Source organism: Haemorhous mexicanus, chromosome 2 (assembly GCF_027477595.1).
Source record: "Haemorhous mexicanus isolate bHaeMex1 chromosome 2, bHaeMex1.pri, whole genome shotgun sequence".
Taxonomy (NCBI): Eukaryota; Metazoa; Chordata; class Aves; order Passeriformes; family Fringillidae; genus Haemorhous; species Haemorhous mexicanus.
Genome location: NC_082342.1, coordinates 26,283,292 through 26,352,581, shown reverse-complemented (window position 1 = coordinate 26,352,581; position 69,290 = coordinate 26,283,292). Strand labels below are relative to the sequence as shown.

Sequence of the window (69,290 nt, the reverse complement as noted above, 5' to 3'; positions counted from 1 at the left end):
CCATACATGGAGATCTGCAGAAAGAAAGGACTTGGACTGAAAGAAAGAGAGGTCATTGGAGGCAAATCATTGCAGGCACCAAGAAATTGTTTTGTTTTTCCTGTGCTGCTGCAGTGAATGTAATAAATGTGCATCTGCTGAGCTATTTCTACTGACAGAATTTTTCCTTGTTTCAGATTTGGCCTTAACTCTTCTTAGTAATCCTGATTTACAGTGATCTGCCCAGGAAGAGTATGTGTATGTACATGTGAGAGAGGGAGAGGCAGTGCTCATTCCCAAAGCAGACATTTTGCCAGCCATTTTTTGGTTGGAAGTATTTTTTTCCTTCATTCTTTTGGGTCACAGTGTAAGCACGAATCTTAAAATGATCCATAAAAGTAAGATTTAATTAGCCTGTTGACATAGTAATACACCAAAATGACCAAAAAAAAAAGCAAAAATCACAGAGACTTTCTCTAGACCTTCCTCCCTACAAATGTGAGTTCTTTTTTTATAGAAAGGTAATCTATAGCAAACACTAAAGAACAACATTTGTTCATTTCAGAGACAGCAATCTGTAGCAGTTCTTTGTGTACTACTCTAAGATACATCTCTTGTGCCTTCTTCTCTTCCCTCTCTTGAGATGAAGCAGAGCTCCGGTTCAGCCGCCGGCATCTGTCATTGATTACAGTGGCTTAAGGTTTTACCTCTGAGGAGCCGAGGAGAAGCACACTGGGGTCCTTGTGTGTAACAGCACACAACTCTGCTCTGGCACTTCATTCCACATGCTGTCACTCCTCCCTTCCAGATTTGCTCTTCCAAACCTCCTCAAATCAGCCCTCTCCTCCATTTGCCTTCTTTATACATCATGCCCACAAGACGGATCCTGTTGATCTGTCCCATCCCAGTACCAGAGCTGAACAGTTCTGACTCAACAGCACACCAGAGAAAATGCAGTTTGCTTTATACTTTGGGTTAATCAAACTAATCCAGCACTTTGAATCTAGCCTGCTGTGGCATGGCCAAATGCAGCATCCATATTAGGCTCTATAGCAGACAGGCTGTTGTTGGATTGAGGTTTCTGAGTCACGCTATTGAAGCCACACTCATGGCAAAGCATTTATTAATAACTTTTGTTGGAGAACTTTATACCAACAGTCTAAAAATGGTACTCATAATTGCACTTAGATCTTGAGCATGGGGTTATTTTGTCATTTATTTATGTCAAGTGGGTTTGTGTTGCCTTTTTTTTTTTTTTCTATTTTAAACTTTCTTCACGGTAAGTTGAAGGTTTGCTCCTGCCCTGCTTTGGTTGCTGTAATACAGCTCTGATTACTGAAGCAGGTTTTTCCCAGATGTGCAGACCTGAGGGTTAATTCTAGTTCAGGTCTAGGACAAGTTGTCTAACAGAAAGCAGATAAGGTGGAGACAGCAGGTCACAGACACAGCTGACCAGAGCAGAGACTCTACAGAACTCAAGACACATTGGTTTGAGTACGGCTGGTGCTGAGGAGGCTCTAAGGAAGAAACAGCTTCTTGCAGCACAGCAGCAGCAGGCTGTGGGTGGCAAAGTCTGTGTAGCACCTTCCTGCACTAAACTTGGACCTAGTCTCTGGAAATCTCTCACATTCCCCTGGCAATGGATTCACTTTCCAAAACAAAATTAACTCAAACAGAACCATTTCCTATGAATGAATTCAGGATGGAACAGAAAACATAGGCAGGGAAATATAGATGTGTGACATATTTCAAGCAGCAGAGAGAATGATTTCATCCTGCATCCAGCTGACTGGTAAAGAGAGTCAGCCACCCCGAGGAGAAAGCCATTAACACACAAACACATTTTATGCTGGCCAAGGTGAGAAAGAAAGGGCTGTAGGTACTGAGGTGACGGCTACTTTAGGATCAAAGGAGAAGGCTGAGAGGAAACTGTAAAACTAACTTCAGATCTGTGTGGGGGAGGCTGTGTGAACAGAGGGGGAAACTTAATAAAATGTGGCAAACAATGACTATATTTTCTGGGAAAGGAGAAGCAGTGATTTCACTTCCAAGATACTACACCTGAGCAAACATTATCCAAAGCTGGCTTCAACTAGGGCTTCACTGTCAGTATGGTAATGCAGCTCTAACCTTGCCTTTGAAGGATAAGAAAAGTAACTGAGTGGGGAGACTTTAGTTTTCCAGTGGTTCTCAGTATTTGTTCCCTCTCCTGTGGAGTAGCTGGAATGGATAATTCATGGGCATGGCAGGAGATGGTGGCTGTCTTATTTGTGCCAATAATTTCTGACAAGGCCTTAAAAAAGAGAGAAAGAAGATGGCATCAGTGCTGAGGTGTGTGGCCCAGAACTTCTGCCAGGTGAAATTCTGTAGCAAATACAGCTCAGGGAGAGAACAGGAGCATCGACAGCAGAGGGTGCCCTACAGGTCACCAGATGTGGGCCTCATCATTGTTACAAGTGTCCTGTCCCCTGACTTCAGAGGACTTTTTGCACTCAGCTAGATGCTGAGCTAGGAAGGCAGCAAGACAGGTTGTGCCCAAGCAAGCTCTACACCAGTGTAGAGAAAGGAATATATAAGAAAAGAACAGATTACCTAGAATGACACTGTTGAGCTTGAGCATAAACAAGACATCTATATAGAGTGAAATCTAGGCTGATTTACTAAGAATTAATATAAAAGCATAGCAAAAGCCAGGGAAGTTAAAATCAAGAAGTCCTCGGGAAAAAAAAAAATAGATGTAGAATTGTGGGCTAATTAATTCAATTTCAATTACAGAAAAAATTCTGGAATTAGTAATGAAAAAAGCTATTTGCAAGAAACTGAAATGTAATGGGATGAGTAACAACCAATATTAGCTTCACAGTCTGGTCTTGAATAACACATCTAATTTCCTTTTAAAACAAGCAGACAGACCTCACAGGCCAGTAAGGAGAAGCAGATGTCAGTATCTTGACTCGAGTGGGTTCTTTGACACTGTCTTGCATGAAATTCTCATAAGCCCAGAAGGAATGTGTGGTCTATCTACTGCAGAGCAGACAGAGCACTGGTACTCAGGAGGCTGTGAGCAGGACTTCCCTCTCCACAGACAGGAACCTGTTGAAAAGAGGTGGTCTCTGTCTCCAACTGCAGTCTCTTGGTGACTTGGAGTGTGGACTAGAAGATGACTGAATTTGCAGAATGCCCAAAGCTGGAAGGATTTTGCAGGGACATCAAAGACAGGATTAGAATTTTTTAAAAAAGCAAACAACAGCCTAACAACTTCAAGAAACCATCAGGGAAAAAAATGAAAGGATGTAGTAGGAATCCATGTGAGGGTCCAAACTGAGGAATAACTGACTGCACAAGTATGGAACTACTGGAGCTAATATTTAGGGTTAGGTTTAGGGTTTAATGCAGATTAAAACCTGAAGTGTTTGTCATCAGTGCAGTACTCTTGGAAAAAGAAAAGGAAAAAAAGAAAAAAAAAAGTGGGCTAAATAAATACAATCCAGACAAAACCAAGAAGAATCATCAGAGTCTAGGGAATGTGATCTGGTAGGAAAATCTGAAAGTCTTGGTAAAGCTTAAACTTAAGAAAAAACTTTAATAAGAACAGTAAGTCTTGGAAGTTCATGAAAGATTGCAACAAGGGGAGAAAGACCTGTCACTTCTACCTGCCCAAAACAGAGACATTCAGAAATAATAACAGGCTTAAACTCAAGCAAGAAAATTCGAAGTTGATATCAAGAAAGTTAGGGCAAATAGATGGAGGCAATACATAAAGTGTCCAGGCATGAAGCCTCCCTAAGGGGAGAGCTTTGAGAACTTTGGATAGCTGTCAGGAATGATAGCAGTGTCCTGCCTTGGGGGTTTGGAGAGGGACCAGAGATTTGGGTTTAGGCTGAATCTCTCCTGGCAGAGCTGAGGGGAAGGGGTGGGAAGGGCCCACTTTATGTGGAAGACCTTGTTAGGAGTATTCACTAGGACAGGAAGGGAGGAATACTAGGATGTTTCTCCTTCCTCCTTCAGTCTGCCCCCCAAACTACTATTTTCCCTCTGCACAGGGCCTGTTTCTCCTTACTTCCCTTGCAGTCCCTCATCTGCATCAGGTGTCACTGAGATTTTTGCACTTCTCCAGCTGCTGCTGAATGCCTGAGGATTAGGAGGCACCCATCCAGACCAACCTTGTCCTGGGAAGGTAAAGGATGCAAGGCTAGATGGCAGAGCACTGAAAGCTCTGGAGGTAGGGCTTGCTGCTGCCAGTGCCACTGGAGAGATGGGGTGAGAAAGCAGCTATTGCTGAAGAAGGAAGCTGCCTGTGGTCAGCATTGCCCATGGTGACAGGAATGGAGGGATAGGCCTGCAGGAGGTGAGACACCGGTGATTCACCTTCATGGTCCGTGTCACCACCAGTGCCTGTCTCCTCTGGACTATGCAAAGAGAATGGTGGCAGGTCTGGCACCTGAGCACTGCTCGTGCTGCCTGTGCCTTAGGGCATGTTACGCATCCCAGCGTGAGGGGCTTTCCCCCAATAACCAAGACAGCAGATATCAAAGCCAACCTGCACCTCTAGCCTGATCTCAGCAAGGTTCCTACTATGGGTACTGGGTAGCAGTACCAACAGAGAATGATGCTTTGGGACCTTTGAATTGTGTTTCTGTTATTTGGCATCAGAATTTAATTGTTCCCCATTTACATGAAGGCATAGACTCAGATTTTCAGCTGGTAAGTGCCAGCTGAATCACATGGAACTGCAGGTTTATGCTATACACGAGGACTTACAGCATACTCTTAAAAACCCCAGCAGTGAATGAAAAGCTAGTCTCTTAAATATTCAGCTTTAATGATTACTCTGATGATCAATAGAAAACTTGGAATAAGATTTTCAGCTCGTGTCAACTGGCTGATTTAGATTTTATTGAAAGTAACAGTGCTAACATATCAACAAAGCAACCTGGCCCTATGAGCTCACAAAATCCAATCTAAATTATATAATTTCAAACAAAGATTTGTTGTGTTTTCCTGGTCTTGAGAGATAACAGATTATTTTTTCAATGGCAGTTTCATGTGCATTGCTAATTATTGTTAATAATAATTTTACATTGCACTAGCAGATCATCAGAAGTGCACTTGATAGTACATTACCCTTCTCTTTCCTTGTGTATTTTTACTGGCAAAACCAATCTCTGAGTATTTATTTTCATTCATTGGTGATATACACAGAAGGACCGGGAGCTGCCCTAAAAGCTGCTATGTGCAGCATACTGTATTACTATGAGTCAAGTCCTTTCCTAATGTCAATCAGCATTAAAAACAGAGGGAGGCACAATGCTATCACAGATGTAGGAGCCTCATAAAATATTTTGTCTCACACCCCTGCCTTCCCAGCCATGTCCAGAGCACATGGCATAGCCCCTCCTGCTTCACCCTTAGCACCATCACGGTTCACTTTGCTACCACATGGTTCATGAGCCTTGATTCCTGTTGAGTCCCCATCCCCTCAGCAAGGATGCTCTCCCTGTGTGCAAGGGAAAACAAGCACCTTTAGCCAAACCCCAGTGCAGCCAGGGAGAAGTAACAAATGCTTTCTTGGTGGCAGAAGCAGCCCCATTGTCAGAAATAAGAATAATTTCCTGGTTACAGTAGCCTTCAGATACATGGATGCAACTTCAACCCCCAAATAAAACAATAGGAGTGATATATTGGCTATTCTGTTTCAGTGACTGAGCACTTGAAAGCAGGAATGCAGCTCCCAGAGGCACAACACAAGGACTTGAAGAGGTTGGCTGTATTTTCTTCCACTTAAAACTGGAAGAGGTGAATAGCTGGTGGAAGTGGGGAAGAGATTGATGGCTTTGGAAACTGCACAGCCCTCTCGCTATGTGGGACAGCTTTGGTACAGAGAGTCAGCTTCAAGCCTAACCTTGCCCTCCCTGACCTGTCAGTAACCACAACCCTGACCTTGGAAGCACCATCCTTCTTCCCTGGGGAAGAAAAGTTTGGGGAAGAGTGGAAAAATGTTAGTGGTGATCAGGTCAAGATTATTTTATTTTCCAGGAGAAGACAGGCTGTGAGGCATGCAGAAGCTTGATGTCCTTCTCATGCTTTGGTATTCAAGGTGCAGGAATCTTGTTGTGCTCACACAGCAGTAGCTTCAAACATGGTCTATCTTATTACACTTCTCCATGGAGTGCCTTCCTGTCTGCTCTTCTGAATCCCCATCTTCATTGCATTTTGGATGCCATCACAGCAGTCAGACCACATCCCTGATGGAATTTATTGAGTCGCTCCTTCTTCAAAAATCATCAAGATTCAAACCAGGCTCTTTCCAGACCCAAATATTTCAGCAGCATGAGTCCCAAACCCATCTTGTAGCTCTCTGCTTCCCCCTGCAAGATCACCCCCTTCCCTTGGAGCTGCCTCCCCGCTGCTTTCCCTTTTTCATAACCAGCCATCCTTCACCGTGCTGTGTCTATAAAACACTCAGTGCACACAGCAGCCGAGGGGGAGGGACCGAGGGGCTGGTGGAAGCCACTCAGATTTCACATTTATTTAACAACTGTGGCTGTGCTTGTTTGATTTATCTTCACACATACGTTTGACAGATATGGTCTCATAAAAACTCCACAGAGTAAAAACAGCAGAAGGGCCTGCAGCCATACTGCATCAGCATTCCATCTGGCTCCTACTCCAAAACTAAGCACAGATCAAGCTCACTGCAGCTGACAGCACCCCTCACTTGGAAAACTTTTGAGTTTGCAATGCCTGAAACACATAGTGCTTAAGTGTAGCTGGTCCTGAGTCTCCCAGGTGTCTGGGCAAAAAATGAAAAAGGTGATGATTTTCTCTTACCTTGAAAAATCCTGCTGCATTTCACATAAATTGCTTTGTTCAAATAAGTTTACATTTAAGTGGCTAATCTCATCCTTTCCCCAAATCTGGAGGGATACAACAATATTCAACATATCTTGAGAAAGTTGTGATTTTTATAGCACTTCCAAAAACACCTCTCCCAAATTGCACCAGTTAAGAAGTAAGCTCGCTTCACCCTTTCCTTGCAAGGGCCTTATAAGCTTGCTCTGTCTGTATTATACCAAACATTTCCCTTAAAATTGAGGTCTTATTTAATGAGTCAGATTCATGCTGTTGTGATTCTGACAAATACATTTTCACTGGAGTGGAATTGTAAAATCTGTGCACAAAGCAGCTACTATATAGTTTGGGATATAGGCTCCACAAAAGCACAATCCATTTCAACATATGCATATTTCACAGTGTTTTTTTAAAAAGGGAGCACACCTGAAACTCTCATTCCCAGCATCAAGAGAGGCAAAGTGAAATAGCTGTAAATAAAGTCCCTGGCATGCTAACATTGCTCAAAGGTAGGACTCCAGCTGCATTCAGGTGATGTTTTATTACACTTATAAATAACAGTCCCGCCGCGTCTGGGAGCTGGCAGCCTGGTCTGGAAGAAGGAGATCAGAGCCGAGAGTGAAAGGCCCTGTGTTCCAACCTGCTGCCATGGTGGCCACTCCATTTCTTTATATGTTACTCACATGTATGAAATAAAGTTCTTAATGCTTGTCATGCAGAGATAAGACAGATCTTGCTCTATTAAAAAAAGCAAATGTGAAGGCACCTGTATCGGGCCCACAATTATCTTGGTTGTTTAAAACCACTGGATAAGATTAGTGGGAGAAAATGTGACTGCTTCTCTGTGAGCAGATATTTGTGGTTCCCTCTGTCATCAGGGATGATTTTTCTCAGCTATAGAAATGCCACCTTTTCTTGTTTAGGTAAATAACTAAGGAGTATGCAACAAAGGTTTGGAAACCTCACGTTTTCCTGACTATGGATGACCTGTTTTGGTTTATGGCTATCTCCTGTACTGCTGATCCTCTTGGTGCCAAATTCACTCAGTTTTTATGGTCACGCTGAGCAGGGTCACACCCCCCCACACTCCATACATGCAGTTCAGTGGCAGATAGAGAGTTATTTTTCAAAGGAGAGGACTTACAGGCAGTGGTTCCCTCTCTCTTTTGGGACAGTTTTTCCCAGCTATGGAAATGCCGTCTTTTCTGTTTTTAGCAAAACACGAAGAAATTGCAGACATGCTGCCTTCAGGACACACTCGCCAGCTCTCCTGTTTTCCAAGAGTACTAGTCCAAGGGCCAGATATTGCTCATCGTGGCCTGACGTGTTCTCTCCCTCTTACTCTGTTGCTAGCAGATGAAAAATGTAATTCACCTTCATTATTAACTTCAGAGGACCCAGCCCCAGGGCCAACTTCAGACTTCTTTCTTGAGTCTGAACCATTTGAAAGAGACCACTTGTGGACAATGTGTTAATTATAGTACCTGTTGCTGTACACATTGTTACACAGAAGTGCAACACAGCTTAGGCAGTGTCTTGGCTTGGACACTCAAACCTTATCATAGAACCACAGAATTGTTAAGGTTAGAAAAGACCTCTAGGATCATCGAGTACAAGCATTAACCCAGCACCACCATCTTCACCACTAAACCAAGACCCCAACCATGACCACAGGGCTCTTGAAGACTTCCAGGGATAGTGACTCTGCCCCTTCTCTGGGCAGCCCATTCCAGGGCTAGACAACCCTTTCAGTGAAGCAATTTTTCCCCCATATCAATTTAAACCTCTCCTGGTGATTTCCTCTTGTCCTGTTACTTATTACCTGGGAGAGGAGACTGACCCCCACCTGGCTACAGCCTCCTTTCTGGTAGCTGTACCTTCTCTGAGCCTTCTTTTCTCTAGGCTAAATATCCCCAGGTTGCTCAGCTGCTCCTCATAAGAATTGTGCTCCAGACCCCGTGACAAACCAGTAGCAAAGGCCATGGTCTGACATGATTCCTTTCAGAAACAGGCTAGCCTTGGGCCAGAGGCAGGGCAAGACAAACTGCCTCAGAAGGCTGCAGGCAACATGGAAAGGCAGGTCCCTGGAGCACAGAAAATGAAATACCCACATATGAGACTTGGCTATCTCAAGGGGGACCATATCTGCTGCATATAAATGCAGAAAACGAGAGCACCCTCACACTGATGGCATAGCCACCAATATGCAGAATTTCTACCCCCTTCTTTTTTATCATGTGCAGCTACAGAGCCACGAGGAAGGTACTGACAAGCAGTCAAGGAATTCAGCTGCTGGTTCACTATGCAGGACTTGGGAGCTGGAGGGTGAAAGTGATGCATGGAAATTAAGTTAATTTTAAACCACAGGCAAGAGAAGAGACTTGCTAGCAGTTACTTAAGAGAAGCTGCTGACTGTTTAAATACCATTAAGAAGATTAATGTCAGCCCACAGAACCACTGAAAAATTAGGGCTGAAAAGGACCTTGAAAGGTCAGACCAGTCCATTCCACTAACCGAAGCAGGATCACCTAGACCTCGGACATCCCTGACAGATGTTGCTTAACTTGATCTTAAAGCTCTCCACTCCCTAGGCAGTCTATTCTTTATTATCCCTGTCATTAGAAAGTTTTTCCTAACATCTAAATTGAGCCTTTCCTGCTGTGACTTAAGCCTTCTTTTTTCTTTTTTTTTTTTTTTCTCTCCTCTTCTCCATCACAGACAAGGAGCAATGATTATGCCTTTTTATGTGCTTAAAGACTTCAGTTCTCCCCTCCTTTGGGTTAGAGAATTTCAGTTCTTTCAGGCTTCCCTGATAGGTAATGATTTCTCCATTTCCACTTGTTCTCCCTGCTCTCTGCTGGGCTGGATCCAATTACGCCACATCTCCCCTTAACTTATTTTCCATCACCTCAACACCCTGACAGAGCTGACTTGCATTCAGCTTTTGATCCTTATCCTGAAGAATTGCTGCTTAACCCATCACTCCCTCCTCTGTACTCTGGGAGTTCATATTGTTGCTCAAGTTCTGCCCAACACTACCTCTATGGTTTTATTTCATGTGTAAAATGGAAGCCTTTATGTTTATCCTTTATAACAAAACATAACAAAAACATTAAGCCAGATTGAACCAGATGTAGGGTGAAACCCCTCTCAAAGCCAGCTTTAACCTGGACAAGAAAGTGCTGGCAGCAGTGGCCTGGGTTAGGTTATTCAAGCAGGTTTGTACCAAGTGACCTCAGCCACTCCTCATAAGGCTTCCCCTCCAGATGCTCTACTGTCCTCCTTCGGAAATGTTCAAGGCCATACTGGATAGGGCTTGGAGCAACCAGATCTTGTGGAAGGTGTCCATGTCCATGGCAGAGGGTTGGAATGAGATGTTCTTTAAGGTCCCTTCCAACCCAAGCCACTCTGTGATTTTACTGGAGCATGTTTCCCCAGCTGGCTTCAAACAGCAAACATCAAACTACTCTGACAGCCGCACAAAGTTACTGCAGTCAAGCCTCTCCCGCCTCTCCCCTCCACCTAAAACCCTCTTTTTTGTGTTGCTGTGTCTCTACCCCAGCTGTCTTTGACTCACACACCCTCACCTTCCCTCTTACCCTCAGCCTCCCCAGGGCTGTCAGCCAGGCCCTGTGTGCCAGTGGGACCCTCCCCGGCTTGGGGAAGTGCCACGGGAACGATAAAATTAAATAAAAATAAATGAGGACGGTAAAATCTGTGTTATTTTAGAGGTAAATCTCTGTTATTTCAGAGGGAACGCTCTTATTTTTAAGGCAGCCCCATTTTGCCTCCCCGGCTCTGGGCGGCGCGGCCCGCGGCTGCCCCCTGGCGGACAGGATGTGTCCCGCCTCAGCCGGGATGAAGACCGACCAGATGTCACTCGGGCACGGGGGACAGAGGTTTTACTGCCGCTGTCCCGCGGCCCCTGCAACCGCTGTCGTTGAGAAGAATGATGGGAACGGGTTATATCCCACCAGCATGCTAGATCAGGGAAGGTCAGGCAGCCTCTTAGCAGAAACTCCCCCATCCACCTTCGCTTGTCTGTTCTGCAAGTGAGGGCATTCCATCACCCCTGTCACGATCACAAAGTAGGGAAAGGCAGTGAACCAAGCCCATGCGACCCCACAACAGATGTGCAAGAGAAGGAACCACGAACTACCTTTGCTCCACAGGTGAACTCAAGTTTACCTCAATGCGATATGGACGCCTTCTCTTGCTGCTGCTGCACCCAGGCTCTGAGCAGCATTTTGGCCTTACACAGTACACAAACCAGGCTGATCTCAGCTCATTTCTGGCTCTCTCTAAACTACCCCACTCAGTAAGCTTCTCAGAGTGCCTCATGCCCCTGGTCCTACACTGTGCCCATTGTGCCAAGAAGCGCACCTGTGGCTTGGCTGCCATTCCCTGGAGCCTGCAAGGAGCCCACCTGCCTGATAAGGATGTGCCTCCCCGCAGCACCAGCGATTGGCACATACAGGAGGGGACCTGGGCAGGCAGGCTGCACCCCTCCTAATTGAATGAAGGAAGAGGAACACTTGAACTTGCTCCAAAAGGAAGCTCAAGCTCCAGCTTCCCCACATTCATTTACTTGCAGAGCTTGCCCAAACCTGCAAGGAGGCATCAGCTTGCAGACAGGCAGTTGGAAGGAAGCAGAGTCAGGCCAGTGCAAGTCAGCTGGAGGTATTGACCCTTCTGGCAGTTCAGATGCAGACTCTGAGCTCAGCTTAAACATGTCTTTCTTCCCTTCTCCTATATCTAGCACCGGCCTTTCCCAGCCATTTTTTTCTTCAGTATGACTCATTCCAGCTACAAGTCCATTCAACACTGTCTATCCAGGCCCTGCAAAACTCACCAAGGCAAACTCCATCAGGCCCTTCCATACAGGCAATTCCTGGGGATAAATAAATCTAATATCCAATATATCATCTTGTGTTTTAAACACACACCAAAATCTATGGAATATTGCAAGAGTCCAGTTTATTCCAGGGCAAAGGCTTAAGGCCAAGACAATGAGCAAGCACCTCTCAAGAACAACTCTCTGCCCTTCACGTGATGACAGCATTGAAAGGTACTTCTGTGAGATGCACAGAAAGGTCTGGTGCCAAAGTATGATAACACACAGAAAAAAAAAAATCAAAACAAGCTTCCTAATGCAAGTGGACAGAGCAGCTATCACTGCCATTTTACATGCATCAAAGCCATGAGCTTTAAGTACTATGAGTAGTAAGGAAGGAGTGTATGCAAAATGCAGGGTGAAGTGATCACATAACTGAGAGCTCCACTTTACAAGCCTCTCACATATGGGGGTTTTTGGTTAAAAGTTTCCCTGTGCTCAGTACATTGGATGAAGTCTGCTCAGCAATGAATGCAAAAAGTTGCACAGAACAATGACAGCTGCAGGTGTAAAGAAAGAAATGCTAGAAGCATGATAATGCTTCAACATTTATTTTCTCCAAGACACAAAGAATTACAACATTTCTAAACCCCACAAAGCTTTAGAATACTTCACAATACAGAAATGCTAACTGTGCTTCCTGCTCAGACTAACCAGCAGGGAGGTCTTTCATCCAGGCCTTTATGTCAGTAGGTGCATAAAGCTGTTTCATTTATTTCAGGTACGTAAGGAGTGACAGGAGAAATGTATGGTAGATTCCAGTTTGGTTCAAGCCCAGGAAAATCTCCTGAGAGGGATGCTGTGCTGTTGACTGGAAGTCACATTCAAGAGGTATTGCTCACACCATGTACAGATGTCTGCAGTCTGCCAGTTTGCCACGGTCCCCGTGTAACAGCACAGGGGCTGTGCTAGGCCATAGGGCTCCAAAACAACAGGTATGCTAGAGGGGCAAAGAAAAACAAAAGCAGGAAAGTTGAACCAGGTTTCTGTTAGAGGACATAGTGCTTTTCCATCCTTCTCCCAGGCTGCTAAGTGATTTAGCCAAATGCATAGGTTCAAAAGAGCCATCAGCACCACTTAGGAAGGCTAAAAAGCACCAGAACAGATGACAGCATCTCTCTATGGACAGTGTATCAGCCAAAGGGCTAATGGATATCTCTGTCTGGTCCAAGGTTATGGCTGCATCCTTATGGACTAGAATTTTTTTTTTTGCCATCCTGCAGTATGACAGTAATGCAGTCTCTCAGGCCTCTTCTGCAGCACTTGCATTACAACACAGACAAAACCACTGTCCGCCCCATGCAGTTAACTTCAGTATTGAACGCTACTCTTGATTTTTGGCAACTGAAGTATCAGCCTTAGAACCAGAAAGGATTGTGTCTTTATTCTGGCTTCATTAAAGAATGGTTTCACAGGAAGAAAAAGAAGGTACCAGTTTGTCCAGTAGAAAATGTAACTGCTTTGGAAAGAAGAGAACATTTATGTTTCCAGTCCTGTATATTGCACTTATATGCATGTTGTCTTTATCACCCAGAACTGTCAAAAACTCTTTTTGGAATAATTAATTTTCAGGGGACAAAAAGGAAAGGGTCTATATGTACATGGAGAGACTGAGAAACCATTTGTGGCATCACTGTTCAGTCAGTTACACCAGAACCACAATTAGAATATTTCATGTCTAGGTAGAAAGGGGCTACTCCTGGGTTGTAGTGACAGACCTTCAGCTGTGGGGGATAGAACATGATGAAGTCTTGAAATTCTGATACTATTAAGCTAATGTGAGGAACTTTGTATGTCTGGGCTAATACAGACACTTCTAAATCCATTTCACAAACCTGATAGTTAAAACAGAAAATGCATTTCAGAGCACCTACACTTCCTCCCTTTGGGTGATCTAAAATACACAACACTTCTAGAGAACTGTGGACTAGTTAGACCAGTGGCTAAAACCAGCCATTCAACAGAGCATTCAGCTAACCAGCCCAATATTACATACAGCTGTCTCCATTTTTGTAGCTTTGCATAAGTAAATGGTGACATCTTTCAAGGTAAAAATAGAACAACACTGTCCCAGCTTACCCAAAATACTGCTGCTGGTCTATTTCATGTAGCAACTTGGAGATCTTCTGTTCCTGAGTAGCTGGATCCTCCTCTCCAGACAGTCTCAAAAATTTTAGGAATTGAAGCGGGAGATGTACACATGTTCTGTAGGGCATGGACATCTAGAATCACAGCACAAGTCACCTGAGTTCTCAGGGAAACACATCCTCCATCTTATCAGGACAATTTGCATGCCATGCAATTGATTTATTGGAGCACTTAAAAGGTAGACATTAATGCAGTGAACTTTCTGACCCATGTATAAATAGAGCCCAGTGTAAACCAAACCACTTTACAGAGGATGAAAGAAAGAACTAGAATTGTTTTAGCTGAGTATGACAAGAGATATCTGTCACCCTGGCTACTTTTACATGTCATACTATTACCTCTTCTATTTTCTTAGAAACAAGCTAGAGGGGAGATTTGAGATATCAGTGGGATGAGGAAAGCTTCTTATGACTAGGTGAGGAGGAAGGAAAGCAGAAAATGTAAAAATCCCATATGCTGTTGTAAAGACTAGACTTGCCTTAATGCAGCAGTCACAGCAGACAACCCTGAAAGACAAAAAGTATCCAGCATTATCATTTGATTAAAGCTCAGCAGCTACCAATATTGCAGTTACAAAGTAGCTAATTCCAAAGTAAGTCTGAATCCATGATTGTGGCAGAATCACTTGACGGCAAAGTGAACAAGCTGAGAACTCCACTATTCAGTTTGCCAGCTATCCTATTTCTGGTAGTTTAAATCATCTGAAATGTATCAACAGCCATAGCTTCAAGGCTTTATCTGCAAATGCTCATTACACTTCACCCAGCATTACCACCAGACAGTTGCTCAGTTTCCAGTAGTTGTCTACTTGCTGCTTATAATCAATTCAGGGCTTTACAACTGCTTCAAATAGATTTAAGTGAGCCTTAATGAGGCTGAAGTTCCTCTCTCACTCTCCCATGAACAGAAAGCCTCTGACAAATAAGCGGATACAAGTAGGCTCAACTCCTTTCCCAGTCACAAGGTCTGGACTTCTCTTTTTCAGTCCTTAACAGAAGATTCTGGTGTAGACCCTCTCTCAGAACCTGTTCAAGCCCTGGGCTGAAGTTAGAGCAAACCTTTAGAGCAAAACACAGAAGGTGATCTCAGAGAAACTAATTTAATGCTGGCACAGGAAATTTGGCCATTGCTGACTTAACACTAAGAGTTAAAACTGAGATACTACTTCAGAGACAAGATTTTCCACATTCTACACAGCTGTAGACACTTCAGCCTGGCTTGTGCAGTAAGGCAAAGCTGAAGGGCTCAGCAACCTGGTCCTCAGCACTGTTCTTTCACTTTCTCCCTCCTCATTCACTCCTTTTGTACCAGCTCACCTGCTGCAGAGGTAACATCTGTAAGGCCACTTAATAAACATCTTCTTATGGCAGCTGAAACAGATCTGCAGAAAGGAAAGTTGTTTGTGAATGCAAATGGGAAACATCTTTGCACCAACAGTATCCACTGCCTGCCAAAAAACAAGCACGTAAACAAACCTTCTAAAGGCTTTAGATTCATATACAGTAACAGAGGTCCAATAAAGGATAGCAAAGACACAGGAATTAAAAGCTAAAAGGCAAAAAAATTCTTACTTCTAGGCCAGTGTTTTTATAATGCAGAGGTTTGGGGCAGCTGCCAGACAATAGGAGTTTAAAAAAAGGCTCTTGAGCAAACAATAGCTGTATTGTGCAAGAGTGTAACAGTAGCTAGTTAAGAGAGAAGGAAGAAGAGAGACATTCTTTGAGGTAGACTGCAGCAATCCCAAAGAGATTAAATCAGGGCAAATTTGAATTCAATCCTGAAGCAAAAAATGAGTCATAAGGAAGTTGATGAGTCGCTTGAACTTTATATAAAAAAGAGCACATTCATACACAGCTGGCAGTCAGAAGCGATATTATCTTGAGAAGCAGAACTTGAGAAAGCTAAAAAACAGCAGTGGGTAAGAAAGCCATTTTAGAATAGTGATAGAGTAGGCAAGTTAAAGCAGGGTCAGTAAGGTGAGAAGAAAACAAGGATTCAGTCTCAGGAGCATCAGATAGCTTATGGAAGTAGCATGGCTCTGCTAGTAGAACCTTTGACTCTGTCCATACTGCTAAATAAATGAGGGCAAAAAAGTGACCCAAAAGCCAAGAAACACAGACTTCCTCACATCTGTGTTGCAAAGGGCCTGTACTCAGGACATCTGCTCTGAAGGAGTGGTTGCCACACTCCCTCTAAAGGAGACTCAGGGATAAGGCAGAAGTTGATAAATGTGAACAACCAACAGTCCTGAGCTATACATCTCCTTCCCTGTCCCCCTCATTTCCCCCACCTTCATGTCCACTTGGCAAGGTGGTTTGAGTCAGCACAACTCTGGTGTGGGAGCCTGAGTCAAGTGCCTTTGTTTCACTGTTTAGGAATACCAAATCCCAGCTATTTACTTTGGGATTTCAGAGCTGATCAATGGTCATGGCAGTCAGCTCTCCTTGCATGGAAATCAGACAAGAAGCAACAAGCAAAGGCTAGGCTGAGCTACTTTCTAGGCAATTTATACAGCTTAAGCTAGATTAGAAGCCATCACTGCAGAAATACTAAAAGATTTTTCCAGCCCAGGGCCAAACTCAGATCAGCTGTTATGAACAGGATAAGCTGAGGCAGAGGGTGCCTCTGCAGTTCAGAACAGAGGGCTATGAAACCAGCCAGCTTTTGAAAAGGCAAGAGCAGCACAAAGAGAAGGAGGAGAAACGTACCTTTGCTCTCGGAAAGACACCATCACTACCTCCTTGGAAGAGGCCTTGCCCTTCGAGCACCTTCATTGCATATCTGGTTTCAATCAGGTCAGCAATGGTTGGTGATGGCCACTTGATAGGAAAGGGACAGTCCTGTTGAATGACAGAAGTTAAACATCAGATGAAGTTGAAGAAAGCAGCTATTTGGGGAGGTCATCTCAAAACTGGGTCCCAAAGGATCTGGAGAATTTTTGTCCAAAATCCTGTTTTGCTTGTGATGGGGAGTATCAGGTGACTCTGACAATACCAGCAGAGAAACTACTACAGGCTGGTGAGTGGTTGCTAGAGTTTTCAAGCAGATTCCAGAACAGATGTCACCCTAGCCTCTCTTGGTACAAAATTGCTTTCCACAGCACAACACTCTCTTGCCCTTCTCTTTCCCAAGACCTGGCCGCATACAAATGGAAGCTGTAGTCTCATGGTCAGCCAGGAGACAGCTGTGCTTTAATCCCCAACACATCTGCATTCCCCACCACACTGCTGAACAAAGAGGCATCAGAGAGGTCAGTTAGAGTCTTGCCAAGGTGGGGCAAGGGGGGATGCAGAAGGAAAGAAAGAGACAAGGGCACAACAGACCTTGTCTGGGCAGAACAGGGTGAGGCCATAATTCAGAGGGTTGCATGGAAGCACATAGACCCCAGTATTTCTCCCACAACCATCATTCAGAGCCTGATAACTTCAGTTCTACACATATTATTCATTTAAAAGTCACTAATGCTGTGCTATCCACATTTTTTTAAACTACTTATTGCCCCTTACTGCAGCTTAAAAGATACTTGTGAGCGTATCAGAATCTAGAGAAAAGGAATGTACATGAAGAAAGCAGGATAGTTCCACTCTCAATTACAGGCAGCTTGAGGAAGCCTTGGTGGACACTTTCAATTAATATCATGGTATTTCCCTCTTCTTGTATTAGAAACAACTTTATTTCACGTCATTAAAAGGGGGAAGCCACCACAAAGACACTACAGCATCCAGTCTTCTCTTAAGATGTCTCCAAGGAGAGAATAACATACCAACTTCAGATGGGTATACCATATGTTTCAAGACAAAAACCACAGAGCATGCTTACTGCTTTCATGAGGATCATGGTGCAAGTCATCACCAGATATATCAGACCAGGGTTGCTTGCCGACATGCTGGACTTACAAGCTCCTTGCTTTGAAGGCTCCTCTCTAAAGATCTGGACCTTCCTCTGTAAGGAGGCAGCTGCCATTGGCCAGTGCTCAGGAAACACTTAGGCTTAATGTCTCCTGGTGGGGGTGCACCTATGGGAGGAGTGCAATTTGCAGCAAGACCTGGGTAGGAAGCGAAAGTTTTAGGGTGCAGAAAACCCACTGTCAGTTTCTAAGTATTCACCCTGAGAGCTGGACACTCAAAAGCACAACACTGCCTTCAGAAGGTAGCAAGGCTTACATCTCTCCCCTTCCAGCCCATCTGCTCAGATCACATAAAAAGCAGAGGTTATAGTAATTATGCTTGGCAGTAGGCATTGATAAGGCTTCATTAGAACCATTTAGTTTAATAAAATGAAGTGCTGCACTTTCTACTCGAATATTCAAACCACTCATTTAGCTTTTACTGCAAATTCCAAGTCAGGCCTTTGGGGACATGCAATCATTGTCTTGAAGCTGCAGGAGCTACACAAGCTTCAGTCAACTGCAGAGAAATTATCTTCTAAGGGCACCTCCCCAGACTCTTTATTTAGTATTGGAACTTGTCCTGCAAAGTGTCTTCAGGTGATTAATGAAGTATACATTGCACCCAGCCAAAGGGTTTGGGAGCCCATCAGGCCACTGGCTGTACTGTGTCACCTGGTTTAGCTGTGCAGCCTGAAGTGCACTGACCTGTGCTGATGCAGGATACTCCTGATGGCCTGGTGGAAGAAAGGCAGGTGTTGGCAGGCAGCTTGAGAGTGGTTTCCTGTAGACCAGAGGACAGGATGTTCATAAAGAGACACCAAGGCCACTTCATCAGAAGTACTGCTGCCTAACAAAACCCAGGATACCCACTGCTGATCAGAAATGTTCAAGGCTCAGCCAGAAGTGGAGGAGAGTGAAAAATCAGTGGGGTACATTTAGAAACTTTCTGTTTCTTCTTGAAATATAAAGTTAATTCCCCCTGCACTCCACAGCTAGGAAATTCCAGCCAAGCTAGTGAAATTCCCAATTCACCTGTTCTCTCTCCTGCCCAACTCCAGTAGTGGATACTAGTACTAAAAGTGGCATCTGTTCAGGAACCAACTTGGTATAATCATTCCCATACAACACATGGAATACATTGGAACCATTTTCTTGGCTCCAGCTCACACATAGCAACACTGGAGAACAGTTCAAGAGACTGAGACCAATCCAACTCATTAATTCAACTCAAACTCAACGCTTTATCTCAACAGCATTGTTTCTACCTTGTCTAGAAAAGCAAAAAACCAAAAATTTGATTATATTAGTCTCTATATGAAAGTCCTTCTAGTTCAGCAGTAATACATCAACCACAATACTGAACATTCCTCCAAGTAGCTCAGACTGGACAAATAAAGCTAAGATTTTCTGCTTTTATAATTCATATTTGTTTTCCTCAGTTAGGCAATTGAATTTCATGCAGAAATATTTACAGAAAACAGAGTCATGTTTGTATGCCAGAGCATCTGTGCTAGACATGATGTGTTAGGGCTTAAGTTCTGTTCCACAGAATTTCAGGATATGCTCAGACTGAATCCCAGAACCAAGCAGTCAAGCTTTTCATGACAGAGCCAGGAGTTAAAGAACCAAAAGTCTATGTATTGTGGTTTACTGAAGAACAGTGCTCCCAAAATAACTCCACAGACAGACAAGCAACTCTCAAATTTGGAATCAAGAACTCCAGGAGCTCTTTCAAGACCAAAAAATGTTGCAAATTAAAGAAGCAGGGGAGGAAGTAGGAAGATTGATCACCTTTCTTCTACAAAGATGTCAACTCTTGTTTTTCTAGCACCATGTTTGGCAGGAGGGTCAATTCAAAAGTTAAGTATGGTTAAGATAACTCCCTCCTACATACAAACCAGTAGCTAAAGTATTAGCTTTATATTGCTTCAAAATGTCCTGTTACCTCCAGAATTACCTTGTTTTGCTATCATCATTTGCAGCACCAGGTCACCTACCGGCTCTAGATGAGGCTTGAGAGCAGCTACATCAGCTTTGGGGGACCCGTGTTTTTGCTTGATGGTCACCTGAAAGAGCTGTTTCTTAAGCATCACTTCTGCTCTTTCTCTGCTCCTTATACACTCTGCCATTCAGTGGCACAGTGAATGATACAAATCAGGATTTGGGAACAGGGGAGATGGGGAAGGCACTAAAAACCAAAACAAAACAAGCTCAAAACAAACAAAAATCCCCCCCAAAACAACAAAAATCCCACCTTAAAAAAAACCCAAACAAAACAATAAACACCAAATGAATGCATAACAAACAAACAACCCCCCAAAACAAAACAAGGAGTTGGGAAGTGTGGAATAATGATGTTTCCTTATGTGGAGTTTTGATAGAGAAAGATTTGCCCTCGGCCAACCAGAGGCAATCAGAAGTACTGCATAGCCCTTAGGGGTTTGAACAAGGAACACAAAGCCTTCTACTCCCAGCTGCTCCAAGAAGCAGCTAGAAAACACTGCACTCAGATATTATTGTCAGGAGTGATCCCAACAAGCACCATGGCCACGTCATATTCATCAGTTAAAGCTCAGCTCCAGGGAGGAGGGCACTTGAACGGGTTAACAAGGCTGTAACAGGAACTGTAGCAGCAGGCAGCTGTATGCCTCAGCCAGAGTCCCAGAGACTGGCTTACAGCCCGACATAAACTAGGAACAATAGCAAGATAGAATTGCAGGGCAGACGTTCATGTAAAGCATCAAGCCCTGTGCTTGCTGCATAGGAGAGAACTAACAAAAATGTCAATTGCACATGCATGTCTTTAGCTGCCTTGTTCACTTATTCGTATTTTGAGGCTATGCTATTTTCTTTCACTGTGTGTACAACTTCAGAACAGGTGGGAGTGCAGGTAGAAAAACACTACAGCTCCCCACAGTAGCTGTGCTTTCATTCATTTGCAAATTAGACCACTGTTTGCTAGAGAAGCTTTAAAATAGCTTTGCAGATGGGGAAATCCTCGTTTAAGAGCCTTCACAAAGACCTGAGCAGTAGCACTCTGCTTTCTTTCAGCATTTCTGACTACTACTCTTCAAACATATTTGTGCTTCTCTGGACCAATGAAAAAGTTACTAAAAAGAAAAAAGGGAAAGAAAAAGAAAAGAAGAAAAGGAAAATCAAGACCCAGATCATCCTGCCACCTTGAGTTACAGTTCTGTACTGCACAGTGCATTGACACATAGCACATTGCAAGGAATATAAGCTAGTTATGATGCACTCTCTCCCTATCAATACTATTTATTTATATATCCATCAAGATACCATTTGGAAACACATGACATAGCATTACCTGGAGGCTTGAGCCACAATCAAGCCAAGCAAGAGCTGGGATTTTATAGAGGTGCATGGTTTAGCTGAAGCTTTTAAACCTGCTACACTCTAGCAGCACCAACAAAGAGGAAAAAAAGCTGATGTCTAGTGCAGTATGCAAAGTTTTCTCTTTTTGTAATACCGCTCTTTATTACAGGAAGAGTTGTGTCTCATCTTCTGCCAAGACGTCTGTTTGCAAAGCGCGCCAATGCCACAAGGCCTTGTGCCAATATTTTAGATCTGCTCATCATTCAGCTCAAGCTGCAGCAAGCAAAGAGCATCCCAAGCCTTTAGAGGCATCCCAGACGTTTTTGTATCTGGCCATTTTCACCAACCAAGTGGTGAAGGTGGAAGTCTCTACCCCTTCCTGTGAGGGGCTCAACATTTTTTACCCTGACTAAATTCCTGCAGTAGCTGAGTGCACTGCCCAGAGACCTCTGCCTTAGGCTAAGCAGAGAACTGTCTCAGAAGTGCATCTGCACTTGCATACACAGCACAGCATCTGTGAAGGCAAAGCAACAAGTAAAAGATTCCAGGTGCAGCTCAGCTAAAGGAGCCTGGAAGGACACAAGTGTCCAAGGTGAAAAGCACAAGGCAGCAGGAGCGCGTTCCATGAAACTGTTGTGTGCAGGGCAGAATAACTGCTGCAGGGAAGTGAGTGGTTGACCCTGAAGGGAAAAAGAGGTTTACTGTTCTGATTCATGAAACCGTGGCTACTCCTGACTTAAAAAAATTTCTGGAAATTAAGTACTTGGTTTGTCTACTTGGGTAGACAAACAGGGTGATCTAATGTTGAACTGCAGCTGACAGGGAGCCCCAGACACTTCTGGACTTTGATGTACCTTTGAAAAAGCCAAACCTCTGGAGAAGAGGTCTCAACACATGCTGCTCAGAAATGAAGTAGAGCAGATGTTCCCAAAGCTGTCTGCAGACTCCAGTCACTCACCTTCCGCAGGGTGTACCTCTTGTGCTGAATATCATCCAAAAGCAGCTCATAGGGAGAGCGAATATGTTCCTTTGGAGACACACAACGCTGTGGCTGCTTAGCAGCCTTGCGCAGCCTCACACCAGCCTGCAGCTCACAGATGACACTAGGCCACAGAGATGCCTTGGAGAAACCAGCAAGGGCCAAGTCAGTAGCTGTCTAGAACTCACAGAGCAGCATCCCCTCCCTCCAAGTAACAGGGCACACTTAGCAGCTGAAGTAATTCAGAAACAAAGAATTGTGTCCTTAACATGCCCTTCTACTCACTTCCAGATCAGGGTGCAGGACCAAAGCAGAGAATTGCTTTTATTTGCAGAAGTTAATTTACAACAAGGAAACTCATAGCAGGCTCACCAGGCTCATTCCCAAAATTTGTCATTAACTTGATGGATGTACTTCAGCAAAATACAGCTTTTGGTGCCCAGTAAATAAAAAGACCATTTTCTTTCTGCAAGTGCTCCAGGTGCCAGAGTATTTTCATATTAGTGGTTCCTACGAAACAGTGGGAATGAAATCCCAAATCTTACCATTAAAATCCTCCAAATTTTTAGAAAACTAAGGGTTGAAGAGTACAGAAACAAAAGAGGAAGACACGCAGACAAGGGATCTCATACTTAGCAGCATAGGTTAGCAGTCTCAGCCTAGAGACACAAGCTAAAAACCCTGACATCTGCTCATCCTGTTTCTATTCTAGCATCTGAGGATGTTCAGGCATGCAGTATAACCCCACAAAAGCTAAAGACAGGAAAAAAAAGTAATCAGCTCAATAGCATGTTTATTCAACATTGTAATGGAAGTGCTAAATCAACAGCTTATCTGGATCCCAGTGGCAAATTGAGTAAGAACAAGTCATTGTATTATAAACAGTGAAAGGGAAGCAAAACATTTTAGAAAACTGCCTCAGAACAAAGTATCTGACTTAGGCTTCTCTCTGTTTTCTACTTACAGCATGAAGCATCTTCTCTCTATTTATCCCTTCAGATATCTTGGTATAATTACAAAAGAGTCTTATGCAAGCTCTGACTGATGGCTGCCCTCAAGAAGACAGATATTTTTGTTGGATTGTTTTAGCCTGTATATGGTAGTCATACCTCAACTCCAGAAAGCTAGAATTCTCAAAGTATGACAAAACACTTGCCATATGTCTTAGGCTACATTTAATACAGTGTGGGAGAACATACAAAAGTGTCTGGGCAAACTCATCAGTACTAGAAACTTTCAAAATAGCTTACCCCAAGACATTTGCACTTTACAGAGTTGTATTTCACATGGTGACTTGACTGAGAGACATGACCTGACTTAGAGAGACTTCTGTACTGTAATACCGCCACATTAGTTTGGGGACAAGAATTACCTTCAGCTGACCATTTCAGCGCAACTTGCACACCCAAAACATTTTTCAGATGTTGGTGACATCATTATCACTCATGCTTTTATTTCCCTACTGACTGGATCACTGCAATTACTCTACTTTTGCCATCTGGTGTGTTGCCAAAAGCCACCTGAACTCCTGAACTTTCCACAACCTATGAAGTACAACATAAAATGCTACAACACTATAAACCCATTACCTTGAGTTCAAATGGGTGAGTGCTAAGACAGCTGTGTTCCTAATAGGTCTCACTGCTTAGATTTCAAGGTGAACATCAACTTGTGACATGTAAGCGCTGCTGAAACTGTACAACACTGCATGCTGTCAGGCTGTGGTCTGCATTTCAGAAGATCTGTTTTGTATCAGTCAGCATGAAAAAGTGCGGTCCATAGAACACATTAACTGCTTAGCACCACTCAAGACACCAGCTCTAACCTGTGGGACCCCAAAGAAGCTGGCATCCTGGTTATTTTAAACTTAAGAGACTGTCAGAGCAATGTAATCAGCTGGTGCTTAAGGACTTGGAAACTAAAGGCAGAGGATTCACAACAGACATCCAGCTTTTGGAATTCATGTCTCCTGAAGGAGCAGAGGCCAAATACATTGGCCTTCAGGCCACATGGCAAAGCCCATGTATTTATTCATGTATTCCCTGCAGAAAAGAGCTACAGCAGTTGATGAGTTTGTGGTTTGAGATAGCTTGCCAGTTTATTTTAATAGATCACAAAATTGAGAATATGCCCAAACACACATTTCACAAACATTTTCATACAAATAGTTTGAGCACACTTCAAAGCAAGTGCTATTTAGACAAAGGGAGTGAGTCCACAAGTCTCTCGGGGCTTGCTGTTTGTCTCCACAGACTCCAGAGCATTTGTTTATGCTGGGCAGAGCTCCAGCCTGAAGAGCTATTTGTTTCTGATTGAGCCCCAACTGTGTAGGGCCTTGAAAAAAGCACACTAAGTTGCCTTCCCTGCCCCAAACACACAGTCCAACATCTCTGGAAGCACAGAAAGCAAAGACAAGAAAGGCAGTGCACAGAAGGTAGGAGTGACATCTCCTCACCCTCTTTCACTCCTTTATTTGAGCTGCTGAAGCTGCACAACCACAAAGATGGACAGTGCTACTGGCCTTCAGTTCCTGCCAGTCCTGGCCAACAGAGATCCCACATAATAAGAATGAACTAGTCCACCCCAGGACTATCAACAACAGAAGAGTTTTCCGGGAATTTTCAGTCCAGCTATGAGAAAGGAGCAGATTGCTTTTGGCAGGTGTCAGTTCCTGCAAAGAGCTAGAATTTGGGGCTCATTTGTGGGAAGAAACAGCCTGCATAACTACTTGTGGGCATTTACTCCAAAGACTACCTCCAACTTCAATTTTAGAAGTGGTTTAAGTTGTACCACAAAGACAATCTTTGGGTAGAATAAAAGCCCACGTGAGGTTGACATATGAAATAGTTTAACTTCAAGTTCCCTCCCCAGTTTGTTTTGCAAACAAGTCTTTAACTACTCAGGCTCCTGAACAACCTAAGTAGCTCAATTTGTGTTCATGCTCTATTTTTCATAGAAGAATCAATGGAAAGCCTCAGAGAGCCAATGCTGACCAAAAACCCCCAGTCCCCCATAATGAAAAAAATTAATATCTTACACCATGGGTTTTCTTCTTTTGAATAGGATTTTCCACCCAATCTTCCACAGCCATTTCTCTCAGTCTCTGAGAAAAGTAAGCATATGAGGTCATCACTCTACATTCCTCAGTGATTTCCTGTCTATGCAGCATAAATTACTAATGTTTATCTGAAAAGCCAAGAAGCTCCAAACTTTTAAACTTTCAAACACTACAATAAATAAAAATAGTTCCGAGACAGCATCTATTCACATCGTGAACACAGAACTTCATCCAGGTGCTCCATTTCTAGTGCAATGAGAAGGTTACTCTAGAACTTGGTGAGTGTGTGAAGGTACAGAAAATAGCAGCTAATGGGTAATCCTAAACGTACTTTTTTGGAGGTCTGGATGATGGTCACAAGCTTCTGTAGTTCCATATAGTCAGTAAACAGATTCTTACAGGTCATTTCATAATGGCTGGTAGCCTCAGAAGGCCTGGACAAGTGCTCCTCACAGGCCTGAAAGAAGTGCAGCTATTTAGAAAAGATCTTGAAGTTTTAAGAAAGCAACATGGTAGGATGGAATAAAGCAAGATTCTGTTTCCTCAAGCCATGGTTAAAAATCATCTTCTTCACTGCCCCTTTATATTTTTTTTTTCTACTGCAGATACAGAGGAACAAAGAAGGAAGATAGTCAATATTTTATGTACAATAATGGAAGTAGCTGTGTAATTTGTTTATCTTGTTTTCCATAAGGTGTGCTTTGAAACAAGCACCTAAAAGGGGAAGCTACCAGCCCAAAGAACAACACCTCACAGCAGATGGAGTCACCTGTTCTTTTTCCCTGTCCTGATCAGACAGAGGGATGGGAAGTTTCTCATATCTTTAAATTATGGCTGAGAGAAAAATATCTGTTTGAGTTGAGACATTCAAATCCCAGCCTTTGCAGAAGCCAAATACTATGGAAAGGGAATTTTTCAATATCCATAGTGTTCTAGGTATTGAATTTGGAGACTGTGTAAAGAAGGACTTTGTAGACACAACTGTGGGAGAGCTGTACTCAGTCTTCCTTCTTAATTATTTTCCATGGATACTTACAAACATCTTAAATGGTTTTGCCTTTTCCCTCTGATGGGAAAAGGCCAATGTTCCCTCTCTATCCTCCAACAGCCCATCCAGCTTTTTCCCAGAAATGGTCTTGCCTCTTGGTCAACAGCACTGTTCCATCAACTCCTCTAAAGCTATATAACTCCTCTAAGCTACTATATTTACTAAGGGGGAAGAAGGAAACCTTGATAACATCCTGCAGGGTGACTGGTGGTTTTGTTGCCTTCTCGTCCAGTTTCAACATGAGGCACAGCAGTTTCTCCAAAGGATCGCTCAGTTCTCGCTCCACTTGGCTGTTGATTCCCCAGTCCAGGGCTTCATAGACCACCCCTCCCAAGTACTCCAACAGCTGCAGACAGAGACCAAGGAAGCAATCTAGCACAAAGCATTGTGGAAAACATCACAGCTCTTATTTTCCAGCCATGTGTGCATACTCCTTTGCTCCTGAGGACTGAGCACATCTCTCAGGATGAGAAATACCCCCATTTAAGCTGGTTTAAAGTTTTTAACTGGCACCCCTAAGATATATGTCATTAGGCCAACAAGACTGTGGCCTATGCCACAGCAGACAGTATCTGTGCACATTGTTTCCCAGTCCCCTTGTCTTACTTGAGTTCAGTCCAAGCATTTTGTTTCCTTTTCCAGGCTGCAGGGGAGCCACTCTCACAGGCCACAGCAAATTCAAGCACCTTGATAATTTCCCAAGACATTTGCATCTCCTGAGCAGGCCTTCTACTACAACAGGATTGTATCTGCACACACAATGAACATAAACATACAGGCTTACCTTGTCCTCTGACTGCTGAATGCTGCCGACATCTGAAAGGGAAAAACAAGGATCAGGGGAGAAAGACAGCTGTGCAGGCATTGATAAACAGCTTTTAGAACCCTTTTCAAGAGAGAGGAAAAGGACACATTGTCTATAATAAGGTAACTAACTCCTCTGACTAAAGTCTGTCCTACCTGGGGAAAGTAGACCTGTATTTGGGGAGTCCCAGAAAACACCATGGGAGACTTATGTTATTGTGAGCATTAGCCCAATCATAAATCTGCTGTGAGAGCTACCATAACAAAGGAACCATACACCGGAAGATGAACAGAGCAGCACATATAACAAAGCCTCAGACTATTTCAAATAACATAAGCGGTAGAAGGCTTTCATCACAGCTATTCCCTAGAACCAAAAAAAACTCAATAGAGCACTATTAGAGAATTTAGCAGGTCATGCATCTGTATTATCACTCCTCTACAGTCCTCTGAAATGAAGTATAGGCAAGAGAATAGCTTCATAACAAAATACACAGAAAAGAAAGGAGGGGAAGCAAAACAAAAAAAGCAGAGGAAAAAAAATTTCCTCTACTTTGTCCTCACATTTCAGCCTGTTATGGAAAAAAAACCCTTGGCATCTGCAGGCAACTATGCTCTTACCAGACTCGTGGTAGACCTTGAAGGAAGCAGTACCATCAGCATGGATAAAGATGCTCTCAGAACCCTTTACGAACACAGAACGGAGTGGGTGGCTGTGGGCCAACTGCTCTATTTTTCTGCAACACTGAAAGCAGATAGCCCAGGCTTGCTCCTCACTTAAAGGATGCTCAAAACACCTCAGAAGCTCAGCTAGAGAGACCTTTGCAATCCTCTGCTCACACCCTGGAGGCTCCATTTTTCCTTTCACCTCTAACCTCCACTTTTATCCTAGGGAGCTTAAAACTTCCTTTCCCAGGCTGGGCAAGTCTTCACAGCAGCTTTTTATTGGTTCTAGCTCTTGATTGGCTCTTATCTCTCTTCCCTACAGGTGCAACCATTAATGCCAACTTTTGGTCTGTCTTTTTAAAGGCACATGACTTTATCTGTACTTGTACAAGATTTCTTAAAAGAACAGAATAAATGTACAACAAAATGGAATCAAGAGAAAGTAAGAGTGTACAAAAATTGTGCTCAATGTAACTCCCTTGTTTCTCACAAATATATTAATTGTAGGTTTGCAAGTAGGAGAAGAGTACATTCAGCTTCAGGCAGGGAGGGAAAGAGGCAGGAAATGTCTTGTACTTGGGGGAGGAGAACTCAGAACACTACAAAAATCATTTTGATAGGAAACTATTCCAACAGCACTAACGAATTACAGCAATCAACTCCATGGGGAACCTGCCGTGGCCCCCTCCCACAGCAAATTCCAACAGTAGGGGCTGTAAGCATGGAGTGATTGGGATGGCCAGGAGGGTACCTGGGGCATGGGCAGCAAGGCCCTTCCTTGCCCAGAACGCAGGTATCCCAGAATCACAGGATCAGCTGCGTGGGAAAAGATCTCTAGAGATCACTGAGTCCAACCTGTGACCAAACACCACTGTCAGCTACGCCCTGGCACTGAGTGCCACATCTGCTCTTTCCTTAAAGACCCCCAAGGACGGTGACTCCATCACCTCCCTGGGCAGTCTGTTCCAATGTCTGATCACCGTTTCTGTGAATAAATTCTTTATAACGTCCAACCTGAACCTTCCCCAGTGCATCTTAAGACTATATCCTGTAGTGCAGATATGAATTGCTCCTGGTGTGAAGCCGATCACGCAGCTTTTTCAGCACGTTGAGGGCCGTGTGCGACATGGGAGGGCATGGCTTCAGGGCTGGGGACTGCTGTCACCCCCAGGATCACGGCCGCATCGCCTCACTGCTATTGCGGCGCTGGCTCCCAACGGCCTCATCTCCCGAGGCACACAGTGGAGAATTGCGAGGTTTAACAAGTGTGAATAACACTCATAATTTATAGTTATTTCCCTTCTCGCTTGTAGCATTTGGGAATGTAGTGCATCAGCGCCAGGCCCCGAGCCATGATGCACCCCCGCGGGGTGACTTGGTCCGGTCCGCGACTCTCCCCGCCAGCCCGCCCGGATGGTGCCGCCCACGCTGGGGCCCGCCGCGCGCAGCGGGAAGATGGCGGCGCTCAGGGCGGCGTGGAACGGGCGGGACGAGCCTTGGAACCGGCTGGACGTGCCCTGGCCCGCGAACAGCGCCACTGTGCCGCTGGCGGCCCAGCACCCCGCAGGTCCCGGCGCGGTGCCGAGGGGTTGGGGGGTGTTTGAAGCCGCTCCCGGGTGTTTGCGGTGGGTGGTCGGTCGGTGGGAGCCAGAGGAGTGGCCGGAGCGGCGGCGGGCGCCGGTGGCGGTGCCCGGCGCTGAGGCGGTGCCTGGGTCTCGCCCTCAGTGAGGTTACTGTCGGCGCTGCGGCGGCGGTGCGACATCGCCGGGAAGGGGCTGTCGGGGCCGGGCCTGGCCGCCGAGGGACGCGTCCTGCGAGCCGTGCTCTACGTGTACCACAGCAGGCTGCTCCGGCACCGGCCCTACCTGGCCCTGCAGCAGGTGGGCATCAACCCCGTGTGGGCAGCAGGGACCCGGCAGCTGGGTACTCTCGGCCCCCAGTCACCACTCCCCGAAAAGCCTTTAGAGTAGCACTTAGCGCCCGGAGCATCGTGCAAAAAACGTTTGTGAGCCGGTGCATTTTTGTTCTCTCATGGTTGAGCCCAGTCGGTTTCTTGGCCCTGTGCAGCAATTGCAGCTTCAGTTTTCCTGCCCTGATCTCCAGTACTCACGCTGAGACCTGAAATAGGTACAATTTCATACCTTTGCAGGTATGAATAATGCAGGGGCGTCATTCTCAATTAATTGTAATGATAGGAGGGAGGAATAATAATCCTATCCTACTTATTAGATATTTTCTGTTTTAAGATGAAAAGTGAACACCTTGCCAGTTTTCCAGGAAAGAGATTGTCAACATTTTCAAATAACTGTTTTGAAATGGAGCAGGAATGGTGCTTACCTTCTTGATTTATTTATCTGTTTTCCTTCTTGACATCCAGTAGTAAAGGCCATTGTAAACAGCAGGAAAATCATGCAGCACCAATTAAACATGGTCTACTCCAGTCCTTCACTTAATTCTGTATTTAGAATGCAGAGTGATGATGGGATGTTTTTCATCATAGTGCAGATACAGAAATGTCCCAGAACATCCCATCACACAAAGCTCCAGTGTGGGCTGTTAAACTGATGATATAATGACAGTTTAATATAGTGACAGTTCTTAGACCAGTCTCTCAAAATACCAGTCAAAGGAGTTTTCTTTTCTCCCAGGTAGAGCAATGTTTGAAGCGCCTATGGAAAATGAATCTGGTAGGCTGCCTGGAAACTCTGGTAGAACTGATTCCCAAGTAAGTGTCATGATCCCATATCTTGTACTCTCCATTAACTCAATCTGCAGAGCTGAAGAAAGAGGATGCTAGATTGTAACCAACTCTTCATCCTTGTATCAACACAGGAAAAATGCATCCAAAGCCCACGCAGAGTGCTTGGTTCCCAGCCAGCCTATGCTGGAAACTGTGGCTTTGAAGGTATTGGGAGGCTGCAAGCTCATACTACGTCTACTGCATTGTTGCTGTAAAGCTTTTCTGTATCCTTTTTTCACCACAAAAACATTATCTTAGAGTTCACCTCATGAGATGTAAATGAGTTTTTGTGTGGGCCCTGTATTGCTGATGGACTCAACTGTGCAATTCATAGGTGCAACTTGAAGTTTCTTTGACAGTCAGAAACCTTCTTTTCAAGTTATTATGTGGGAACTTCAGGCTGTTTGCCTAGCAGCTGTTCTGGCCTTGAGCCAGAACAAAGTTTGGATACTCATCTCCCAGATTATTCCAGGATATTGCCTTGTGAATTGCCTCTAGTTGGTGTGTTCAGCAAGTCTCATTACATGCTGTTTATTTTTTTAACCTTAACTGCTACAATCTTCAGCTTGTCCGTTAAACACCTCTGCTCAAAGGAATTCATACTCCTGAATACTGTGGCTTCGGGGCTCCTGAGCCGGCTCTGGTTTGTGTGTTCAAAAGTCTGTCTTGTTTGTGTCTGTCTGTTTGATGTGCCTGTCAGGGAGAAGGGTTTGTAATAAGGCCTTGCTGCTAAGGGAGCTTTATTCAGTTGGAAGCAGGAGAAGGGAGGTCCCTCCATGACTTTGGACTTGATTCTAGAACCTGCAGAGTTATACAAGTGGAGAGAGACTTCTTACACACTCTTATGGGAGGCTTTGTTCTTGGATCTTAGCAAACTATGTACCTCTAATGAAATCATAGTGTTAGTGTCAGTCTGCCACAAACACCTGGTACTCTCTGCAGCAAGGAGTAAATCCTGCCTCATGCTGAAATGGAAAGGCTGGGTTAAACATGTTCTATTATACTACTGAGTTTTCTAGGGAAATTGGTTATTCCAGTTTCTCTCAGTCTGGGAGAATAACTGCTGTCTGTAGCTGAAGGAGTAACAACATTGTTAGAACAACTTTCTGTGGCACAAGAAGTCTTCTAACTCCAGGAAATGTAGAGCAGGAAATTGTATGGCATCAGGCCTGAGTTGGTGCAGGGTGCTTTTGTGGGAACACCTCATGGCACCTTGGATGTGACCCAACAACCTGATGGGTCCCAAGTGTGGCACTCAGCAAAATGCTATGGAAGTGGAGGGGCTCCTGATCAGAATGCAGGAGTGACTTGAAAATTCCTGATCTGGAACAGTTCCTTAAAGCTCAGACTTAATGAAAGCAGGGTGATGGAATGTAAAAAGGTAAAGTTGTACTGAGGGGAAACAGGGAAAGGACTGTTTAGCTGAAGGTAGTTGTCCAATGAGCATCATGTTTTGCTAGAGGAGACTCCATTCCTTTTTGTCCTCTGTCTACAGGATTCAGTACAGGTGTGTATTGCAGACCCTCATGTCCTTGTACAGTGCCCTGTCAACAATGCTTCATCTGGTATCTGAGACCCAACAGACCCCTTATATCAAGGGGTTTACCTTCCCTTCTGATATTGGTGACTTCCTTGGAGTTAATGTATCTTCTGAAGCAAAGAAGCAAAAGGCTAAAATGCTTAGTACAAAAAAAACTACCAGCTGGATGAAGAAGTTCTTCCCAGCAATGCCTGAGGCAGTATCAAAGGTTGGGAAAAAGAGAAAATCTGAGACCTGTACAAGTGCTGTGAAAAACCATAGCATCCTGTGCCCCGTGGACATTGGAGAGACAGTTGTGGTGCCCACAGCCAGGAGAGGTAAAGCCTTGTGCCAATGTAATGGTTTCTGACATCTCAGAGACTGACTGCAACTTCTGTCCCACAGGGCTAAGCACTTCTACTACCTACAGCATGGTTCTTGTACAAATTCCCTGTCCTCAGAAGATAATGGTGCATGTGCTCTTGCCTTTATAAAGCTGTGGATGTCAGTATCATGATTTTTGGGGGTGTTTCTTTTATTCAGGATACAGCCTTGAGAGGAGCAGGTAATGAATGCAGTATACAGGTCCTGAAAATAGTTATTTGTACTTTCCTGCTTTTGCATAGCTATGAAGCTATGGGCACTGTCTGTAGCCCATACAAGAGCAGGTAAGGCTGTAGGTACAGGATGCAAGTATCCTGTGCTTGCTGGTTTTGAACTGTGCCCAAATCTTCCTCTGCAGTCAGGGCAATGGCCAGTGACTGCAGCCATCCATGTGTTTGTGTGAAGCTTTTATCCATTAAGTTCTCCTTTGCAGCCATCTGTAAACCTCTGCATGCTCTTCATTCCTTGTCAGCTGCAATGCAAAACTAGTGTAGTCCCCTTGAGTTTGCCTGGAAATGTTGAGTACAGGTGCGAGCCTGCTGAGAGTTCTGTGGTGTCTGTGCAAAGAAATAAAACTATCTCAGTGTTGTAATGGGAACTCTCTTCTCTCTCTGTAGAGAAGCACCCAGGGTTTGATGTGAAGAGCTTGCTTAGGCCATCCAGACATCCCACGCAAGAGGTTTGTACGGTATTGTTTTACATATTAGGTTGGTGGTTTCAGGTTTTTTTGCGTAATAGTTTTTTTTGTATTTTGAAAACACTAACACTTGAAACACGATATCCCTGATTGAAAACATCCCCTTTTCCTGCCTTATTTTTGCTTGTCTAGCAACTCAAGTTAGTGTGGAAGCTTTGCACACAAAATCAATCACTACTTATTTCTGCTTAGGAATTTGGGCATTTGTTGGTTTGTCAAGTGAAATGACCAGAGACCAAGTCAGCAGTAGACAGAAATACAGATTCTAAATAGCTGCCTCTTCTTTTTGTATTCCACAAAACAAGACTGCTCTTCCTTTTTCTCCTTAGAAAATAAGGAATGTTCTCACAATATTCTGTGTTCTGCTCCCTTCCAGCAGAAAGGATCAGACACATCATCTTTTTAAAACACTATTTCTGTTACTGTTTGTTTCAGGGTCTAAGCATTGCATCAACACCTTTTCAAGCTAAGTTGTCACCACTTTTGTCTCAGATAGTAAAATCACAGCAGACTGGATCTCTTGTACAGATGGTCCAAATAGCTGCATCATTTGGGGAGCTGTCAGAGGCACTCAGAAAAGCTATTCTGTGGTGCAAAACCAACAAATTCAAATCAGAAGCTTATTTTCTGCGTAACAAGTTGTTGAAAAGCAACCGGCTACACCATGTGGAGGCTCAAGGATGCAGGTAGTTTTGCATGGACGTGGGATTTCTGAGTCTAACATTTGTATTTTAATATTATGTATTTTGCTATAGTATAGTGAAACACAGTGGTCTAAGCCATTCTTTTAAAACACAGGATCATTAGTTCAGGTTACTGGGTGCTCTGACCATGGGCATTCTGTTTAGCTTCAGTCACTTGTGATTTAAAAAGGCTTTAAAAGGCTATCAAATGTACAGTACTTAGGAGGGAGGATGAAAATGTAACTTAAATAATCTGCATGTTTTATGGTAACAAATGTATGAGGCAAGGGTTGTGTTTCTTCAGACTGCTTTGGCTACTGTTGTACAAGGTGCTGTTCTGTTTCCTTGGTATGATAAGGAAAATGATAGAGACAGGTAAAAACTCCAAACTCCAAAAGGAGTGACACTTTAGTAGCTGATAAAGTTCTGTTTTGTAAACTTTGCTCCCTTTAAGCTTGAAGAAAAAGCTGCGCTGTGTCAAAACATCTATCTGTAAATACCTCCTGTATGGATCACAACACACACACTGGCCAAGGCAGCACCTCCGGGCACAGTTCTGCCAAAGGAGGATCAGATCATCGGCACTCTTGAAGACAGCTCCAAAGACTGGTGGGCAAAAGCCTCCTGAGCTTTTTGGGGTCTGTGAGAACAGTGCATCACCCATCCTCCCAGCTTACCAAGATGGGTCTCCGAGTCAGGAAGAACATTCCAGCATTGATACAGGACGTGCCAGACTAAGCACAACAGGGACCCCTAAGCAGCTGCTGCTGGAAGGAAGCCCTGGCCTTGTGTGGAAAGAAGCTGCTGAGAATACAGATATTGATTCTATTTTTGCAGCAATAGGTGTCTGATCCTGGACTTGAAAGAGGAAAGGGGTCAAGTCATTGTCTTTTTTTTTTTTTTTTTTTTTTAAGTAAACCCCTCTGAACCCTAATGGTGTCTCAGTAACTCACATCATGAATTCTGTTAAGAAAGTAACAACTATTTTATTATGTTTTTGTAAACCAGCTTTTTTTTAATGGCTGATTTTTATATTTTTAAAGGTGTTCCAAATAACTGAATAGTCACCATCCTTTTACCTACCCTTGTCCAGGAACAGTGACTTTGTTACCCTTACCCAGTGTCCCCTCTCTATTGCCTGACCACATGTTAAATGCTGCTGTCAAATCCACAGTGCTAACAGTTTCCATCCATGGTAGAAAGGCTGCAGCTGATCGCTCACTTCTGCTTTGGACAAAAGACTGGCCAAAACCTTTCCAAGCTTTACTCCCTTCCTTCTGTGCTGCTTGTAGAGGGGACAGCCTTGATGTGCAGTATTATTGCGGTTTCAGCATTTGTTATGCTTGTTCTGAAATGAGAGAGTTAACTGAACCTTCCCATAACTGTTCCAGAAGTAGGGAAAAGCACAGCTGTGGCCTGTATTACCTGCTTTGTATGAACTGATTAATGTACATTTAGTTATGAAACGTGAGCACAAACTTATGTTTTATTCAGAAAGCATATACAGAGTAAAGAGCACAACTTTGATAGTAGTTTGGGCTTAAGGTCTTTATACAGATAACCAAGATCCATTTTCAGGGTTTCCTGTCAGAGGAATACCCAGTGACAACTCAAACAATTTTCGAGAATCAGGAATCATCAGCCCTTGAGCCATCTGATGCAACACAGGCCTACTTGAAACAGACTCCTGCCATTGCAGGAATTTTTAGAGCTCTTTTTCTCATTTCATCAAATGGTATAAAAATACCTAAGTATACCACATACAATCAGGTAACATTTCAGCTGCTTGAATATTTCTCAGAAAAGGCTGGAAGTGAGGGCAGACATCCCAGCAGTTGCTTCCATCCTAAAAAACCCTTCCAAACAACATGCATATCTTCCTTCTTACTGGGCAGCAGGTGTCCAAATAATGCCACAGTGCAGCTTGTTCACAGAATCAAGACCCATAGTTTGCTTCATCAAAGGCCTTTCTGGCTCGTTTCAGTTCTTCATTCATAGTTAGGAGGTCTTTAACTCTGGCAAACTTCCGGGGGTCCTTGCGTATTAGAAAGACAATGTCCTCAACCTGCACCCGACCCTGCCGCCCAATGGACATGGCCTTGTGTGTCTGTTAGAGGGGAAAAAAAAGTCAGCAGTATTCCTTTGCCATGGTGCTTTTTTACGGTCTTATTTCCACTTTAGTTTTGTCATTTTATAATAAAAAAATAAGCAATTGCAGGTTCTGGGCACCATCATCCTAGTCACAAGAGAACTTCACAGTAAACCATGGACTTACTCTGCTGTCACACCCTGAACATAACCACTGCGTATACATCACATAATGGTATCAAAACAAAGGCCAGATACACATAGGACACCCAGCCTGCAGAATGGCTGAAGATTAGGCACGATTTGGAAGCAGTGTGAAGTAACTGTATCAGAGGACAGTGTAGGGCACTTTGATAAGGATAGGAAAGAACAGCATTTCAAAAGAAAGGGCAATGTCTGGATACTTAGAAATGGTATCCAGGTCTGGAAGAGAAATGGCCTCAGGCCCAAGAATGCATTCCTTTTGTAAGGCAGAGCTGAGTTCCCATCCATGCATGGACACTGAGCAAACACAAAAAGTTGACAGACTTTCAAATCTGAGCCATATTTTCTGTCAGCTGCACATACAGTGATGCCACAGTGAACCCCAAAGTCAGATGAGTATCTCCCCTCCTACAATACTAATCTAACTGCTACTTAAAGACTTAAGTGTTCTAAATCCACATGGAGTAAGGTGCATAAATTTTGCTTTAATTTTGGAAAACAAAATCCATGTTTATGTTTCTCCTACTAATGCCATGAGTTTGGGGCCTGGGATAATGCAGTGTTTGAGTCTGAGGTATTAAACTTCAAAAAGCTAAAGTTCTGGTGAGGATGTTTTGACCATGCCATCTAGAGCTGACTTACCATTTCAGTGATAAACTCTATTACCAGGTCCTCAAGAATGTCCACTGATTCTGTGTAAGGGTTCTGGTCATCTCCGAATCCATACATCATGCACCTTACTGCACAAAGAAACACTCAGCATGAGGCTTTCATCCATTCAGTGCTGCATGCATCTAGTTAGAGCTCACCAGCCTGCACGTTCCTGCACCAGGACGGCCCTCTCATCTGTCAGGCAAGACAAATCTTGAGGAAACATACAGGAAATAAACAGAAGCCTACAAAAGCCCTCCTGAAGGCACAGGAGCTGTACATACAGAAGAGCATGTCTGAGGACAGGCTCTCTGAATATTAATTTAGTCTGCAAAGCACAGCATAGTGAGAGCGCAGCTGACTTAGGGCACAGCTAAGTCCAGAGGATACACTAGCGGTATTTTTGAGGGGGGTCTACATGGCAGATTTCTGCAATTGTAGCCAAGACACATTATGAAAGCGGCTGTTTTGCTAAGGAGAAGTGAGTTTTGGGACCCCATAGCTGTCAGCTCGGGGTTTCAGCCGAGTGACCCGGCCGCGCTGGGGAGGGCTCTGTGGCCCGGCCCGACTTACGCTCTTTGGAGAACAGCCGCTTCCTCCTGCCCTGCCCGCCGTCCAGGCCCCCGCCGGCGTCCTCCGCGTCCTCTTCGAACTACACGGGCACAGCGGAGGGGAGGCCGCGGTCAGCGCCCGTCTGGCCCCGGCCCCTTCCCGCCGCTCCCCCGTCCGTGGCTGGGCTGTGGATCCCCGGGAAGGACAGCCCCCCGCCACTCACCGGCACGTCCTCCTCCTCATCCGCCATGGCTGCCCGGCGGCCCGGAACAGATTCGGCGGCCCGGCCCCACCCCGCGGCCCCGCCGAGCCGCGCCGAGCGGGGTGGGCGGTGCTGCCGGGCCTGCCTCGGCGGAGGGCACCGCCCTGGGGCTGCGGTGTAGGTCTGGTAACCCTCCCCAAACCTGGATATGACATTCATTGTTGGATTACCAGATCGGATAGCGTGGCTTGAAAGTGAGTTCGGGAGGTGTCTGTTAACCCCCTTGCTCGAAAGAGGGTCAGCCACCAGGTCAGAAAGGATGGCTTTTCACCGGTTTGTTCGGTTGGTAGGGGCTTTTCCTTCCCTTTAGCGAGGCACACTTGCCCATGTTCACAGAATCATAAAATGTAAAAGAGTTGGAATAAAGGCCCTTAATGACCATCTAATCCCAATCCCCCTGCTGTGGACACGGACACCTCTCACGAGACCAGGTTGCCCAAGTCCCCTCTTTCAGTTTGTACCCATTTCCCCCTTGTCCTATCACTACAGTTTCTGATGGGCCCCATCTGGCTTCTCTTTAGGCCCCCTTCACATACTGGTAGCTATGAGGTTTCCACCTTCTGGATAGCACCCAACTCTCTCAACTTGTCTTTGTAGGGGAGGTGCTCCAGTCCTGTTGTATTTCATACAGCTGCTGTCAGCCCCTGCCCTTGAGCATGTCCACTGTTTCACCCAGTTTGGTGCCCTAGGCATGTTTGGTAGCAATGCACTTCCTCCAGATTACTCATAAATATATTAAACCGGACACATTCCAGAATGCATCCTTGCTGTATTCCACTTGTAACTGCCATGCAACTGGCGTATGATCCACTGGCTTCTATGCTCTGAGCTCAATGGTTTAACCATTTTTTACTGATCTACTAGTGCACCTGTCTGGACTGCAACGTTCTAGTTTTGGCCACTTGCAAAAATACTGCCTTTGTAGTGTCAGGGTTGTGGCGACACACCAGACCAGACACAAGACAGAGTAGAGGAAGAAAATGGAGAACGTACTGCTGAAAGACCAGGGAAGATGCACAAGGTGAAATCCTTTTCCATGGAAGCTAATACTCAACATAGTTTCTGTAAACAACAGCTGTAGAATAGGCATAGTTTTACCACATAATGACAGGAGCTTTAAGTAAAGCTTACGGACTGCAAACAACTAAAGACACTTCAATTCAAATCTGAAATGAGCTCTACTGTACCTATATGCTGCCAGGCCCACCCACCACTCATCACTGAGGGGGAAAGAAAGAGAGATCTTTTGTGTCCCTAGCCTGAGAAAGTGCAGCTCCTCACTTTGCAACTCAGTTGGTTCCGTAAGAACCTGGCAAAAAAAGTCCAGTAACGTGTTAAGACACCTGCTTTCCCAAAGCCTGTTTCCATTAAGGCACTTAAATCCAAGTTTTACTGTTTAGGGAGAGAACTTGATTTTATTTACTGTTTTGTCATAAGGGCATTGTCACACTCAAGAATCAAACTGTAGTATTGGCTCTTGCAAATGTCTGACCAAAATGCAGGAGTTATTCTAGTATCTGAAGCACTTCTGAATAAAACCAGTATGTGTCCAGAGGTAAAATTGGTTCTTCAGCAGAAGATGGTACCTAATGTTCCATGCACACACATCCAGTTTGTTTGTACAAATGGATTAACTGGACATATTTAAGTGGTCAGTAAAAGACTTCCTAGCACCGTAAGGGGTTGTAATGAAATTTAAAGGGTTTTGTTCTGAGGAGGGACTAAAAGCAGAACTGCACTTTTTTACATAATTGAGGTTATTTTCAGAGGCTCTTCAGTCAAGGGCCCTGAAAATTACAGCTTTGATGAGACTGATGTTTCTGGAAGATCCTGGTTTAAAGATTCTAAAAAAAGGCCCTTCCTGAAGTGTTCACTTTCACCATCTGTATAGCTACTGCTCCATTTCTAGGATCATGCATCTCTTGGACTGGTTTGCCCCGCAGCATTTTGGGACTAGAGATAAAATATTAACAGAATTACAGGTTTGATCACTAAGATGAAGAAGCTAGAGAGCCACAATTACTGCATTCATCACACGCTCCTCTTCCTACACATATGCTGAAAACAGATCTTGTCTCATGTCTAGTGTGTTACAAGAAATTGCATAGTGAAAGAAAGTGGCATTTCTAGTTCTTTTGCACTGTCAGAGTGGTTTAGAAAATAACTTTCCTTTCTTGAGATTTAAATGCTTAATCCAAGTAACTCTGACAACTACATAACCACACTTGGCCACATTAAGACATGGCAAAAACTGAGTGTCAGGGTTTGACACAGGCACTTCATAGCTTCAGACTAAGTTCTCCTGTATGAGTGCTGCTATTGATGGCTGTCCTTTTGTCCAGTTCTGCCTTGTAACTGGACAGTTTCAAGTGCTCTTAGACACAGCTGCTGTGGGAAGCAGTTCCCCTAAAGTGTACAGGACACATCAGTGTTGTGCTTCAGCTGCCAGGGTAGAGCCAATACAGATCATGGATGGTGTGCCTCAGATCTGGCATTTCATCCACGTGGAGCTGCAGAAATTCATGCTGGACCTCAAAACAGAAGGTAGATGCAGCACTGACTCATGACAGTGTGCAGGACAGGGCTCCTCTAGATGTCAGTCTTTTATTCCACTCTGTTTCAAGCCAACACTCCTGGAAAAGCAGTTCCCATAAAAGATGCGTTCTTTCCTTCATCCTTGTGGAACAGGGACAACTCAATGTCTGCAAGCAAGGCATGCTATCCTGCTGCACCTACTGAACACAGGACACAGAAGAGTTACAAAAGTAAAATATACAAGACGTCAAACATACCTTCACAGATAACAGGCTGGCTATCTCCACTCTGCATGGCCTTAGAGCAGGAAGGATGCACAGGATGCAGTTTTTGGCCCCTGCTATCCTAACCCTAACCCAGCTGAGAGAAGTAAATCTCTGTGTATCGTAGAGTTCAACTGGGCAATACAGTTTGCCTAATGTTAGGGCTGTAGTTTTTCTTTCCTAGATTAAATGCCTCTTTATTAATGATATTACTAGACTGTCTCTAGTATCCTAAATATAGCAGAGGTTAGGCATGGAGTAGTAGATTATTGAACATTTCAGAGTAGGGAGAGGAAATGCTGTATTAAAAGTTCCCTTCTCTATGGAGGTTACCTACTTTTTTTCTCCTTAGCACAATCATGTAGGTTTTCTGAAACAGTTTTATAATAACATGGATTAATTCACACTGCAAACTTCCTGAACTGATGAACCTAATAAAGAAAAAAAAATAGCTTTATAAATACTAATTTATTCAAAAATACCATATAGTAACTTGGGTTATTTGCAACAAAAACCCCAGACGTGTTTTTGGTACCTTTTGTTCCTGATGAGCCAAGCAGATCAGCAGGTCTTTTCAGCTGGCCTCTACAGTGGGCAGGTTTCCAGTAACATGGGCTACAAAACACCTGAGCAAGTGAACCCCCGAGAACTCCACAGCACTGTGGAAACAGAGGCATCGATGTTCAGTGCCACATATTGATGTATCTTGAGTAATAAAGACAAACAGCCACTGGCTGTGCTCAGTTACATGTCTCAGAGTACACCTTGGGAAAAGCCAGCACTTTGGCTATATAATCCAACAATTGCAGCTCTTACTGTTACTCCGCATAAAATAGGAAAGCCAGCTACCATGCAGCACAGGAATTGCTGCCCTGCTTTGAGAAAGGCCAAAGGAAGAAGCACACTTGGAAACAAACATTACTCACTTGCAGAGAAGGGGGAAAGAAGGGAAAGGACATTTCCCTATCAGTAGCCCACCCTCTATCCTTGGGGCACAGAGAGGGGCTGGCTCTAGACCATACAGACTTGTGTTAGGTATCTTGCCCTGCTGAACTCACCAGAAACACAACAGCAGCAGTGGAGAGGAACTTTACCTGACCAGGAACAGCTGAGGAAAGCATCCCTGAGTGCTCTCCTTTACAAACTCCTGGATCTCCAGTACATTCTTTAACAATAATCCCCTGGAAGCTCGGTCAATTTTTGTTAACACCATCTGCATGGATCCAGAAAGGGAGTATTCAGAGAAGAAAGAAAGATTATTTTGCTGTTAAGCTGGAACATCTGTAAGAGTCCTAGATCATCTTACAAAGCAGTCTGAAAGCTCTGGTCATATCTAGGGGAAAAAACAGTCTAACACTGTTCACCAATACTATGGCCTGCGTAAGGAGTGCACCTTTTCGAGCTGCTCAAGCTGAGCACTGAAAAAAAGATATCTATTTAATGAACCACATAAAATAAAAACCCCCTCTTAAATGCCATTTGTCTCCCTCAACACCTATTTTATTAACAATAAAGGGTTACTGCTTAGGTACCAACTTGCATAAGCTCAGGTGGAGGGTACCTTTCTAGACTACCTGTACCTTATAACCAACCCAAGAATGAAGCATTACCTACCACATAAGGAATCCTAAACTCTTCCAGCATCTCTACTGCAATATGATCTGTTTTCTGGAGTCCAACTACACCATCAACTAATAGAAAAATCCTCTTCAAGCTGCCAGAAATACAAGCGACAGTAATTGTCACCATTATTTCATGCCTGCTCTGCTACTTCCAAATTCATAAGCAAAAACAAGTAACATGGGATCTAGGGATAGGAAGAGCCAAGAAAAGCCATGCATAGAAACAGAAGGTCAGCATGGAGCAGCACCTCAATCTTTCCTGCTGTTTTGACATGTCTGAGCATGAATGAGTGACAAGGCAGAAGCTTCCAGGGAAATGATGTCAGAACTAATGGATGGAAGCAGCTACCCTCTGCATTTTCTCCCCTTATTACATGACGCTGTATAGGGGTGTCTGTCTGGCTTTCCCTGTGCTGAGGTACAGGTAGGTCCCTTACTTGTGCCGTTCCTGCAGATAGGCCTCCACCATCTCAACAAAGTCCTGCGGGGCACGATAGCCATATCCTGGCATATCCACCAGAGTAAAGTACTTTCCTACTTTGAAGAAATTCATCTTCTTGGTGTGGCCCTGAAGAGAGGATTGGAGGCAAGATGAAGCACAGGGGTGGTTTCTAAAAAACCTGCTTTAAAGCAGTGTACTCGGAGGTGCTCTGCAAAATATCTCTATACCAGACCCCTGCCCCCCCAGAGTGCTTTAAACTGCCCAGTCTCCTACCCGTGTAGCAATCCTACATGGCTCTAATCATAAAATGGACTAAAAATACCTTAATGGGTCTCTAAGCTTGAGTCTTCTCAAAGGCCTTTACAGCACACCTGCTCAGGTAGTGCAGCTCCTTCATCTGTCTGAAGAGCTAGGCTGGGTTCCTTCTGCCCCTTCCTGGGCTAGAGCAAGGCCAGTGCCAGCCATGAGGATGGCTACCAGAGCTGTCACTTTCTGTCATTTCAGGCTGCTTAAGAGCTTGTTCCCTCCCACCCTTCTCAGCCCCCTCCTCTGGACTGGTACCAGCTTATGACCCAAAGAGAAGGAAGTTAAAAACGTCACTCACCGGAGTTTTTGACACTCTAACTTCCACTTCTGGAGCCAGTGAAAACAAGGCCCGGATTAAAGATGATTTCCCCACATTACTTCGGCCGATGAAGCACACCTGCAGGGGGAGAGGCAGAGAAGGCACATCTACACCTGCCCACCTCTCGCTGCAGCCAGTCCTGGTCACTCCACAGCCATGGACATGTCAGGCTGCCAGCTGCACAACGGGTAACAACAACAACAAATAAACGATTTGTTAAAAAGGAGCAGTAAGTGCCCCACACATTGCGCAGCGCTCTGACAGAGCTGCACAACCACTCCACCACCCCTTTGCCCCCGCAGCTGAGCCCAGCCCGGGGTGGCCCGGGCGGGGGGAAGGTGCCGCCCCGGCACGGTCCCGGCCGAGGGGTGCGGGGGCAGCGCTCGCCTGACCTCGGGCAGGGCCGGCGGCGGGGCATGGTCCATGCGAATGGCGGAGCTCACGTAGTCGATGGGGTGCCCGCGGTCGGACCTGAAGAGCGCCTCGGCGCGCTGCAGGGCGGCCAGCCCGGGCTGGAAGAGGCGGAATAGCGCCGTGTCGGTGCCGGGCGCCAGGTACCGCTCCAGCTTCTGCAGCGGGAACACGATCCCGGTGCGGCGGCTCCGCTCCAGCCGCAGCACATGGGACAGAGCAGCCAGCGGCGGCGAGCCCCGGGGCAGCAGCATCCTAGCAGCTGCAAGAGGGACGCGGCCCGCCCCGGAAGGCGGCGGGCGGGACAACGGGGCGGTCCCGCGGCTGCCCCCAGCAGGCCGGGGACTGTCAGGCCCCGGTTCGGCGTGTGCGCTCGCCTTCCGCATCCACCCCCAAGAGCCGCCGGTGCTGGCCAGGCCCGGCTGTTAGTAGAATCACAGAATATGCTGAGTTGGAAGGGCACATAAGGATCAAGTCCAACTCCTGGCCCTGCAGAGCACCATCTCCAAATCACACCATGTGCCTGAGAGTGTTGTCCAAACACTTCCTGAACTCTGCCAGGCTTGGTGCTGTGACCACTTCCCTGGGGAGCCTGTTCCAGGGCCCAACCACCCTCTGGGGGAAGAACCTTTTCCTGATATCCAACCTAAACCTCCCCTGACACAACTTCATGCCACTCCCTCGGGTCCAGTCACTGGTCAGCACAGAGAAGAGATCAGTGCCTGCTCCTCCTCTCCTCCTCACAAGGAAGCTGTAACTGCAGTGAGGTCTGTCCTCAGTCTCCTCCAGGCTGAACAGCCCAAGTGACCTCAGCCACTCCTCATATGGCTTCCCCTCAAGGCCCTTCTCCATCCTCATTACCCTACTTTGGACACTCTCTAACAGCTTTATACCCTCCTTATGTTGTGACCAGAGCTATACACAATATTCCAGGTGAGGCTGCCCAAGCTCAGAGCAGAGTGGGACAATCCCCTCCCCTGTCCAGCTGTGATGCCAGACCTGATGCTCCCAGGGTTGGCCCTTCTGGCTCAGGTTCAACTTTCCATCAACCGGGACCACCAGGTCCCTTTCCATGGTGCTGCTTTCTAACTCATTCCCCAGTCTGTCCATACATCCAGGGTTGCCCCATCCAAGGTACAGAGTCTGGCATTTTACCTTGTTGAACTTGATATGCTTGGTGATTGCCCAGTCCTTTAATTTATCGAGGTCTCTCTGCAGGGTGTCTGCCTTTGAGCAAGTCAACAGCTCCTCCCAGTTTTGTACCATCTTTTCAGATCAGTGTCTTCTTATGTCTGTTCTCAGGCCAAACCCAACCACGCTGTCAAGCTGCTGAGGGCTCCATGTGCTGATGCCCTGTTTGGCCAGGGAGGAGGGCAAAGCAGGCCTGTCCTATAGCACTGTCCACCTCTCAGCTGCAGACACCAGTTTTCCAAGTGCTCTTCTGATAAGTAAAAAAAATTCAGTTGTTCCAGGGAAAAAAAACCCAAAAACCAACCAACAAAACTTTTTTCAAGGACAACTGTGTAGAGGTCAGTTTTATTTTGAATAAAACAAGCCCAAAGCAACCATAAAACTGTTGTCACCTGTGTTCACATTATAGTAAGAAGACCCCTGAAGTTTTACTTCTTAATTGATATGTATCAGAGTGCTGTTGTCCTATAAAAAAAAAATACACATAAAGCTTTTTACATTGTTCTCCTTCATGACTACAGTTCATAGGGCTGTAAAACCACAGAAAAAAAGTATGTCCTTGAAACATTTCATCTTCAAAGTACTGTTATTTTAACACCTTCAAATGAAAGTAAACTTCATCAGTGTCTTCATAAAAGTGAAAATAACCTGATGTTCAACCTTACACCCAGGCCAGCCTGGTCATCTTGTGGAACATTGCCTTTCCTTTGAGACAGAGAACTCTTTTTCTTCTGTATTCACAGCCCTCTGTTTTAAGCCCTGTAAGTCTGGATGGTTTCGTTATTTCAATGAATAGATTCAAGGCCAGGAAGGACTGTTAGAAGATAACAGAGGCTATATCCTACTTTCTTTGTATTGAGCTCAGTTACAAAGCTATAGGGAGAGAACTTTGATCCCTTAAGAATCCCTTAAGGGCAGCCAACAACATACATGTTTCTCAGAAATAGCTTTGAATATTTTCTAGGAAGACAAACTTCTACTGAAATCTATAAGCTGCTTCTCAAATTTATGATCAGTGAAAGTGCTTAACAGTGAGAGGTTAATAGGGTAAACCTAGGGAAAAAAACCCTGTATTCTACCTCAGTCCTGTAAATTAAGTCCTCTTAAAACCTGCTTTGTTTCACAGCAAGACAGAGCTCAAATGTGCATAGCTCAGGATAGATAGCAGTCACTGGCTGCTACATGCATACTTAGGAGAGTGCTCCCAAATTAATCTACAGATGACTTTTATTTATCCAGGACTGGCCTCTCTCCTGTCACTGCCTATGGCACAAATACTTATAAATGCAGGAAAAAAAAAGGCTAAACTTTCAATAATTAATTCAGGAACACTGCTATTCCTTTTTTGGGGGGGTTCTAAAGCAGCAACTTAATTGAATTGAAATCTGTGGTGAATCTATTAACAGAAAAAATCACTGGCCTGAGAGAGACATGTTCATAACCACACCAGCAGGTAGATTTCCTCATTTCTGTGCCAAATTGTGACACATGAAGCCGAACAAGTGCTTTCAGGTACTTTTGCCTCAGAGTCCCACACAGCTCACAGCTGTAGGCAGCAGACTTGCCTGCTTCAAAGCAACCTGCAATAGTTACCCCTGCCAGGCACATGTTCTGCAGCACATTACACCCAGAACAGCTGGCCAGATGCAGAAGGGAAGGCAGCAGAGAAACTAATCAGCCCATTTAACACCATGTCTGCTGGTGTGATGATGAGAACAGAGGTGCCCAGTACACTGGCCAGGGTCCTAGCCACTAATTAAGTATCTTTTTAATGTGACTACATAGGTAGAAGGAACAAATTAAGGTGGTATAGGACCTTTCAAATACTTCTAATTTTAGCAGAGAGCATGAAGTAAAACCACATCTAAAACCTGGAGACTGGAACTGTACATTTCAGTGGAAGGTTTTTTACTTTTTTCTTGGACCAAACTGCAATCTAGATTCTCTGGGGCAGACTGTATGGAGATGGAAGATGGCAGATTAACTGTGGACAGAGCTGGTAACTTACCAACATTTAAGCCTGCTTTGTGTCTCCCCTGAAAAACTCTGCTTTTTATTGTGCATGTTATTGCCAAATATCAGGCGTTCACACTGACATTGCCTATGGCTCATGTCTGTGACAGCAGATGTGTCTTTTCAGTTGCTGGTTATGTAGTTAAGTGTTAGGGAATTGCTAAAAAAGTAATTTAGTCCACATTAAAAACTCTGACAATCATTCCTCTGGAGTTTGAAAGAGGGATCTATAACCATTGACACTGACCTAAATCCCAAACAATAGTCAAGAGCACAGAGCTGGGAGGAAGTGGCAACTCCATTTGTCTTGTCTGGTCTGATCTTGTCTATCCCAGCATTGTGAGACAGGTCAAACCATCATTCCTTTCAGATATCTGTCAGAGAAGAGTAGCTGTGAGACCAGATGGAGGTTGAGTTCTGAGAGAGCAGTGAGGTGCGTTTGGGACAGTTGGTTTAGGTCCTGTGAACCAAAACCAGCCAGGTTCTGGAGTTTCATTTCCCTCAAGAGAAATGTGGACCAAATTTTGTCACCAGGAAGCATGCTGGAAAGGACAAGGTGAACACATCAGCCTGCCTTTCTTTTGTGACATTAACAGCACTACTGACTGTGCCTGAATCTGTGCTTCCCCTTAAAGTACATCTTATCTTTTCACTTGGAAGGTGGTTTAGGAACTAGAGTTACTAGGATATGGACTTTTAAAGGCCAAATTATTTGTATAAAATGCTAAGGAGCTCTGCATTTTCCTCTAAGCAAACTATGCAATTGGGGGCAGCGTGAAGTGTCTCTAGTCCCAAGAAGGAAATTAAGGCCACAGATGTCTCAAGGGCTGGATATTCTGAGACGTTAACAAAAAATAGTTAAAAAATTAAAATACTCATTGTACACACTAGTGGAAAACGCTTTTTAAAAGGTTCTATGGTAAAGTAATGAAAGAGAGAGTCATTATTATTCATGTGGCAGCTAACAATGCTAGCCACAGCTGAAGAGTTGTTTCCACTGGTTTTACAGAACTGAAATTCTCTTTTCAATATCTGTGTTAAATTTGTTGGGTTTTTTTTTCCCCGGACCCAAACTTATAACATCAGTACTAGGAGAAAACCCAATTAACATCTCTGAAAGTGTTGTGGTGTTGTGAGGGTCCCCAGGACGAGGTGAGAGATGAGAATTTGACTCCAAGTTCTCAGAAGGCTGATTTATTATTTATGATATTATATGATAGCATATTATATTTATTATATAATAAGAAATTATGTACTAAAACTATACTAAAGAAAGAGAAAGGAGACATTAGAAGGCTAGACAAGAATGATATTAAAAACCTGCGACAGAATCAGAGAGTCTGACACAGCTGGATGTGATTGGTCATTAAGAAAACACAATTCACATGGAAGCAATGAAAGAATCACCTACCATATCCCAAAGCAACAAAGCACAAGAAGAAGCAATCAGATAATTTTTATTTAAATTTTTTTCTGAGGCTTCTCAACTTCCCAGGAGAAGAAATCCTGGTGAAGGGATTTTTCAGAAAATATCACAGTGACACTGGAAGTTAAATGTTTTGGTGTTTTTGACTGTTAAGTGGAAAGAAAAAGAACTTTTCAAGGTGAGTGCTGTTGCTTGCTTTGAGCAGGAGATGGAGAAGAAAGCACAGCTATAATATGGGTCTAACAAAAACCCTTGTAGCAGCAGCAGCAGGAGGAAGCCAATCTTTGCAAAACTCTGCTTTCTCAGGGGCTGAACCACTAATGACTGTAAGGAGCTTGCTCTGAAATGTCCAGGACGGCAGCTAAAAGCAGAATTTGTTATGTCTGTTATGGGGGGTGCAGGGGGGGGCTAAGTCACTCTCCTGGAGGTGTGATGTACATCCAGAGCCAGAAACACATAAAGGAAACAGGATGTCATGGTGATTTTGAGCTATGAATTCAACTAAAACAGGGTCTCAGAACACAAAAGCCTTCTGAGCTGAGACCAAAACAATCTAACAGCGAAGGACACTTGAAACCAGCTCCAGAGCTGTGCTGGAGGTAGTTGGAGAACCACCAGGACCAGCAGCACAGCTGCTAGGATCCACTGCCTGGGACACAGCAGTGGTGTTCTTGAAACAATACTGCCATGCTGTCTGGCTCCAGTTTGAGTGTTGTCAGACTGAGAGTTTGGGCTTTGAAAACCAAAAACCTCCCACCAGTCCTCCCCCTGCTAAATCACCCACGGACAACCTTTCCACTGTCCACAGTCAGGCAGTAAGTTTCTGTGTTGTGGACAGACTGTAATCCAGGGACTCAAAACTCAAAGGGCTAATTAAAGAAATGATTTTCCAGCTATCACTTTGAATATCAGATATGAGCAAAAAGCCCCAGACCCAAAACCATTAGGCCTTTCCCCGAAATAACCAGTCTAGGTGGCCTCCCATACTGTAGGAAATTCTCCCCATTTATCAGTTTTCCTGCCTTAGTTTCTGAAATGACCCTACATTTTCCAAGTGCCTGGATCTGTTGCTCCTGATTAAACTCCCAGTGATTAGGACCCTAAAGTCTTCTGATTTTCATGTCTTAGACCCTTATTTCATGCTGCCTCTGCCAGGTAGGTCTGAACTACCTTACCCACAGTCTGTATGGTTGAAACTATGGTATGTCTCACACCACAGGGATCTACATGTGATCTTTGCATCTTGGACCTGCCTTGAAACATGAGTAATGATTGTTGCACTTCACTGCTAAACTACATGGTGCTGGAGCAGAAGCTGTGTTGAGGAATTTTTTTCAAGAGATTTTGCTTTTAATATGTTGAGCATACTTAAAGTGGTTAACTAAAAATATCCTTCCCCTAATTCAATGATAAAATTCTTATTTGAGTGTTAAACATTTTATGTTATTTGAAATAGGTGTTTGCTTGAAATACACAGAGTTGTTAGGCTGGAAACTGAGCTTTATTTGAACTATACAAATATGTTGTGTAAATCAAAGATGGATTGCAGTGAAATGTGGAGATAATAATCTGAATATTCATGATAGTTAGGACCGGTAAACCTAGGAGCTTAAATATTATTTTAATATTAATAGCAAGAGTGGCCAGCCCATAGATTGGGTTTCCAGAGCAGGGCAGCAAAGCTGATGAAGGCTCTGGAGAGTAAGTCATGTGAGGCTGAGGAAGCTGGAGTTGTTTAGCCTGGAGAAGAAAACACTTGGGAGTGACCTTATCACTCTCTTTAAGTATGTGAAAGGAGGTTGTAGCCAGGTGGGGATTGGCCTCTTCTCCCGGGCAACAAGCCACAGGACAAGAGGACATAGCCTCAAGCTGTGCCAGGGGAGGTTCAGGTTGGACATCACAAAGAATTTCTTCACAGAAAGACATTGAATTGGACTGTCCAGGGAGGTGGTGGAGTCACTGTCCCTGGAGGTGTTAAAGAAACCACTGGACATGGCAGTCAGTGCCATGGTGTAGCTGACAAGGTGTTGATCAGTCACAGGCTGGACTCGGTGATGTTGGAGATCTTTTCCAACCTAATTGGTTCCATGATTCTGTGCTATTAACTGTAACAGCCATATTGCAACAAGGACTATGAGGCTGACCCAAATCCCCACAGACACCAACATAGGAGGATGTGAAGATGATCATGTAGCAACCACTTGGTAATGGAACAGAGAGCCAGTGAAGAGTGAGAAGATCCCAGACCCTAATATTTCTGTGAGTCCAGACTGTCATGTGGAGGGATGGGGAATCAGATTGTGAGGGTATAATTGCCCAGGGGTGTCTTTGTTCCTGGTCCCTCTTTTGAGATCCCTAGCTTGAGCTGCCAGATGTCATAATTGATCTGTGTCAATAATCCTGCCAAACGTAGATGAGAACCTTATGTTAAAAATTTTGTTAACAGCAAGATCCAAGAAAAATACGAAAAGTCACACTGGTCAGGCTTTGTGAAAGTTCTGCTGTAGACTTTTTCTTCTCCAGTAACACTGGGGACAGTGGGCTGGAAGGCCACTGGGAAGAGAGCAAATATGAATACCACTTCCTCTGTGCTCACCAATTCTCATCAGAGAAAGGGTCATGCTAGAAAGAAGAACCAGCTCTTTGTAGCTGCACTGTGGGGCTCTCAGGAGCAGAGGAAGAACAGTGGCTCTGGCTTCAGGATCACTGGCAGAAATGCTGGGGGGCTCACAGCAAGCTGGACAGTGCAAGAAATCCTTCTCACCCACAAAAGCAAGAGCTACTTTGAAAGTTGTCAGGAAGAGCATTTGCACCATTGTCCTTCTCACCATCACTGCAGTCACAGGAGTTACAGGTACTTCTGATGGTACTTTGGCACCATCTCTCTGATAAGGGCAGGGGAGGAAAAGGCAGGGTATCAGAGTGATATGTACTCAACTCTTCTTTGGGAAAGGCAGAAGGGATCTTTACAAATTGCTGAAGGGACTTTTTGATGGAAAAACCAATAATCTGGAAATCAAAACATTTCTATCTGCAAATAGATTTTTTCAGTTGTCAACCAATAATGTCCTGAACTTGTGCTTTTCAATGCTTTGATGAAAACTGGTAATGATTTTCCTGGAGTATAATATTTTTCATGATAATTAACAAATTTATTACAAACATGATTGATGTGAGTTTTCATGATCAGTATGATCACCTGTCAAGCTCTACTGTTAGGTATCAGTGGCTTGTCCTGACAAGTGAGGTATCATGGGATTTTATGACACGATGTTCAGAATTAAAGATTAAGTAAGACTTAGAAGAGCAAATTCTAAAAATATGAGATCTAAATCTTTCCCTCCTAAATCTACGTTAATTATGCAGATTCCTGGTTGTTTTTCTGGTTTGCTTTTGTTAGCACAGGTGGAACAGGTCACAAAGCAGTGATCTTGAGTCTCTTGAGGATCTCTGCATCTAACAGCAAACAGGAACAGGTTCTCTCTCCCATGAAATGCCCTGGACTCCTCAACTCTTTCATCTGTCACCACTATAATCAAGGAAATTGATTCCTAGAAGCGTTGGAGCATCAGGGCGGAAATTGCCACCTGTGCTTGACTCCATTGAAAGGACAGCTTAGGTCCAGAACAAAAGTGGGGTGAATGTCTTCACACTTTCATTCTTCTGCTGTTCTAGGCAGTGATGTTGAGGAAAAAGGCCACCTGAGAGATTTTCTCCTCACACACAGCTTTCAGACTGTCACTAAAACCATTACTCAGCCAAAGGAAGGAGCAACACATATTCCACCAGTGACACAGAGGGCTGAGAGATCAGTGGTTTACTGTCCAAAAGTTTATTGGCCACCAAGTAAAAGAAGAAATGAGTGAAGTGGTAAATAGAGGTTTGTTTGGACAACAGCTATGGGTATTATTCCTATAAAGCCATTAATTGAAAAATTTCATTCATATACATTGTGAAATCTAGGGATTGCTTGCTTTTAACTTCAGCAGAAGCCAGAGGACACAAAAGTCCCATTCCCTCAGCTACTCTTCACACTGGATTACAACCTGCACCTCAGACTCTTTTTTTCTCTCAGTCGCACAAGCGCCTCACAAAAGAGGCTCCTTTGCACATGTAGGCAACACTAATGCACATATAAGAAAACCCTGAGACACAAGACAAAATCCTTCCCTCCTACACAAAGCTCCACCAGTGCCATGTGCACCTGTGCAATGCCTGAGAGGTGTAGACAAGGCCTTTGCCCAGAGTGTTGGATTTCATATGAATATGCAGAAGTAAAATTGTTTACTTTGTGAGCAGCAGCAGATAGAGAGAAAAGCCACTGTCCATGTGGCCAGATGCAATAGTCATGTTCCTGTATTTTAGGTCCCGTAAGCAACCCACTGGAGGATTTGCTCACACAAGCACAGCCTTTGGATGCGGAACTGCTGAAGACAATGGGCAAGAGTAGAGTCCTCCTCCAGCATCCAGTCTTATCCATTAAGATGATCCTCAGTGAGAAATTTGTATTGCAGGGGGTGGCCGAGACAGGCCACTGGCTCCATAATCCACAGCTGTTGTAAGAGATGACAGAGAGTGTGCAGACGAGCACAGGCATGGCCTCACGCTTGTTTGTAGCACTGCAGACATTTCCCTGTGAAGCCCAGACCACAACTCCTGGGCTCCTTCTCACACACATTCTCCTGTTTTCTCCTCAGGGAACAGCTCCTCAGTGTTAGTGATGACTGTAGGTAACAGCTCTGTTCTCACCTGCCCTGTCAAAGGAAATCTAACTATGCTAACATGGAGGATAACCCCCACGGCTGGAGGCCTGTGCACCTTGGTATACAGGGTTGATAAGAACGCGACACACAGAACAACCTGCAGTGACAACATAGACTGGACATTCAGAGCAGGTCTGCCTCCTGCCCTTGAGATACAGCAAGTGGGAATAGCCCAGGAGGGAAATTACACCTGTGAAATGGTATCAACAGAAGGGAATTTCCACATAAGCCACTACCTGACTGTGCTGGGTAAGGAATGTGCAAAAGGGGAGGGTTTTTTTTAAATTAAACTAGTGAGGGTAGGGTTAGATTAGATATTAGGAAGATATTTGGTATTGGGAGGGTAGTGAACCACTGGAACACTGATTGTCCAGAGAAGCTGTAGACATCCCAGTGTTAAAGGCCAGGCTGGGTGAGACTTGAGGCAACTCAGACTTGTGGAAGGTGTCACTTTGCATGGCAGGGTGTTTGGAACTAGAGGATCTTTAAGGTCCCTTCCAACCTAAGCCATTCTGTGATTCTTGCCGGGATAAACTCATGCATTTCATTGGGAGTATTTCTGTGTCTCCTTTCTCCTTATTTCCCGTAACTCTTCTCCCTTCTGCTGCTCCTTTTTCCACTGTCTAGTTAGAAATGACAGGCGTGAAGCAATTTCCCATGTACACACAGAGGGTATGAATGGCTGTGATGAGGCTCAGCTGGATGGGGGAGAGTTGGGCAAAAGGGAATAAGAGAGCTGTTCTTCATCTCATGTATTTTGGGTCCATGTTGCTGAATGGGGTGGGATGGGATGGCACCTCCAACCTCATTCTCCTCTTTTCTCTGGGTTCAGTTCGGGTTCATTTTGGGTGGAGAACAAGAACAGCCCAGCCCAGCTGTGCCCAGCTAACTCCATGCATGTCCCCTTGCTGGTGCTTTGCAGCTCCCCCAAGGCTGAGCCTGTCCTGTGATGAGCAGGGCAGCCCCGTGTGCGAGGCAGTGGCGGGGAAGCCGCCGGCTCAGCTCTCGTGGGTGCCAGAGGGCAGCTCCACTGCAGAGGAGAAGTGCCACGACAATGGGACAGTGACTGTCCTCAGCAAGTTCACAGCGTGTAGCACCAATGTCACCAACGTGACCATCTGCATGGTGTCCCACCCAGCTGGGAACTGGAGCCAGTCCATAGCCTGCTGTCCCTCAGGTGAGCTTCCCTTTGTATGTTTTCAGTGTTCAGAGCCCTGTTCAGCCCTCTCTTCCAGCACCAAGCAAACACAAGTGGCACTGGCAGTATTGCAGCAAGAAATGAGGCAGCTGAGTTTCCAGTAAGAAATTTGCTGGGAGGGGGAAGGATAAACACACATGGTGTCAGAACTGTAAAACCTTTTGTAAGTTGTAGGAAAAGAGATGGATGCAGTGGATTTTCCATCCACCTCCAGGGATGAATGGAAAGGTGGGATTAATTCAGAAGGTCATGACACACAAATGTGTCAATGGTAAGATCATCCAGATCTATGTATTGTAATCCGTTGGTGCCGTTACATATTGCTAACTGTTTGGTTACACGTGGGTTGTGACAGGAAGACTGAATGCCAGCTTACAGCTCCCAAAGCTGGCTAGTAGGTGAAGGCTTTAGAGGCTGAAGTTGAAGATGTGGCTGGGAAGTTTTGTGCAGCCATAGGTAATTGACTGAAATACTCATCTGGAAGAGAATGAGAGCTGAGATTTGCTGGGATGCACATGGCAAGGCCTGCAGCAATGCTGTGGGCAGGAGTGGCCATACAGTGAAAGATAAGCTTACTCCATCAAGGACTTGGGGGGATGTTGTTTCTTCCCAGTTGTGTGTCTGGCGCTGTATTCGAGCTGCCTCAGGTCACCCTCTGAAGTCCAGCACACAGAGAGCATTGTCCAGGAGATGTCATCCTTACAGAGGCACAAGGGAAACAGGATCTGTGAGATGTACCTAAAAAAGCATCTGTTTCTCCTTAGAGAAGATTGGATGCTTTCTTCCCTGTGTCATCAGCCTTATTGGCCTTATGAGTCTCCTCTTCTTGCTGGCTGCTCTTGAGCTCTACATCTTCTTTAATAGGTATGTATGGGACACAATACACTTTGGCCAGTCCAAAGGAGCTTAGAAGGACTTCTGGTACTAATTCATGGCCTGCACGGTCACCTCAGTCTGTCCCAAACCCATCAGTCCTGCACAGGTTCATGGAGGTTTGTCCAAGGACTGGCACAGCTCAGTTGAGGCAGACAGGGAGGAAGGGGAGTCCAGACCTGGCTCTTCCTGCTGCCATAAATCATTCAGAAGAAAAAATAGAAAGGGAATGGTTAGGGGTTTTCCACCTGATGGAGGATCTAAATAAACATTACCAGGCTCTGAAGATTAAAGAAGCAGCAAAATACCTATCTGAGCTCAGAGCCAGTCTTTTTTGCCTCTTTTTTTGCTAGGTAAAGAAAGAAAGGGAAGTCAGGGTCAGTATAGAAAGGCAGGAAGTATTGCATGAGAGCTGAACAGGTCTGCTGCTGTTGTAACTGTTGGGGATTTCTGGCTGTTTGGCTGATTAGTCTGACTAAGCTGGCCTCTAGCACAAGGCGCAGTTGCTGCCCTGAGTTCCTCTGCAAACACCACAGAGGCAGAACTAACTGCTGTCTTTGAGTCATACTTTAGCTCCACTCTGTGCCAGGGCTCTTGGCAGCTCTCCTTTGGGTGTTGGCTAGAGCATGGCTAGCTCTGGTCATGCTCATGTGAGAGCACAGACATGAAGCCTTACGGTATTGGGTTTCTCTAACAAATACAAGGGAAGAATTCTGTTTTTACTCTCCTAGAAACCAAAACTGCATTCCCACAAGAGCCTTGTCCTCACACTTAAGGTGTTCATGCCTTGTTTCCTAGGACAGTGTCAAACTCGTGCAAACTGAGGCAGCTTCCACCTGCAGAGGTGTCTGGGCTTCAGCAGAGATGAAAGAAAGTGCTGTTATATGTCAGTGATGTGGCTTGCAGCAAGAACTCAGCAGTATCAGAGCTCTTAGAAGAAGGAAGCAAACATCTACAGTGCAGCCAGTGTACTTGTGCAGAAGTGCAGCATGCAAGCTGGATCCTCCCCAACCCTGTCAGCTCTTGTCTTCCATCCTCTCTCTAGTGCAACTACAGGTGCTGTTACCATGCATGCAAGTGTCAATCTTTTTGTATAAGGTCAAATCTAACATATATGCAATTGGAAGTTAACTCATGTTGTATAAAATTAGGTCGTTCCATTTCGGGTACCTTGTATCCTAGTATTTAAGTAGCATGTCTTCTAGAAAAAAAAAAAATCAAGAAAAAATGTTTGTGTGTAGTAATTGAGCAGCAGCTTTCCCAGGATGATCACACAGGACTGAAGATAAATTTGAGCAACTCTCATTTTTGCAATAAAAAATTGAAGTGTTTCACCACCATCTACAAAAACAAAATAAATAAAAAAAAAGGAGAGAATATTTTTGAGCTTGAGCAGTTATTTCTGTGCTACATGAAGCACAGAAATTATTCCAGTCTTGAGATCTAAGGCTCACTCTAATTTATCCCTTTGCATAATCCAGAGAGCTGCAGCCCACAGAACACAGGTCTTGAATGTTAATTTATTTAAACACATTGTACTGGTTCTGTCACAAGGGAACCCTTGAGTCTAATTGTTCATCTGATAACATACTGCCATTGCTAAGCCTCTGAACCATGGAAGAATACTTGTCTAAGGCTGAGTTAGTTTGCATGACAAGTGCAAGGAGGAGGAGAGGGAAGAGACCAGAGAAGTCCAAGCTGGAACACAACCTAGATCTTTGTTCTTCCTTCACTGCTTCTACCCAGGCCAGACCCCAATACTCTCAAGCTTCTCAAGCCTTATTTCACATCTGAATCAGCTACTGAAGGAGTCAGGGCCAAAGCCCTCATCTAAACATTGGTGATTAAAAGATCCTGCTTTTCAGCCTCAGCACAGTAACCTATGCAGTAGTTATACAGCTTTATACCTCAGAGGAAATGCTGTGTCACTGCACTCCCTCTCCTGTGCAGATTTCTATCACTACCCTGCTGCCTCTCACCCTCTCCTGGTGAAGCCAATACACTGCTGTAAATCCCTGCCTGATGAGGTTTCTGTAGGACACCAGCAGGATGCAGACAATGATTCTGCTGGCTCAGCACCATGAAACTGCTCCTTTCACGTTTATAGACCCAGCTCCATTCTGTCCATCTGTTAACACAGAGAGCTGTTTGGTCACAGCACAGTCTGCATTCTGCAGAGCTGACATACAATGTGAATGCACCCAGAGATAAGAGCTAGAAGTATAAACAATTCAGAAGAAAAAAAAATACTGTTAATTCTTTATGGTAACCTAACTACCTGTAGGCCAGCAAGCAGAAAACCACAGGGACTTTAGCTGGTACTTGTAGATGTCCTGGTGTCTGAGTTTCCACAGTTCTCATCAGCTGCTTGCCCGCAATTTGTGCTCAGCTCCATCTTCTCTCTGCAGCAGCTGAGCAGCTCTGAGCACCTGCCCCTGCGAACCTTGGTGCTCAGAGCTTCTCTGCTGGCAGGCTCGCTCTGGGGCTGGACCGTCCACAAAGCCGCAGCTCTGCTTGGCTCTCACGGGGTGTGTTACAGACAAAGGGACCACACAGAGAGGATCATCTCCCTTCCCTCTCTTCACAGGCTTCAGGGCAGGTCACAGTTTCAGAGATACCAACAAAGATGTGACCTAGGTCAGCCACAGCCACCAGTGTCCATGGTATTCAGGACACATTCTTTGTGAGCTCCACTTACTGTGTTTCTTTAGCTTTTCTCCAGATTGGCCAGGTCTCCAGTTCGAAGGAAAAATAGCTCACAGCTTTTGTTACAGTTTCCATTCAAATAGGTCAGGGTCTCTCTTTGCTTCATGAGGGTAAAAGAGATCAGATTCACATACTAGAGTCCACAGGGTTCTGTAACAAGCCTTACCCCTACTCCTTCTTCTATTTACTCTTAAAGCCATCTCAAATCCTTCTGCAGGAGGGAGCATACAACAACCTGAGCATTCTGAAGTCAGAGTTTCAACACAGGTTCCTGGGCAACTCCCACAGCAGACAAGAGCACCTCTCCTTCCTCTCACTGAACACTGCCCTTCTTGCTGGTGTGTTCAGTACATGATGATGACAAATTTGATTGGAATGTGCTAGATTGAGTTTACAGCCATGACTGCTGTTCAGTTGTTAATCAGCATGCAACACACTCTGGGAGACATTTGGCATTATGGCATTTGTCTTCCCAAGCCACTGTTATGCCTGATGGATCACTGCTTTTCTGGAGATGGCTCAACAGCTGCCTGTTGATAGAAGGTAGTGAATAAACTCCTTGTTTTGCTTTTCTACACATGCAATGTTGTTTTATTATTAAACTGTCTTCTTCTCAACCCACAAATTTTCTCATTTTTATGCTTCCAATTCTCTGCTCAGTCCCACCTGGGGAAGTAGTTAATAAGCAAGTAGCTGTTGGGGGGCTTAGTTGCTGGCCAGGGTTGAATCACAACAGCAGAAAAAAATTGCATGCATTTTTTGGTGGTACTTGTCTTTTTATTGTTGTTGTTGTCGTTGTTGGGTTTTTTTCACATATACCAGCATCAAACTATTGTCTTCCTCAAAAAAAGCCAAAACAAAATAAAACATAAAAACAAACCCAAACCAAAAAACTATCCAAACCCCCCTAATACCAACTAAAGGAAATAGGTCCTAACAAATTTAGTGTTGTTGGCAAGAGTGATGCCCCTTGCTATTTCATCCATGACCCAGTGGATTGACCTGTTTGGGAGCAAGGAGCTGTCAGAGCTGGAGGTCAGGGAAATGCACACCAATTGCTTCTTAGCATTGTGGTCCCCACTGCTGTTGGACACTTGCATCAGAACCAGGCTGCTAATCAGCAGCTCAATGGAAAAATAGAAGAATATTCACTGCAGGAGCTACAGTATAATGATATTGGCCTGTGTTCTCCAAGAACTGGAAATCTTACAGAAGGACAGGGCCAGTCAGGGGGTTGACTTCAGATTTCCTTGTCACAAGGTCACACTGCAAACTCACAGCAGAGAAAGTATCACAGTGACCTTTCTTCATCCACTTTGGAAGGAATGGGGAAAAAGGAGTGAACGTCACAGGGCTTTGTTTTTGGGGCAACAAGTGGCAGGGAGCAGCTTAGGAAAATGTTCATCTTTTGTTAGGAAAACAAGAAGCCCCATATCCAGAGTTTCCATCTACATATCCATGCATGCCAGTTGCTCTTATGTGACTTTTTGGCCTGATGTAAACTGATGATTTGTCTGTGTTTGGGCACTCATAATGAGATTTTCCTCAAAAAAAAAATAGGTAGGTAAAAGAGTCATATTAAGAAAATCTCATAACTGAAACTGCTCAGATCAATATGCATCAAACTGTGCTTTTTACTGACATGTAAAGTTGAGGACAGGAGGTTGTTCTTGAGCAGACTGCAGATCCAAGTGGCTGCTTGGGGCCCCTGCCCACTGAGACACAGGCCGAGTTACATGCCTTCAACAAGGCATACAAGATTTGGGTATCATCCAGAAAAAAAAAAAAAAAAGTGTTTTCTGGGAAGACAAGGAGCACATTTTAAGTGAGAGAAAATGTGCACTCCAGGAAATTAACTGAGTTTATTTTTGTGAAGGTTTTTTGGTGTTTCATGCTGCCACTGCAGCACTCTCACTAGTGATAACATGGGCTTCAGCAGTGACTGTCTAACCAAGGTAGTGACTGGACCTGCTCTGGGCAGCAGGGAGAGCAGGCAATGTTGTATGCCTTCTCCTAAAGACTTTTGGCATGATCTTCTACAACCTTCCTATGGACAAGCTGGAAAAGTGAGAGCAAGATAAGTGCACAGTGACATTGATGTACAACTGCAGAGCTGGAAATACCCTTATGATGAATGTTGAATTTATTAATGCCTCAATTTACTTCAACCAAAAATGCCTTAGAATTAAGTATTCAGATTCAACATTTAGAAAGACCTTTGAATCTTCCCTGAAGTCACCCAAAAAAAAAAAAAAATGCACAACGCCCCCCCCCCAACCAAAAACCATAAAAAAACACAAAAAACCCCCACCAAAACCCCCACATTTAATCAAGTGCTGTTTTGGCTTAGTTTAAATTCTCTGTCTCCTTAAAGATAAGTGTTATTATTTGCCTGACTCATAAAATAGAGATTAAAGAATAGATAGCATATTTTAGAACTGTTACCTTGGTTTTACATGTAACAAACACATGAGAAAGAACATTGGCAAGTCTATGTAGTTTCATGCACCACGATATGAATAACCAGATTAAAAAATATCTGGAGGCATATCAATAAATGTATTCCCATGCAAATGTAAGAGAAATAGCATTTTCAGTCCATTTTCAGACTTTTGAAGCAGAGAAAAGATTGGAGGTGAAAAGAACATAATTTCTCCCCCATATTCCCCAGCTGCTTAATTGTTCTGTATGTCAACTCATGATGCAGCAGCAAAATATTCTATTCATGTAGCATTTGGCATTATGCTGGTGAACGTAGTCCTGGGTGAATCACTCTCTATGGTACAGTCATTCCTAATAATGCTCTGATGAACTGTACAGCCTGAGACTTGAGACAGATGAAATTGTCATGTAAATCTAGAATCTTGGAGTTTATTTTAATTGGATCTTTGTTTTTGTTTCTTATTCAAACCTAGCCTTTAGTTCACCCTTATTTGCAGAAATAAAAGAAACATATTGTAGTAGCCCTGGTGAGTGAGTTTCCATAGGAAAACAAATATAGCACAATGGAAGGCACTCAACTGATTTGAATCAGTTGAGCTTTGCACGTGTTGTCAGGACACACCTCATTAACAAGTGTACTTGTACTGAACATTTCATTCAACTTTGAGCCCAAGCAACTTGGTATAGCCAGGAACCATCACTAGTCTGAGTCAAAATTTCCAAGAGCTGCAGAGAAGTTGCTCTGGTCCTTCCCTGCTGGGGCCTGTCAGGCTGGGATTGCAGCAATAACATCACTGCAGGTGGGGGTATCCAGTCAGAGCATGAGAGAAAAGAAGGCAGTAGCATCTCTTTCAGAAGCTCCTTTCTACAATCCCAGCTACAGGTTTTGCTTCTCTCAATAATATCAAGGCTCAGCATTGCACCCTGGACACCACAGGACCACGGACAGACTTTGGAGCTTCGCCCATTTGCAGATAATCCGTTCTTGAACTCTCTTTGTGGAGGAAAGAGAGCGTACCTCAGACGAGGAGAAGACACTACTCCAAGTTCCAGCACGGTGTCTCTGTCAAGCAAGTGAAAGGCTATCACCAGATCTTCTAATAAAGCTGTTTCTCTCCTACAGATACCATTTGCCTCAGCTGCAGGTCATTCCAGTTAAGGCCCAGCCACAGATGGTCAAAATAATGAAGTCCCGTGTTAATTCTTTCTGCATAGTCTTTCCCTGTGGTTTGTGTACACTACCACATTCTGACTAATTACTGACTGTAAAATAATGCACGTATGCTATGCAATGTTTGGGCCTTTTCTAACTGCTTCTAACTGCCCAATTTTCAAATCTTTAATAATGTGCATTTAATGTATAACTTTCTTTGCTATTTTTTTCCTATCATCTTCTTGATGTAGTATGTAGTATGTTCACACTAATGGTGCAAAGTGAACAAAGAGTAGGTGGAGTTTCTGGTGAGAAAACAAGCCATTGCTTCTAACTTTCCATTACCAAAACAGAGATCAGTAAGTTTCAAGTCTTCCCCTGCCACACTTGCTTATTTGCAAGGGAGAAAATCTGTGACCACACGTTCTTTTAAGTTTTACTTCATGTATCTGTCCATCAGAGGATTATGAAAAATCCACCCCCATATTTTCAGTGTGTCAGCTCTCCAGAGAGCTCTGTTTTATTTCTCTAAGATAGCAATACCTTGCTGGGTAAGCACTTCTTAATCTTCAGCATGTTTACTCTCACAATAGCACTTCTAATATGCATAGGATTGTAGTTAGAAAACTACATTCAATTACCTGCTCAATAGAAAACAGGAAGTCTGAAATCTGGAACAAGGCTGAGCTTAGTTAGGCTACAGAGTGTCTCATCTTGATCCAGGGATCCTTTTCTTTTGTGCAGTGGGCCTAATGGAAGTCATAGCAGTGGCTTAGGACCTTTTGCTTAGTGAAACGTGTCACTTTAGAAAGGGATTAGATTAAAAAGGAGAGGCTAAAAGGCTTTAATCCAGAAAAGAACACCCTGAAGCATGAGTAGGAGAAAAAGCCTTTTAGTCTGGTGAATTTATACCATTACCATTTTTTTCACACGTAGGTTTTAGGTGAGTCCTGTGCAGAATCATGAGTGAGTGCTTGTAGATAGGATGGGCACAATCAACTCTTAAGAGTGTGCAACAGTTCCCATTATAAAAGTCTGTTTTCCTCAGTTTATAATATATCAAATGTTATGATTTTGGGCTGGAATTTACTGTGGTAAATATCTGCCTCAGCCTGATTTTTTTTTTGGTACTTTTTCATTTAGATTAATAATTCAATAACATTTTGCTCATACTAGAAAGTGTGGATTATCTTTCATCTGAAAATCTGAAGCAGTGACATATCTGAGATTTGATGGTAAATGTTTTGTAGTGTTTGCCTTACTCTTAGGGCTGAGTCTCCATAAAGGCCTGGCCAGAGTTAATCAGGGGACAAAGACTTCATAACTGTATGATTCATATATGCAATGCACTATTCACTGAATCTTTCTTCCCAAAGAAGACAGTCGTGCATGTTCCTTTCTTCCCAAAGGAACATCCAGAGAATGAAAGCACCGCTATAGTCCAGAGCTGCTGTAAGATTTTATTCTCAGATATGTGAGTGTAGACCCAGATCCTAGGAGTCTTGGGAAAAGGAATCATATAATTTTGAAACAGAAAGATTACTAAAGACAGGAAGATAGCTGTATAAATTGAGATTCAAGCCAATTCTAAGCATTTAAGAAGGAGCAAAATAAAAACAAAGGGCTAGGCCTGCCATTTCCAAAAAGGGAAATAGAGAAAGAGTGATACAGCCCTAGGTGAGTAACAGGGCAGAGAACAAGACCCATTGCATTTCCCAAGTCAGGGGGATTTAGGATTGCTAGATTTGTCATGAGCCTCTAGGGTTCAGAGGAAAAGTCCCATAGGAGTATCTCAAGAAGAAACCTACAACCATGACCAACAAACCAAATCCCAAATAGTCATGAAGAGCAAGAAGGAAGCTGAGGAAGAGTGACAAACAAGCGTCACTCTTGTCACACCTTTTAGTCCATATGCCGCATGCAGAATGAGCTTGCATTAGGAACTTGTTTATGAAGTTTTTTCCTTGTAGATCACATAAGCCTGAAAGCGAAGTCTGTGTGCCAGAAAGATGACAAAGGTGAAGAGCTGTAAAAAAACAAAGTCTAACTTTACCTGCCCTGTGTGGGTCAGTAGCTGTCCTGAGAGCCTGTGGCACTGAGATCCCTGGCTTCCACTTTACAGAGGTATTCCACATAGAGACATTTTTCTCAAAAAATGGGTCAAAAACAGCAGAGCCAGTGGTTGAAGCAGAAAGTCATCAAACAGCCTTTCTTTCTGCTTTTTGCCTCTAGCTGTGTCAACACCATGACCAGTGGCAACTACTTCTAGCTGGCCCCTTCTAGTCATTGATGAGAAGGAGCACTGCACAGTTTCATTACTGAAATTACATGTCTCCAAAGTCCATGTGAAAACCTTCATTTCATTAAGTATTTTGTATCTCCCTCAGTCTCTGGGAGGCCTTGAATCTGCCAGTGAGTATGCACCTCCAGAAGGGAGACATTGCAAAGATGCTTTTTCTACAGAAAAATTCTGTGGTTTTTCTTGCTTCTGGGATATAAATAAATCAAATTGTTCTTTGGAAACAAGCAGATGCTGTGGATAGGTTTATTTCCATTTTATTTTGTCCTGTATCACTGAGCCACATGAAGTTGCAACCAGCGTTGGGAATTTTCACAGAAGCCATAATATGTCTGCATTGGATAAAAACCTCTTTGTTTTGTTTTTGTTTTTGCATGTCTTGACATACCAAGCTCCTTTCTTATGACCAGAGGAATGACCACATCAATGACTAGATACAGCAAGAGACAGAGATAAACCTGTTATGGTCTGATTTTGGAGGTTTTGACATTCCCTGTGCCCTGGACATTTCTTATTCTTTTTCCTCTCACAACCACTCTGTCGCCAGCAGTACATCTGAAGAACACAGGCAAAAGTAAGACTTCCACCTGTTAGCTAAAAGAAGCTTCTGCACAGACCCATCCGTGTTTTATTGAGTATTTGAGAAATTATAAACATACTAAGAGGCACCACCTAGGCATGCAGGCTTATATGTGTGCCTGTGTAGGCACTAGAGTTTCTAAGCAATGTAAACTCTGTTTTTAAAAAAGTGGGTTTTTGAAAGTTTCATGAAAAAAAAGACAGTGTGGTGTGTAAATCAGACATTAGAGCGAAGAGAACATTTTCCTTTTGCACTGAGAAGCAGCACAGTAAGCACTTCACAAAACTAGATTGGGGTTGCTATTAGTTCTTTGTGGTAATGCAACTGCATGACTGAAAGCCACAAAGAATCCTGTAGCAGAAAGCTACACTGCCCTGAATAGAATTTTTAAATTAACATGAAGATCAAGTCTGCAGTGAAAGTGGTCTTGCTGCAGCAAAAAGGTGCTTGATTATTATAAATGGGAGTGCTGGTCATGTATCTAAGCAACTAACTCTCTACCACTGAAATAAGTCATGTGATTGTTTTAGTATTTTAGATATGGGGAACAAAGAACACAAACCTAGGATATCCTGTCAGGCCTGCCAATAACTGCCAGAAGTGGCAGGAGCAAATTACAATAACAGAGGGTTCTTTCCAGCACAGCTTCTCACGTAGGCAAGTATTCAATGGACAAATAGGCCTGAGAAGTGCTCCAAACTCCCCCAGGCTATGTGATTTTGCTTCTGATGATGCTGTCTTTTCCAGAGATAGACAGTATACACTAGAACAGGCATGTGGAAGAGGATTGGTACCAGTTGCAACGCTTGAGGAGAATGTGCCAAGTGTCCATGGTCTCTGCTTCCTTCCTTATGTTCTCTTGAAGTATCTGGGAGGCCTTCAGTTTCAGGACATTGGCTCAGAACTTCAGTCTTGCTAATGCCTGAGCACCACTTCACTGCAAAATCATCAACACCAGAAACATAAGAAACCATATATTGTTACCATTTTGTAGAAGGACTGGGGAGAAGCTGTGTAATTTTCACATTTTCAGTCCTAAAGAAAGAATGTTTTTTTCCATTAGCTCAGAATAAGAAAACTCTCTCTGATATGAAACACAGACAAGAAGAAACTCCTACCCCATTTGAGCTTTTCTGTGGGGTTTATCAGCCACAAATCAGCCCCATAACAGAGGCAAGGCAAAGAAGGTACAGGAAGCCCAGCTCTGTGAAATGACATGGGGTGGAAGCTGCCCAGCTTCAAGAACCTAATAATCCACCAGAACAATGGGGTTATCATGGCACAGAAGTGAAGAGAGAGCCATGGCTCTGCTTGTTGAAGATGTACTGCACAACAGGAATCTGGCACAAGCCAGGTTGTATGAAAGATCTGTGTGAGACAGAGACAAGATCAGGCCTGAATATGAAGTGCAAAAGCTGCTTGTGCCTTGTGTGAGAGGAGCACAAGTGCAATGGGCAAGTCAGACTATTCTTTGGAACTGCTCTTCCAGAGATAAACATGCTCCAGGATAATTGGATGATATGACAGAAAGAGCTGACTAGAGATCTAAGTTCTCTGGAATTTAACTGTCTTCAACCTTGAAATCTCATTCAGACACAATTCTAACAGCCAATGGAAACTTTTGTCCTAATCATATCAGTGATTTAGATACTTTTCTTTTTCCTTTAGAAATAAAAAGAACTGCTGAAGAACTAATGACATAAGAATGCATCCACCATCCTTTATTGCATTATCAGTGAAGATTTTAGCCACCATTAAAAGGGTTTTTATAGTGCCCAGCTTGGCAGAACAGCCATAAGGCTATGAGGTATCTGTCAAGGTCTGCAGACACCCATATATCTGCCTTCATCTGGATTTCTCTCAGTAATGAGATTGCAAACACAGTAACGCTACTGGAGTCAGATTAACTCCTGTGTACAACAGAGTAAAAGGTCAGAATTTCAACTACAGGAATATCTTCTGTAAAAGGCAGCTAATAACAAATTTGATTTTGTTTTTTTAAAGTACAAATTGCTCTTTGTAGGATCATAAAATGGGCTGTGTCACTCATAGCTACCACTGAGCAGGACATCCTTGGTCCAGAGGGCTGCATTTAAAGTCCACATAATGCTAGGGTTTCAAATAGACTTTGTCAGCATCCAGACTTTTATTCACAATCAAATTTGGATTTTGCTTCAGTTGGATTATTCTTTGGATAATAATCAGCCTGAGGAGAGCCCTACTTATTTCGTGCAAAAGGATTTAAAAATCTACAAGCTCTAGCCTGACAAACAGTGAAAAAGATCTGGCTAGGATGATATCAGAGATTTGGAACTTTCTGGTGTTAAATCTTCCGTATAAGATTGCAAATGCTCACAATGCACCTGGTATAACAATACAAAAATGATAGTGCCTGCCTAATCTTCTCTTACTGTCTTTCAATAGCAGGCTTTTTGGCCCTTGCTTATTTTTGCTGCAGCTGGTATTTCAACTCATGCATATGAACTTTTTCCAATTAAGTGATTTGCTTAATATCTTTACGTCAGGAATTTATCTTACATAGAATCAAATAAGGTTTATTCATTTCATGTGTTGCCTGATAATGTCATCTAAAAACAACTTGTTAAGAGAGGGCAAGCACAAACAACCCTCTAAACCATGGAGTCTCAGCTACTTACACCAGGAAAAGTATTGAATTATCAACTCCTTCCTATATGTACCTTATCACAATGAAAACTGTGCCTGTTTTCTGGCCTATTTATTGAGAGACAACTACAAATTCAATGTTTTAGTTGAAAACAATGATTTAAAATTACAGCTATCAAGTACATCAGAGACGATGTTCCCCTGACTCAGTTCTGCTTGTTTCAGAACTTATGCCATGGGGTTGAAGCATGAATTCTTACAATGCTTAAATTCTCAAGTCTTTAGACTTAATGTGAAAAGAATTCTCATTAAATTATATTTTGTCACTTCTCTTATTCTCCAATGTACAGAAGAATAAACTTACTTTAAAAAGATTAATCTTCACAGGAGTGTAAATGGAGGTGATGGTCATTAGGGATTTTAAAAAATCTAATTAAAATTTTCAATTAAATACTTTAAGACAAACCTGCATATAATGATGACCTATTATTATGCCATACTATTCAAGCAATTACATTAGGTAAAAATCATATGGTGGTACATTCTTTCTCCTAAAGTCTCACAAAAAGTAAACCTTCAAAAATATTTTATCACCACACCAGCTTTACCAAATCCTATCCTTTGAACAAATAAAATTCTGGGCTCTGGGCTGAATAAAGTATTTAATTTCAATTTCATTTCAATGTATATTTGAAACATTACAGCATCATCTGGAATGACCACAAGGTGGTGATGAAAGGGTAACTGGAATGGGTTTTTTCATCTGCTAAAATCAACCACAAGTCAAATGTGTGTTTTCTCAACTGCCCAGTCTTATGCACTGAACAATGAGGAAAATAAGGATTATCAGCCAACATGTTTTGAAACAGCTGTGAAAGAGATATTTTGGATCTCAGTGAATTCTGGCAAAATCCAGGGGCTAGAACAGAGGAAAAAGGCTGGTTTTCTCCTCTGGAAGAAACAAAAGACCCATTTCTCAGATCCTGCTGCTACAATAGCTGAAAAGTAGGATGGGATGGAAACAGATACAGTGGGAGAACTCTGCAACATAGATGATTAATTTTAAAGTAATTTCTGGTCTTTCAATATTTCTGGTGAAACAGGAGCTTGTAACACATTTCTCAACAGATATATCAAGCAAGGAGAAAAGGCAGCTGGTAAATATACAGATTCCTTTTCACAGATTGTATGGGTGGTCAACTTCATCAGGTTAAATGCCCAATGCAACAAATATTAGTTATTTCAGCTGCCTGGGTAAGGTACTTTTAAGACTGTTGCATGATTTGAGTTCTCAGATAATTTTTTTTACTCAAGGCAGTTCCTGTAAAAAGATTTGATGCATCTGTAGGGTACAGAGCCTGGGCTGAACTTCATGTTGCAAGTGTTCTTGAGTGACTTTTGTTCTGTTTGTTCTGATCCTTCTGGACTTAAGTTTATATCTTTGATCCTCAAAGAACTCAAATAGTAATATGTGCCTAAAAACCTCTCTGGTTTCAAGGCATTAACTATCTATGCCATTTCATACACAGTCATTCTCTCTTCAAGATGGTATTACTGAACCAAGTCTTGTCAAGGAAAAGTTGGGAAGCTTGAGCTGGTCTACGTAATGAAGTAAATGTATGTATCCCATACCCTGAAAGCAGGCAGAATATTTAATCACAGAAGATTTAATTTTATGTTCAGACATTATTTGGATCACAATAATATATTAAAAGGTGATCTAGGGAGAAAACAAAGCTGCCATGCTCTTGCTGCCTACTCACTAAAAGCCATGCAAAACTCATTAAGAAGCTACTGTTGGTATTTATAGTTAATCAGGGTAAACAGTTCATTTTGCAGGGCTCAAGTTTTAAGTTCCCATTATAATCAAAGGGCACAGGGTTCAGAAAGGCAGCCCAAGCTGGGAAGCTTAAAATGCTTCACTCAGTACCACACTTTTCTCATCAAAATTCATGTTGCAGCATTTCCTGGATTTTAGTGCTGTTTCATTCTACTTGCAGCATTTTTTTTTTTTTTTATCTCAAAGCTACGTAGCTACAGCAGTTTCTAAAGAAAGAACAGAGCAGCATGAGGAAGCATATCCCCAAATTACAATTTTTGAGCTTCTGACATACTGGCTTTTTCTTCTTGCTATTCAGACAAACTTGCCAGGTGCTAGGGTGTTGAAAATGTCAAATGTCATTACTTGTATTCACCAGTATCTAGTTTAAAAATTCAGACCTGATTAAAACATAAATCCCCAAATTTATTGTCACTACCAGCATTGTACCACATATTCTTTTCTTCACCTGAAATGTCAGTATTGCCAAGTTCCCCAGTTAAGTGATATTTGTAGTTTTGCCCCAGACGAAGCCATATGGTTCTGAGAGCTCATGTTTTAGCCATTGTTGTTACAATGAGCAAAACCCAAGCTAATACATTTCTTGGCAATGACATGAATAGTGGACAGCAAGCTGAGAAGTTATTTTTCAGTTTTCAGAGATATCCAGGCTCTATTTTCTAGGTCATAGAAATGACATCTACCAGCAGTTTGTGCCAGATAGGCCTCATTTGTTCTGCTGTAGTAAGCAGGGCTGATTTCTTGCTGTACATTAGTATCAGAAATAAAGAACTGTTGGGTTAGCAAGTCTGCTTACATAGGAGAAGCCCATGGGTTCTCAATTTCCCATTTATGCATCCCCATCATAGCC

General features: G+C 43.8%; 5 protein-coding genes across 14 annotated transcripts; 2 read left to right on the top strand and 3 right to left on the bottom strand.

The window, feature by feature from the left end:
* Positions 1-12,260: 12,260 nt before the first annotated feature.
* On the bottom strand, positions 12,261-27,987 carry LOC132323114 (protein spire homolog 1-like). Its single transcript, XM_059837987.1, has 14 exons — positions 27,609-27,987; positions 26,968-26,999; positions 26,365-26,529; positions 25,467-25,592; positions 25,115-25,180; positions 22,057-22,218; positions 19,760-19,828; positions 18,468-18,543; positions 17,770-17,918; positions 16,582-16,713; positions 15,190-15,254; positions 14,352-14,379; positions 13,805-13,947; positions 12,261-12,665 (listed from the first exon to the last, which is right to left on the bottom strand). The coding sequence occupies exons 1-14, from the start codon at positions 27,841-27,843 to the stop codon at positions 12,494-12,496; spliced, it is 1,620 nt and encodes a 539-aa protein (XP_059693970.1). The 5' UTR covers positions 27,844-27,987; the 3' UTR covers positions 12,261-12,493.
* A 1,097-nt stretch (positions 27,988-29,084) lies between these two features.
* On the top strand, positions 29,085-35,208 carry NEPRO (nucleolus and neural progenitor protein). Its single transcript, XM_059837980.1, has 9 exons — positions 29,085-29,220; positions 29,379-29,533; positions 30,302-30,378; positions 30,486-30,617; positions 30,959-31,036; positions 31,889-32,250; positions 32,914-32,975; positions 33,429-33,679; positions 34,131-35,208. Exons 1-9 carry the CDS (start codon positions 29,109-29,111, stop codon positions 34,525-34,527), a joined length of 1,626 nt encoding a protein of 541 aa, XP_059693963.1. The 5' UTR covers positions 29,085-29,108; the 3' UTR covers positions 34,528-35,208.
* Positions 35,130-37,503, bottom strand: TAF13 (TATA-box binding protein associated factor 13). Its single transcript, XM_059837986.1, has 4 exons — positions 37,395-37,503; positions 37,193-37,271; positions 36,611-36,708; positions 35,130-35,783 (listed from the first exon to the last, which is right to left on the bottom strand). The coding sequence occupies exons 1-4, from the start codon at positions 37,419-37,421 to the stop codon at positions 35,613-35,615; spliced, it is 375 nt and encodes a 124-aa protein (XP_059693969.1). The 5' UTR covers positions 37,422-37,503; the 3' UTR covers positions 35,130-35,612.
* Positions 37,504-38,820: 1,317 nt separating this feature from the next.
* On the bottom strand, positions 38,821-43,620 carry GTPBP8 (GTP binding protein 8 (putative)). 10 transcript variants are annotated; one of them, XR_009485253.1, is made up of 8 exons: positions 43,313-43,620; positions 42,900-42,998; positions 42,291-42,421; positions 41,846-41,945; positions 41,326-41,444; positions 40,767-40,890; positions 40,565-40,683; positions 38,821-40,165 (listed from the first exon to the last, which is right to left on the bottom strand). XR_009485253.1 is itself a non-coding variant. In XM_059837984.1 (7 exons), exons 1-6 carry the CDS (start codon positions 43,583-43,585, stop codon positions 40,806-40,808), a joined length of 807 nt encoding a protein of 268 aa, XP_059693967.1. In that variant the 5' UTR covers positions 43,586-43,620; the 3' UTR covers positions 38,821-40,683; positions 40,767-40,805. The 10 variants fall into 10 exon arrangements, 4 of the variants coding, with proteins under 4 accessions (XP_059693967.1, XP_059693965.1, XP_059693966.1 ...); XR_009485250.1 differs by having other exon boundaries at positions 38,821-40,168; positions 40,569-40,683; XR_009485254.1 differs by having other exon boundaries at positions 40,569-40,683.
* An 8,829-nt stretch (positions 43,621-52,449) lies between these two features.
* On the top strand, positions 52,450-56,879 carry LOC132339814 (cell surface glycoprotein CD200 receptor 1-B-like). The gene is made up of 3 exons (XM_059870328.1): positions 52,450-52,973; positions 53,647-53,901; positions 56,746-56,879. The coding sequence occupies exons 1-3, from the start codon at positions 52,682-52,684 to the stop codon at positions 56,877-56,879; spliced, it is 681 nt and encodes a 226-aa protein (XP_059726311.1). The 5' UTR covers positions 52,450-52,681.
* Positions 56,880-69,290: the final 12,411 nt, after the last annotated feature.

Coding starts and splice junctions, on each gene's coding strand:
- LOC132339814 (XM_059870328.1), top strand. CDS start 52,682: ATGACTGTAGGTAACAGCTCTGTTCTCACCTGCCCTGTCAAAGGAAAT. Junction 52,974..53,646: donor CCACTACCTGACTGTGCTGG/GTAAGGAATGTG, acceptor GGTGCTTTGCAG/CTCCCCCAAGGCTGAGCCTG. Junction 53,902..56,745: donor CATAGCCTGCTGTCCCTCAG/GTGAGCTTCCCT, acceptor TCTCCTGTGCAG/ATTTCTATCACTACCCTGCT.
- LOC132323114 (XM_059837987.1), bottom strand. CDS start 27,843: ATGGAGCCTCCAGGGTGTGAGCAGAGGATTGCAAAGGTCTCTCTAGCT. Junction 17,919..18,467: donor AGTATCCTGCATCAGCACAG/GTCAGTGCACTT, acceptor CTTCCTACCCAG/GTCTTGCTGCAAATTGCACT. Junction 15,255..16,581: donor GTGTCTTTCCGAGAGCAAAG/GTACGTTTCTCC, acceptor TCCTTTCTGCAG/ATCTGTTTCAGCTGCCATAA.
- GTPBP8 (XM_059837984.1), bottom strand. CDS start 43,585: ATGCTGCTGCCCCGGGGCTCGCCGCCGCTGGCTGCTCTGTCCCATGTG. Junction 41,946..42,290: donor TATCTGCAGGAACGGCACAA/GTAAGGGACCTA, acceptor TATTTCTGGCAG/CTTGAAGAGGATTTTTCTAT. Junction 41,445..41,845: donor AGTTTAGGATTCCTTATGTG/GTAGGTAATGCT, acceptor GGATCCATGCAG/ATGGTGTTAACAAAAATTGA.
- NEPRO (XM_059837980.1), top strand. CDS start 29,109: ATGGCGGCGCTCAGGGCGGCGTGGAACGGGCGGGACGAGCCTTGGAAC. Junction 32,976..33,428: donor CCAGACATCCCACGCAAGAG/GTTTGTACGGTA, acceptor TGTTTGTTTCAG/GGTCTAAGCATTGCATCAAC. Junction 33,680..34,130: donor GTGGAGGCTCAAGGATGCAG/GTAGTTTTGCAT, acceptor GCTCCCTTTAAG/CTTGAAGAAAAAGCTGCGCT.
- TAF13 (XM_059837986.1), bottom strand. CDS start 37,421: ATGGCGGATGAGGAGGAGGACGTGCCG. Junction 36,709..37,192: donor GCGGCTGTTCTCCAAAGAGC/GTAAGTCGGGCC, acceptor TTCTTTGTGCAG/TAAGGTGCATGATGTATGGA. Junction 35,784..36,610: donor TAGAGTTTATCACTGAAATG/GTAAGTCAGCTC, acceptor CCCCTCTAACAG/ACACACAAGGCCATGTCCAT.